The following is a 72,089-nucleotide window of genomic DNA, read 5'->3' as shown; positions in this document are numbered from 1 at the left end:
GAACATAAAATTCATATAAATACACTCTGGAGTCCAAATGAGGCTGACTTTACATTCTATAGTGTCTCCTTACTGAGGCCAAAGACATTCAGTCTCATCAGTCTTGCATAGCTGATATCTTTTTTTTTTTGGCTGCATTGGGTCTTCGTTGCTGCATGCGGGCTTTCTCTAGTTGCGGCGAGGGGGGCTACTCTTTGTTGCAGTGTGTGGGCTTGTCATTGCAGTGGCTTCTTTTGTTGCAGAGCACGGGATCTAGGCACACGGGCTTCAGTAGTTGCAGCACTCGGACTCAGTAGTTGCAGCACACAGGCCCTAGAGTGTGTGGGCTTCACTAGTTGTAGTGCATGGGCTCAGTAGTTGTGGCATGTGGGCTCTGGAGCACAGGCTCAGTAGCTGTGGTGCACAGGCTTAGTTGCTCTGTGGCATGTGAGATCTTCCCAGAGCAGGGATCAAACCCATGTATCCTGCATTGGCAGGTGGATTCTTAACCTCTGCACCACCAGGGAAGTCCCCATAGCTGATATCTTATACAACTTTTCAGATGAATAATTTCAAGCCCAGTTACATGGATATAATTTCTTTGCAATTTTTACTTATCTCAGTGCTGGTCCTAGGTTTAATTGGGTGGCTAATAATTTGCTAAATTTTGCTTTGTGGAAAGGTAGTCTGTGCTCATATATTTGCATTTAAGCCTAAAATATTTTCTTTTTGTGATTCAGTCAAGCTCCTTTTGCTGCTGATTAAACATACTGTTAATATTTCCAATGACATGTTTTCTTGGGTATGTGTGTTAGTTTGGTGAATATTTATGAGCTTATCTGATCCGTGTTCATAGTATTTAAAGATTTGTTAAGAAAAATTATGTTGGTTGACAAAGTTGTGACAAATGTGAACATCAGTGGTGGAAAGGACGAAAACATTTACCTTTGAAATGACAAACCTTGATAAATATGAAAATCAGACCTGGTGATGAGGTTTATGAAAGGAAAAAAAAAAACCCATAGGAGAAATTAAGGACAACAAATGCATCTATACCACAAAGCTTAAAGCTTATGTTGCCAAGCCAGTAATAAGCAAGACACGTAGAAAAATAACCTACTGAATAAGAATTGATCAAGATTGATGAGGAAACTCACCAAGTGATTAAGGTAAAAATGTCACTGTATTAGAATTAAAACATTACACAGAAAACAGAATGAAATGGTGGGAAATTGGTATATTAAGGCAAAAAAGAGAAATTTTAAAAATTCAAGTCATGATAAATAAAAATGAATTGGTAAGAATTGATTGGAAACAAGGTATAGTAGATGGAAGAAAGCTATGATCAAGAAAAGCTGTTTAAATTCATAAAATAGTATTTATCTAGAAGCTTAGCACCACAATATAAAAGGACAAAAGAGAATGCTAGTGACATATGAGGCTTATGTTGCACACAACTCCTTTGTATTTTATTTACTCCAGATTACAAGAGATAAAAGTCATATTTCAGAGATTCCTATGGAGGAATACAAAATGTTGAAACAAAGGCAATTATATTCATGCCATGACAGATAACAATACAATTAGAATGATTAAATGCTGGTAGAGTCTAAGACTTAAAGGACTAAGTTCTAACTCTCAGTGAAGTTATAATGAGTCCAAACTGGCCAGCCCTTAATGAAAGAGCTGGCCCTGGAAGATGGCATGCATTGGTCAGGGTTGGAGCATTAAATCTTGGTAGCAAATGAAGGATTTCATATTGTTCTATGACTAAGCAGAGCTTCACTCATGACTATCAAATCGGGCCTCTTCAACTAAAATTATACCTATTAAATTTTAAAAGTCAAGACACAATTGTGTTCCACATCTGTATGGTAACTGCTTGAGTTTTCCCATTATGACTCAGAATATTTAGAATCTTGGAGAAGGAGACGTACAATTTTGTGGCTGAAAGTATGGTTTCTGGAATCAGACAAACTAGCTTCATATCCTGTCTCGACAACAGAGGAGCTGTGCCGCCTTGGGAAAGTTATCTAACCTCTCAAAACCCCTGTGCCCTGACCTGAAAATGAAAGTAAATGATAGTAGCCAAATCCTAGGATTGTTGGAAGGATAAATGAGAGAATATAAATAAAGCATTTAACAAGTATTTAGCACACAATAATGGTACTAAACTAAGGCGGTCCTGGAAAGAATTACAAAAGTACTACAAGTTAGACACTTAGCACAGTAGCTGGTTCAATGTATAATGCTCAGTATATGTTAGTTATAATAATAATATGAATAAGTCTATTGGAATTTTATCTGTAATTACAGGAAATGATTTGAAATGAGGGAAAAATGCTAGACACAAAAGAGTCTGCAAATTTAATGTTAATTTTTTAGATGGCACAAGCAATAAGTGAATGAAAAACTAAAGGTGTCAAATATCATAGAAAAGTTTTGAGTAAAACATGCAAAAGAATGTAACTCGTCCACTATCTTATACCGTACCCAAAAATTAACAGAAAAAAAGGCTCGAACATGAGACATAAAATCATAAAACTCTTAAAAAAAAAAAAAAGCCATAGGTGGGAAGCCCCTTGACATAGCTCTTGGCAATGATTTTTTAAAAATCTAACACCAAAAGTAAAAGCAACAAAAGCAAAAATAATCAAGTGGGAGTATATCAATCTAAAGTGCTTATACACAGCAAAGGAAGCCAGCAACAAAATGAAAAGTCAACCTACTGAATGGGAGAAACTATTTTCAAACCATATATCTGATAAGGGATTAATATTCAAAATATATAAAGAAATCATACAACACAATATCAAAAAACAAACAACCCGATTAAAAAATTGTCAGAGTTCTTGAATAGATGTTTTTCCAAAGAAGACATACAGATGGCCACAGACACATGAAAAGACGCTTAACATTACTAATTATCAGGGAAATGCAAATCAAAACCACAATGAGATATCACCTCACACATGTCAGAATGGTTATCTTCAAAACGATATAACAAGCTGGCAAAGAATGTGGAGAAAAGGAAACCCTTGGTGCACTGTTGGTGGGAACATAAATTGGTGTAGCAACTATGGAAACCAGTATAGAAGTTACACAAAAAATTAAAAATAGAACTACCATATGATCCAGCAATTTCACTTCTTGTTATTTATCCAAAGAAAACAAAAACAGTAACTCAGAAAGATATATGCACCCCCATGTTCATTGCAGCACTATTTACAATAGCTAAGATATAAAAACAACTTAAGTGCTCATCAATGGATGAATGGACACAAAAAACTGTGGTACATGTATGTACAAATTAATATTACTCAGACATTAAAAAGAATGAAATCTTGCCATTTGTGACAACATGGATGGACCTCGAGGGCATTATGCTAAGTGAAATGAGTCATACAGAAAAAAACAAATGCCATATGATCTCTCTTATATGTGCAATCTAAAAACAAAAACAAAAACAAAAAACTCATAGATACAGAGAACTGAATGATGGTTGCCAGAGGCAAGGGGTTGTGGATGGGAGAAATGGGTCAAGAGGGTCAAAAGGTGAAAAAATTTTAAAAAATTATCATAGCGAAATTGGCACAAATATATATGAACCAAAAAATCCACTTTAAAATAAGGTGTGTAAAGTCCATAAAAATGAATATTTGTGGCAATCAAATAAAATTCAATTAAAAAATGTATATGTGGAATATTAAATACAAAAAAAGAATGCAGATGGTCATTATGCTATTCAGTCTTTCTATATAAGAAAATAGGTTATATTGCCATATATTACTATTTTAAGCATATTTTTATAACTTATTTTCATATAATCTTATACATATCTTATAAATTGTATTCTTTGATATCGAAAAGTTTTATTGCAATTGTGAATATGATCACTACGTTCCATTCTCCAACTGATTAATTTTTTGTACAGTAACTCTTTTAAATATATTGTATTAATCTAGTTTGGGAATGATTATAGATATTTTACTGGATTTTTAGTTGCTTCTCTCAGATTTTTCTGTGTTGAGCAATATATGGTCTGTGAGAAAATGACAGTTTTGTTCCTTCCATTTTGTGATAGAGACCATGAGTAGGCTTACTCAACATCCATTTGAACCCTCTTTTAGCTACAGCAAATGGAATCTGTGCCCTACATTTCCCAGAGTCTCTTACAGCTAGGGTTCTTAATATAATTTAGGTTCAATAAATCACATGCACTCAAATCTCACTTTAATTTGGAAATGAGTTATATGAAGAGAGAGTCAAATGCAAGTCATCCATTTTTCTGGCACATTTGTAGCAAAGACATCATGGTTCTGCAGCCAGCATCTGATTTGGTAACTTTCTCAATGGCAGGCAAATTCCTGATATGATAGCTTCCTCAAGACAAAGACAGTAGCTCCCTTCGGGGGTCTAGTTCTTTAATGTGGTTTTAAGAGTTATTCCTGGTAGATTCTGCTTCTTCAGCTTCTCCAATGATTAATAAATACCTTTGTGTTTAGTCTACCAACTGTGATTTCTGTTGTCATAAGTTAATAATACCTATCAATATACTTTTTAATATTTAAAATGAGTGAAATATTCTTGTCTTATTACAATGGGTATCAATTCAAGAATTATGCTGAAATATTAGCAGTAATAGTAGATATTATTATCTTATTCCTAATTTCAATTCAAATGCATTATACTTCACCATTAAGGATAATGTTGGTTGTGGTTTTATGTATTATACTGTTTATCAAAGCATAATATCTTTTTAATTTTCTAAGAAGAGATGATATATTTTAATATCAAGAATGTGAGTTGAGATATACTGAATAGTTTTTCTTTATCTAGTAAAGAAATATGAGATAATTATGTTTTTCAATTTTCTTTAATTTGTTAATATAGATTTCCTGATGTTGAGCCGTCTTTGAAGTTTGGGGATAAATATTAATTGTATATTGTATATACTTTTAATGCAAAGCTTAATTTTACTTATTTTAAAATGTGTAATTAAAAATTGTACAAGTTATGATATTACAAAATTTCCATTTTTCTCAAAGGAAAAAAAAACATTTTTCCAGAGATGGGACAACACAAAGAATCATGCAGAGCTTGGGAGAGCTACACATGATCAAAAAAGTGTCTAAAATGTAAAACTTCAAAGCATGGATGCTCGTCTAGTGACCATAACCTCTGGCTTTGAGGTAAGTTTTCAATGCCGTGACAAATTCCTCTACCTAGAAATAGGGAGAAAATGAGACAGACTACAGGAGAGAAACCTTGAGAATTAAAATATATATGACAATGTAGATAAAAATATAGCAATAACTAATGTAGCAGCAACTATTATGAAGAATAATTATAGTAGTAGAACAATCCTTACAAGTAGCCATTTTATCATTAAAGTATAATGATGTCCCTGTAACTATCAGTTATTCTATACTGATATCTGAGATAGGAAATAGGAAAGGGGCTTAGTTAAAGGAATGAGCAGGACACACAGTAGGAGAAAGTATCTGTAGATTTGATTTGCCTGAAGATACTGGCTGAAGGCTCCTTGGATTGAAAAAAATTCATCATGCCATGATCAGAGTGGGTCTACAGAATGTCAGAGTACAATTGGGCTCTTCATTTATACTAAATGATATTAAATTTTTAAAATTTATTATTTTTTGCCGATATTCTAGAGCTGCCGTTTTAACTTGAACAACTGACTCCATAAAAAAGAAGAGATAGAACAAATTAGGGTTCATAGAACAAATTAGGGTCCAAAAAGAAGGGACACCTATGTTTTATTATATTCCTCTCTATATTGATAAATATCCAGTCTCAGAGAAAAAGAGAATAAAAGTATGCAATGAATAAACAACCAAATTTTGCTTCCTTGTCACTTTACCTCAATTACTAAGATAGGAATCTTGAACTCTTCAACTATAATTGTGGCTCTGCCTCTTCTCCATTCATTTCTATAAGTTTTGTTTTGTGTATATTAAAATCCTATTATTAGATACATGCTCATTTAGGGATTTTAATGTCTCTTTGATGAATTTATCTCTTTATTCTTATGAAATGTCCATCTCTATCCCTAGTAGTATTCCTTGTTCTGAAGTCTACATACTTCGGCTGCTATTAGTATAGCACTCCAGCCTTCTTTCAGTCAGTTTTTACGTGATATCTTTTTTTTTCTTTCTTTTACTTTTAACCTCTATCATTATATTTAAAGTGGACTTTTTATAGATAGCATATAGGTAGGTCTTGGAATTTTCATCTAATTTTTAAATCTATATCTTTTAATTAGAATTTTTAAGCCCTTTATATTATTGATATGATAGAGTTTACATCTATCTTGTTATTTATTTTCTATTCGTCACATTCCCGTTTTTGTTTTATTATCTTCTTTTGCATAACTTGAGATTATTTTTTAAAATTCCATTTTATCTCCTTTATTTGTTTATTAGTTATACTTCTCTGGTTTAAAATTTTAGTGATTTCTCCAGCATTTACAATATACATTTTGATTTTATTTCATTATATCTTCAAATAATATCATTCTTCAATGTTTATTATATTTCAGTACTTAGCAAAGTATTTAACACATGGTAGGTGGTCAATAAATATTTTTATTAGTCTCCAATTGGCATTAGGCTTTCTAAATCTGTTCATTGTATGCCTCACTCCTCCACCTCATAAATACAGTTTCCACAATGAGCTTTCTCTCACTAACTCTATGCCTTTTTAAATGTATAACCTTAGGCAAGTTACTCCATTGAGTCTAATTTTTCTCATTCTGAAAGGGGGACAACAATTCCTATCTCCTGAGTTGACATGAAGATTAAATGAAATAACATGTGTGAAAATGTCTGGGGCATAGTAGCACTCAGTTAATATCAGCTTCAGTTTTTCCCAGGCTCAATGGCTTAGAGCCAAGAAAAGTTTCCTTTTTCATCTTATCTAGACTATTTTAATATAAGTGGAGCTATAGTGAGGGAGCTTTAATAAGAGGATTTTAGGAGGTAAACATGCCTTCTACCTTTGCTTTCCTCTTCATCTTTTTTTCCTTTTCCTTGTGCCACCTAGAAACATCCTTCATTGCTCAATTATGAAGCACATCCTATGTGCTTTTCTCTTTGCATTAGCTATTTAATGCCAAAATGACTGCAAGTAGCAACATCAAAACCTAACTTGTATATAACAATACAAAATTATTTTTATGAATCTGGAATGGCTGAATAGCAGTTCTTCTGGTTTCAGCTAGTCTTGCTCACATACGTAGGAGCTGGCTGTTTGTTAAGTGATTTAAGATGGCCTCACCTAGAAAAACAGGAGTGATTCTGTGTCTTTCAACCTCCAGCAGGTTAACATGGGCATGTTCTCATAGTAATGGCAGAATGCAAGTGCAAGCAAGTCCAATAACACAAGCACATTTCAAGCCAACCTTTGTACCACAATTTGTTAACATCTCATTGACCAAAGCTAATTATATCACTAAGCCCAGTGTCAGAGCAGAAGGATACTACAATTTGACATGTAAGAGATATGAACACTGACAGGGATAAAAATTATGACTGTTAAATCTTACACTTAGTGTCAGGTACTAGGGAAAAAAAAGGGGAGTGAGATCCGATCCTTGTCCTTAAGAAGCAGGGCTCTGAGTCCACAGGATGAGTGAGACAAACATGTAAATGAATAAGTTCAGTCACATTTACAGATGTTCAAATAGAAATCCATACATGGAACACTGGCTGGTACAAAGATTCTCTCTGAAAGGAGACAGGGAAGAACAAATATGAGAAAAGTCTTCATAGAAGTAATTCTTAATATAAGCTTCAAAAAGAAGTAGATGTTATGACATTAGAACATCTTGTTCTGGCATTTTTAACCAGCTCAGAGGACTGTCTGGAATTCATTCATTAACCAATTGTTCCACAGACCACTGATGAGAATAAAAGTGAGAGGAAAGCCAAAATACTTCATACTTCCTAACACTTAACTTTTTTGTAATAATGTCAAATAATATTATGGCATATATAAACTTATTTTTAATGAAAATGAATATGATTTTTATTTTTATTTTATAGAAATATGTTCAGTCATCCCAGCAGCAGTTTTATTTTTTAGTTTATAAAACATTTATTTTGTGCACTTATGAAGTTCTGGGATTCAGAAATAACTATTATAATATGTGCTTCTGTTATTTTTGTCCTAGTCTCAAATCCAAGAAGTACTAAAAATGTCAAATGGATTGATGGGAAATGAAAATAAGGAACTATTTTTGGCTAGATTTTGAGGTCAGTTTTTAAAATAAAGAGTTTCATATGACAATCAATTCTCTGAAATATTAATATTATGGAGTTTTAGATAATACTCAGCATGTGATAATAAATATAGTTAATTTAGAGGATCATCACTCTTTATTGAACTCATTTAGCCTTAGATTTATAGATTCACATATCCCTAGTTTTCACAAGTCCTTCTTAATCCCTCAACTAAATTCATGTCTCTCCCTACCACCATCAAATTGCTAGTATTTTATGTAAATAACAAACATAACAGACTATCTCAAAAAAACTGACAAGAAAAATTATTAATCTCACTTTGCAAATCAAGGTGGAATGTAATTAGTCTGCTTACTATTTAATAGCAAGTCTACTCCTTTTAGCCAACAGAAAATAAGAGGAGTTATTGCTGGGGATAACAAATTAGAGGAAGATGTTACCAAAAAAAGACGAGAAATTCTAGAATAAAAGAGTAGATGACCAAAACCTCAACCTAGAAGTTAAGATTTCTAGGACTGCTCCCCAAAGGACTCATGCTCATTTGTTCTGTAAGCAATATTTAATATGTACAGGTGTACGATGGAGATATTGCAGGTTCAATTCCAGACCACCACAATAAAGTGAATGTCTCAATAAAGTGAGTCACACAAATTTTTGGTTTCTCAGTGCATATAAAAGTTATGTTTACACTATACTGTAGTCTCTTAAGTGTGCAATAGCATTATGTCTAAAAAAATGTATATATGCTAATTAAAAATAATTCATTGCTAAAAACGCTAACCATCATCTGAGACTTCAGAGAGTTGTAATAATTTTGCTGGTGGAGGGTCTTGCCACCATGTTGATGGTTGCTTATAATCAGAGTGACTGGTGGCTGCTGAAGACTGGGGTGGCTGTGACAATTTCTTAAAATGAGAAAACAATGAAGTTTGCCACATTGATTGACTCTTCCATAAATAATTCCTCTATAGCATGCAATGCTGTTTGATAGCATTTTACCCACTGTAGAACTTCTTTCAAAATTGGAATCAGTCTTCTCAAACCCTGACACTGCTTTATCAACTAAATTTTATGTAATATTCTAAATCTACTGTTATCAATTCAATGATCCTCACAGCATCTTCACCAGGAATAGATTCCATCTCAAGAAACCACTTTTCTTTGCTCATCAGTAAGAAGCAACTCCTCATCTGTTCAAGTTTTATCATGAGATTGCAGCAATTCAGTCACATCTTCAGGTTCCACTTCTAATTCTAGTTCTTTTGCTATTTCCACCACATCTGCAGTTACTTCCTCCACTGAAGTCTTAAACCCCCAAAGTCATCCATGAAGATTGAAATTAACTTCATCCAAATTCCTGTTAATGTTGATATTTTGACCTCTTCCCATTAATAAAAAAATATCCTTAATGGCATTTAGGTGGTGAATCCTTTCCAGAATGTTTTCAATTAACTTTGCCCAGATCAATCAGAAGAATCACTTTCTATGGCAACTATAGCCTTACAAAATGTATTTCTTAAGTAATAAGACTTGAAAATCAAAATTGCTCCTTGATTTGTGGGCTGGAGAATAGATATTGCATTTGAAGGCATGAAAACATTACTCTCATTGTACATCTTTATCAGCACTCTTGTGTGACCAAGCTCATTGTCAATAAGCAGTAATATTTTGAAAGGAATCTTTTTTTCTGAGCAGTAGGTCTCAACAGTGGGCTGAAAATATTAAGTAAACCATGTTGCAAACAGATGTGCAGTCATGAAGGCATTGTTGGTCCATTTATAGAGCACAGGCAGAGTACATTTAGCATAATTGTTAAGGGTCCTAGGTTTTTCAGAATGGTAAATGAGCATTGGCTTCAACTTAAAATCACAAGCAGCATTAACCCCAAACAAGAGAGTCAGCATGTGCTTTGAAACTTTGAAGCCAGGTATTGACTTCTCATCTCTAGCTATAAAAGTCCTAGATGGTATCTTATTCCAACATAAGGCTGTTTTGTCTACGTTGAAGATCTGTTGTGTAGTGTAGCCATCTTCATTAATTATCTTCACTAGATCTTCTGGATAATTTGCTGCAACTTCTACATCAGCACTTGCTGCTTCACCTTGAACATTTTTTTTTAATTTAAATATAGTTGATTCACAATGTTGTGCCAATCTCTGCTGTATAAAAAGGTGACACTGTTATGGAGATGGCTTCATTCCTTAAACCCCATGAACCAACCTCTGCTATCTTCAAACTTTTCTTCTGTAGCTTCCTCACCTCTTCACAGAATTGACAAGAGTTAGGGCCTTGATCTAGATAAGGTTTTGTCTTAAAGAAATATAGCTGGTTTGATCTTCTATCCATACCACTAAAACTTTCTCCACATCAGCAATAAGGCTGTTTCACTTTCTTATCATTTGTGTGTTCGCTGGAGTAGCGCTTTTAATTTCCTCTAAGAACTTCTTTTGCATTCACAACATGGCTAACTGTTTGGCACAAAAGGCCTAGCTTTCAGCCTCTCTAAGCTTTCAACGTGCCTTTGTCATGAATCTTAATCATGTTTAGCTTTTGATTTAAAGTGAGAGATGTGTGGCTTTTCCTTTCATTTGACACTTAAAGGCCATTGAAGGGTTATTAATTGACTTAATTTTAATATTGTTGTGTCTCAGGGAATAGGGAAGCCTGAGGAGAGGGAGAGGAATGGGGTAATGGTTAGTTGGTGGAGCAGTCAGAACACACACATTTTATCGATTAAGTTTGCCATCTTAAACGGGTGTAGTTTGTGGCACTCCAAAACAATTACAAGAGTAACATCAAAGATCACTGATCACAGATCACCATAACAAATATAATAATAACAAAAGTTTGGGGCTTCCCTGGTGGCGCAGTGGTTGAGAGTCTGCCTGCCAATGCAGGGGACACGGGTTCGAGCCCTGGTCTGGGAAGATCCCACATGCCACGGAGCAAATGGGCCCGTGAGCCACAATTACTGAGCCTGCGCGTCTGGAGCCTGTGCTCCGCAACCAGAGAGGTCGCGATGGTGAGAGGCCCGCGCACCGCGATGAGGAGTGGTCCCCACTTGCCGCAACTGGGGAAAGCCCTCGCACAGAAACGAAGACTCAACACAGTCATAAATAAATAAATAAATAAATAAAAGAACGTGAATTTCTTTAAAAAAAAAAAATAATAATAATAATAACAAAAGTTTGAAATATCGCAAGAATTACCAAAATGTGACACAGTGACACTAAGTGGGCAAATACTGTTGGAAAAATGTCACCTACAGACTTTGATGCAGGATTGTGACAAACCTTCAATTTGTAAAAAATCAGTATCTGTGAAGTACAGTAACATGATGCACAATAAAATGAGGCACATGTGCATAAATATGTATGCTATATATATGCATAAATGTATACTATACTATGCATATTAATTGAAACTCATTGAATGAATGAATGTTGAATCTTTTGCCTTATTGTATTACCTTACTTAATTGTTTAATGTATGTGCCACATCACTATAAGTTCAACAAGGGTAGGAACCATGCACTCTACATATTTTAAAATTTTTTTCCCTGTTTTAAATGAAAGTCAATAGAAACAGTCATATTAAAGACAATTTTGAGAAAAAGAAAAGACAAACATTAATCTGAGGTAGCACCTTATAACTTTTTTATTTGCTTATTTTTAATTATAATTTTTATATTGTAATTCTTAAATTATAATTTATTTATTATTTTGTAATGCCCATATAAAAATGTCTTTTACATGTTTGAAGTAATTTGGTATCTAATTGTATACTTTAAGAACTTAGTACAGTATAAATATTTCTGTTTTAAGCTTTAATTGTGACACAATATTCCATTCCCTTAATAAACCATAATTTTATTGAACATGAATTTATTGGATAATCACCACATACCTTGATCCCATTGTTTTACATGCAGAACCTTTCCAGTTGTTTTATGCCATATATAATGCTACAATCAACATGTTCATTCATATAATTTTTTGCATACTATAAAATATCAGCTTAGGATGTATTTCTATAACAAATGTTGCTTGATCAAAGGGAATGCATGTCTTTACTGGCCTTGCTGTACATATATTATATATTTTTCTCCAATTTTAAATATCACCAACAAGTATATATGATTACCCTTCCAGCACTAGACACTGTGATTTTTTTAAATGTTGACAGCATGTATTATACATAGTCATGGTCTCTGTAGTACCTAGAACAGTATATTGTGCAGCAGTAGTGAACACATAATAAATACGTACAGCATGAATATGAAATACCTCACATTTTGAGATAAGAATTGAGATGATAGGGAAGGAAACTCTTTTAATACTCAGGAGAAGAAAATGCTGTATGAACCAAAATATTTCAAAGGGGAATATCCAACCATGACAAACTCACAACAATAAAGATGAATGAAGAAAGGTCATTAACAAACAACCATAAAGACTCTACAAAAGTGAGATGAGAACAAATATTTTAATGTGTTTAAACTGCTTAGAACAGTACCTGACATATATCATCACATACTTTTTAATTGTTTGGGATGATGATGATGATGAAGAAGAAGAATTTGACTGCATGGTTTAAGTCATTTAATCCTCTCAAGAATTTTATGAGGTAGGTATTATTGCTGCTGCCGTTTTGTATGTGGGGAAACTGATGCACAGAACCATTAAGTAACTTGCTCTATGTATGTCATAGAGCCAAGGAGTTAAATCCAGAACATGCTTTTAAGTAATTACACTAATCTACCACCTGTTAAAGAAAGTTGTTGATAAGTGAAAGGGTGTCTCTAAAACATCATGGTACATTAAAAATTTAGTACATAAATCAGGAAAACTTGAGATGAAAAAGAAATAGTTTAGGAAGTTTATACCTGATAGCCTCATTATAAGCAAAGTGTGATGACAGTTCTCTAAATGAACTAGGCAGAGGAGTAGGCAGAAGATTTGAGTTTCAAAAAGAGAAAAGAATTACTGAGCAGTCATTGTGGAGAATGAATCATGGATTCAATTCACTCCTTCATTCAACAAATATTTATTGAGACCATACTATGTGCTAGACTTTAAGTGCTGGGGATACAGCAGTAAAACACACACACACACACACACACACACACACACACACACACACACACACATACATACCGCATGGTATATCAATGATGGAAAGTCCTAAAAAAGAAAAATAAAGCAAATTAAAAGGTTTAATGAGTGCCGATGGTAGTGGGGAAAGAGTTCTATTTTGTACGGAAGAGTCATAGATAGTCTCTCTCATAAGATGGTATGTGAGCCTAGAACTGACAGAAATGAAAGCAAGAATCATGCAGATATTGGGAAAACATTACATTCCAGACAAAGAACAGCAAGCACAAAATCCCCAATGTGGGGGGTATGCTTGGTATTTACATGGAAGAGAAATGAGACCAATGTGACCAATTGAGTAAAAGGAGACAGTAGGAGAGGAACTTATAAAAGTAGAGGTGAGAGTTCTATGGATCATGGAGAGTCCTATAGGCTCTTGCAGGAGCATTTTATTCTCAGTAAAATTGAAGGTCATATCAGGGTTTTGAGCAGAGGAGTGACACGTTCTTACATATGATTTAAAATTTCTCTGGTTGCTATGCAGAGGAGAGACATGATGGGAAGGGCAAGGGTGGAAGCAGCAGCTATTCCAATAATCTAAGCAAGAGAATGTAGGGGCTTGGACTAGGATAATAGTGGTAGAGATGAAGAGAAGTGGATGGAATTAGGATACATATACAGATAGGTGGACTGGTATTGGTAGATTGGATTGATGGAGAGATGAAGAAATAAGTCAATGATGATGGTTCAACTTTTGGTTTCAGTAAATAAGTAGCTAGTGGTGCCATTTGCAAAGATAGGAAGCAGTGGCAGGGGAGAAAACAGGTGCAGAATTCAAGAGTTTGGTTTTCCACATTGTGCAGTAAACGGGGGAGTAAATCTTGAAGGATCACAACCACAGAGATTATCCTCAGAGAGGCATATGAAATTAAAGGATTTATCATATTCACAAGTCCTAGAGAGAGAGGCATGGCATTCCTTGAGGGCCATGCAAAAGCCCCCAAAATTTGGTCATAGCAGGCAAGGAGAGAGTGGAGCAAGGACCTGTGGGCTAGTACCTTTATTGAGGGTCATGGGTGCTGGAACTTGTGTCACGTGGGAAGCATGCCCGTTGGGTAATCAATGTAACTGGGTCAATGGGGAAAGGAGGAAAGTGGTGAAATGGGGAAGTCATGATGAGGCTTGTTGCTTGAACACACATGTTGGGATAGGTCTCAGAAGTGGGCCATAACTAGGTAAAAGTTCAAAACAAGCAGGGCAAGTGTCAGCACATAGGGAGTCATTGAGACAAGAAATAATAGCTTTACATGAGATACATATTAGGGTTAAGATAGCTATTAGACCCCCACGTGGTAGAGTAATTGAGTAGGCAATTGGAATTATGAGTCTGGAGCTCAGGACTGATGGTGAAAATATTAACTTAGGAGTCATCAATGTATAGGTGGTATTTAGAAGCAAAGTATGAGGTTATTAAGGAAGTGGGTGCAGATATAGATAAGAAAAGGTCCAAAAACTTCTGTACTGAGCTCTGGGAAATCCAATGTTTAGAGTAGGGCTGGAATTAGGGTGAAGCAAGTGGGGCATAAAATTTAAGAGTGCACCAACAAACTCAGCAATGAAGAAAAATACTGTTTTACTGCAATATTTAAAAAAAAAACAAAATTAATGCAAAAATCCTTGATGAACAAAATATCAAAATTTTAAGTAAAGATAGGATCAGCATTACTGATTTTCCCCATTGCCTGAGGCTCCAGCATGACTTGGCACGGTGCTGCTTCATAGTCTAGAAGATGAGGAGGAATGGGTAAAGCAGATTTGATGCTTGTCTTAACTCAAGTTAAACTCAGTTTAACTTGAGTTAAACTGTAGAGAAAGAATATGTACGTATAGTGGATAATTTATGGTGTGTTGGACCAGCTAAAATCCATTAGACCTGAGACATAAATAATAATCTTTAACTTCATAATTTTAAGGCTCTAACAAGGAGATTTGAAGATTGATAAATTTTACCATATAATTATTTTAAAATATTATATAGAAAAGGAAACAGAGTCAAAGGACAAATGAAAAACTAGAGGGGGGATGCAACATTTTCAGCAACAAAAAGGATAACTTTCTTAATTTAGAAAGAGTTCTTCCATCAGAAAAATAAAATGACAAACATTATTTATTTTTTAAATGGGCATAGGATGTAATCAGTTCGCTTAATAGAAAAAGATATGGAAGAAACTTTAAAATGTGCTCAAACTCCTTCATAGTCTAAGAAATGCATATCCACACAGTGAGATAATATTTTAAACTACCTGAAAGGCAAAAACTAAAATAGATGAAAACCCAGTATTAGTGAGAGTTGAGGAAACAAAGTTTTGTCAAACATAGTTGATGAAAAATCAAATTAGTTGAATTCCTTGAAGGGCAGTTTAGCTATATCTATCAAAATAGTAAATTCAGACTATTTGATGCAGAAATTCCACTACTATAGATTTATATTTCATATTTATTAGCCAAAACATGCAAAGATATATGGACATTAATTTTCTTTACAACATTTTTTATAATTAAAACTTTGAAACTCTCAAAGTATACATATGTGTATGTGTATATGCATGTATATATACTTACAGTACATACACACACTCCCAGAGTATCTATGAACAGTGTACAGTATAGATATTTACTGTATATACATACATATATATAGTGTGTATATACACATATATGGTATATAATATATGTGTATATAAACACATAGATAACATGGAATAATAGGCAGCCATCAAAAAGGATGAGTTAGGTCTATATGTACAGATGAGAAAAGATATTAGGTGAAAAAAACAAAGTTTTTTACAGTCTATAGAGTATAATACCTTTGCAATAAATAAAAAAAGAATTGCATTATATACATTTAAACTGGATGTGTGTGTGTGTTTGATTTATTCTGTGCAAGAATGTACACAAAATTTTAAGAATATTAACCTTTAGAGATCAGGACTAGGAAGAAGAGAGGCTTTTATTTTTCATTATATCTATCTGTATTATTTGAATTTTGGGTCAATTAGCATATAATATGTTTTGTAAATGTCACAGGTGGTAGAATTACGGGATTTTTGTTTCTAAGATACAAAAGTAAGTCTAATTCAAGTTTAAAATTTTTTATAGGTGACAAATTACTTGGGTTAGAGATGGAGTGCCATACCTAAGTTAAAAAGAGCTATAATATATGAATGCCCTACAACCTCTTACATGAAAATCACGAATTTATAAAATCGCTATATTGGTGGATAATGTTTTGTTTTGCAATAAATTTGCCAGAGAGTTATTCACATAATCATGACAAATTACATTGAATGATTTTCTTTTCAATTATTGCATTTATGTGCAGCATCAAATCAAATAAAAAAATTTTAGTCATCCTAGGGACATGTTGATTGTATGAAACAAGGCAACTAATAGGACACTTCTTCTCCTGAGATAGAGTTGCTCTAAAATAATACATTTTACGTAAATAGCATAATTCTGTCACAGCATTTGCACTCTGAGACATATAATATTTTTATAAAATTTTCTCTAATATGGTTTTAAAGTGTTTCAACATTTATGTCTAATTTTCCTAATGTCCTGGGATGCCAGATTCTTTCTTGCAACTATATTTTAATCTGTAAATAAATAGTAGAATGATTTGATTTATAGAGATATACTTAATAACTAATTTTATTGCATATGAACTAAGTTATAGTGTGTGAGTTCAAATATCAGGATCCCACTTAATATCTGTGTGGCCTTGGGTAAGTAACTTAGATTCTTGTGCCTCAATTTTCTTATTTGTAAAATGAGGATAATAACTGTCCATGACTCATTGGCTTGTTGTGAGAATTAAATGGTTTAGTGTGTATAAAGTGCTTGGAATAGTATGTGACATAAAGTAAGCACTAAATATACTAGCTATTGTTTTATTTGCAAGGGTATTATATGCCCATGGGAATCAGTACAGGGCAACTGAGTAAAGAAGGGACACATAAAAATTTAGAGTAAAAAATGTATATGGGGCTTCCCTGGTGGTGCAGTGGTTGAGAATCCGCCTGCCAATGCGGGGGACACGGGTTCGAGCCCTGGTCTGGGAAGATCCCACATGCCACGGAGCAACTGGGCCCGTGAGCCACAACTACTGAGCCTGCACGTCTGGAGCCTGTTCTCTGCAGTAAGAGAGGCCGCGATAGTGAGAGGCCCGCGCACCGCGATGAAGAGTGGCCCCGCTTGCCACAACTAGAGAAAGCCCTTGCACAGAAACGAAGACCCAACACAACCAAAAATAAATAAATAAATAAATAAATAAATTTATTAAAAAAATGTATATGAATATATATCTACGACTTAAACTGCACTTAAGTTATGCATTGTTGCCATATAAAGTAGACATATGACTGGGGTGCTAAAGTATGGGTGAAACAGTGTGCTGCCCTAAATTAGGCATCAAGAGAAAAAGGGTTTACTCTATCCTACCACTGTGCCCAAAGCTGTACAGATTTGTACAAATCACATACCCTCACTGAGCGTGTTTCCTCATCTTTAAAATGAAAGGCGTGTGTTAGAAAGCCTGTAATGTCCCTTCAGGCTCTAAAATTATCCCAACACTTAAGTAGTTGTTGACCAAATAGTTGATGCATGAAACTTGTTGATAGGAATAGGTCTGGTAAAATATTTAATTATTACTGAAATTGGGGTGTATGTGTGTGTGTGTGTGTGCATGCACATTGTTTGGGGAAGAGGGATATGATGGATCAGTGCTGGGAACACTTTTTTTATAGTAATGTAGTAACTTGGATGTTAAGTCTATCAAATGAAGGATCAAATAATCAAGAGATGTGAAACTTCAGTTCAGATAGACATTCTCACCGCTTTTAATGAAATCTTCAGTTCAATCTTTCCTCCTCTGCTTTCCACATTTGTAGATAAGCTTAACTCCTTTCTTAACAAAGACTTTCCGAAGTAAGCAAGCATAGCAAAAGGGCAGTTCATTCTTGTTACACTGTATCCAATTTGTGCAGAAAGTTGTTTGAAGGCTATGTCTATCTCCCCTGTATATGAAAAATATCAGTCTGTGGAACTAACATGGTTAAAAAAAAAAATAATCCCACATTGTTAGGCAAACTGATTTAACAAGAGTCCTGGAGATGCATTTTACTGGGGCAAACTCTCCCCATGAAGATTTTCAAGGATCTTGGTAGCAAATTAAACCAGCAAAAGAGATGTTAATAATGCCTTTGAGATTGAAAGAGGAAGTGAAGAATCAACATTAGTGAAATCTGCATTGCTAGAAAATCAGCTTTCCAAAGCTTCCCATGCCCTGAACCAGTGGAAGAGCCATAGATAGAGTAGAATTACACAATCATGCAACTGATATAATTTACAAACTTGGTGAGCTTGCTCTTGTATCCTGCATTCAAGGTTATTAGCTATAAATGTAAAATGCTACCAAGCAACCATTCCATGCCAACAAGTGAGGCTGAAGTTGATTTTTATAACATTTCTTTAATTATGGCCCCATGATCAGGGCTGCCAAATTGTACAACCCCAGAGGGGACAATTCAGAGCGAATTGTGGTCTATGTGAATTGCAGCCCCTGGAACAAATATACAAACAGGATGTGGCCTTCTAGAGTTGTACGATGTGATAGTCCTGTCATGAGTGCTTAAGTATTTACTGAGCATATGCTCTATTTAGTTCATGGTTCCTAGTTTTAGTGATAACAATGTCAAAAGCCTTGCCAATTTTGTACGTTATTCCTAGTGTTTCTTCCAGATCTGTTACGTCGCCAGTCTCTCTAGAAGCCATTAGGAAATAACACCAGAGGTCTGATTCAGTGAGCAGTAATGATTTAAGAAATGTATATAAAAAGAGTCCTTAAAGAGTTAATGTCTGAAATTAACACAACATTGTAAATCAACTATAATCCTTTAAAATTTAAAAATAAATTTTGAAAAATTAAATCAACATGGATAGGTTAAAAAAAAGTTAATGTATAACTGCTTTTTATTCTCTTTTCACTGGTAGAATCAGTTCTACCACGTTGTATAGTGGGAGAGATCCTGAGATAATTTCAATTTTACGTATTATCAAAATTCTTCATAAATGAAAGTTGAGAGGGATTAATAAGTAATGTGAATCAAGCAACCACATCTGTTTACTACCACATCCCTGCACATTTTCACTATATCATCAAACTGAGTCAAAATGTGGCAGATTCGTAAGAATGGACAAGCCAGGTGAAGATGGACTTAGGGTGTATCTAACTGAGAAGAAAATAAATTGGGTTTCTCACACTCACAGTGCTATAAATCATGAAGGAAAATCCAAAAAGAGTCTGTGAGTTCGTTTTTCCTTTGTCTCTCTGGAAAGTTGGAAAATCAAATATTTTCTTTCCAGTTCATTTGGATTTTCTAATGCTTTGAGAAAATATGCAAATTCTTCCAACAGTCATATGACACTTTATCCATTGTGTGGGCTCCACATTCCCAATCTTCCATTAGGTATTGGCGGGAGCAGTTTAGCCTTAGTTATAAGTGATAATAAATAAAATCATCATTATCAACTGTTATCCCATTAGGCAATTCCTGCTTGCTTTCCAGAGATGGATAGAGGTGGATTTTGAGCTTCCTGGCTTTCTAAATGTTCATTCTGTCTCTCTCCAACTGTTAGTAGGCTAGGCTTCCTTGCTTCCTTGACTCATCTCCTAAGTCTCCTACTGAATTAAAATGTAAGTGAGAAATTCCTTCCCCTCAGGGCTCATCCTAGAGAACTGTTGCAATTGAGTGACACCTAAAGCAAAGTATAAGGTGTGGTAGACAAATTCTAAAATGCCCTCTCCATGATCCCTGCCTCTGTGTAATCCCTTTTCCTTGAATGAGGTTGGGATTTGCTTCCAAGACCTTGGATATGGCAAAGGTGGTGGATGTCACTCCCATGAGTGTTACATTATATAAGACTGTCTTGCAAGCAGACTTGCTCTCTCTTACTTGCTAGCTTTGAAGAAGCAAGCTTCCATGAAGTAAGTGACCATGTTGGAGATGCCCTTGCAGCAAAGAATGGTAGGTGGTCTCTAGGAACTGAGGAAAGCCTCCAGCAAGAAACTGAAACTTTCAATCCTGAAGGAGCAAGAATATGAATTTTGTCAACAAGCAGAGTGAGTTTGGAAGCAGTCTTTCCCTGATGAGACTGCAAACCCAGTTGACACCTGGATTGCCACTTAGTGACACTCTGAAGCAGAGAACCCAGCTAAAGCTGTGTCCAGACTTCTGACCTACAGACACTGGGAGATAATAAATGTATATTGTTTCAAGCCACTAAGTGTGGTGATTTGGTTAGCAGCAATAGAAAACTAATACCCAAAGATTTCTCAAAGATATTAAAATACGTGAGTAGTCTATAACTCAGTTATATGATATTGTGGTCTCATCAGCAACTCCTTCCAACTGAATGACTTCTTTGAATATCCTGAAATTGGTTCTAGCACAAGGGACTAGCCTGTGCCTGGGCTAGCCCTCTGGTGAGCCTTCCAATCAAAGATAAGTTCATTAGTAAAATAATCAGTGCTTTATGAAGGACTGGGTGGAGGAGTGTAAAGAAGGAGGCAGCACTTCGATTCTTTGGTAATTTTATTATACTTCCAGCCTCTCCATATCAGCCCTCTGCTTCTATCTCAATCATCATCTCCAACCCTGCTCTCTAACTTCAATGATCCCCAGAGTAAGGAGGTATTGGAATGGATATAGCCAGAGTTTGAAGTCAATGAAAGAGACAAAATAACATTTTTTTTTCTGCTTCTAGTCATTTAACTGCCTCAATGTGAAACAACTTTTGCAATTTCATAAGCAAGATATTTGATCTTTATAAGGGGGTACTCAGTTTCCTAGATAGTACAGCATGTACTCGAAATACGATGATGAGACTCTGATTCAGCACAAATTAATAGGAAGAACTGAATGAATGTAAGTGTTTAAAGAACCTGAGGCTTATTATTTGAACAATCACATGACTAAAGGCAGGTATAAGAACGTTGATTTGACAAGAGTCCCAGAAAAAGTGAAAGCTGAGACTAAATCACCTTTCTTTATAAGACAGTTAACCAGCCTTTAAAACACAGGAAGAAGTAGAAAAATCCTTTTGGTCATATTATATTACATAACATAAGATTTATGTAAGTCTGTTCTCTTGAGGCCTTTTCTGTATTTTGTGGGATTAATTAACAAAGTTTTCAAGTACCTCTGAGAGAAGACTCTAAAAGAGTACTTCTGAGAATTAGGCCAGTCAAATACAAAGGAGTAACTTAGAAAATTAAATTAAATTAAATATTAAAATCCTAAATGGGATCTCAAAATCCCAATTCTGTCTTTATTTCCAGCCACCAAAAATCAATCTTGTTCCCTCACTAAAAAAGATTTATAATGACTTTTATTTTGATGTTTCACAAACATAAAATGTGTCTTTTATAAATAAAATTTCCATGAGACTATATTTTTTCAAATACATGAATTGAAACCTCAGACATGACTGTGTAATATTCCATTTCTTACCTCCATTCCCTCTAAAGCATCAGATATACCAACAGCATAACCAAATACATACTGAGTAGAAAATGAGGTAAAGAATTTGGCTAGATTTCCTAAACTCTATTCCTTGGATACCAGTGTTTGTGAGATATTAAGGATTATAACTTGAACAAAATAATCCTGATAATAGTTTTACTTTAAGAATAAAATATTTTAGTAAAATTGTGCAGCCACTTTGGAAGAAAATGTGACAGTTCCTCAAAAACTTAGACATAGAATTACCACATGACCCAGAAATTCCATTTCTAGGTATATACTGAAAAGAACTGAAAACATAGGTTCACACAAAAATTTGTACGTGAATGTTTATAGTAGCATTAATCAAAGTAGGAAAAATATGAAAACAACACTATGTCCATCCACTGGTGAATGGATAAACAAACATGGTATAGCCACAGAATAGAATATTATTTGGCAATAAAAAACAGAATGAGATACAGATACATTTCACAATATGGGTGTGCCTTGAAACATTATTCTAAGTGAAAGAAACCAGACACAAAAGGCCACATATTGTATGATTTCATCTATATGAAATGCATAGAGTGGGCAAATCCATAGAGAAAGGAAGTAGATTAGTGGTTGCCGAAGGTTGGGACATGGAAGGAATGGGGAGTGACTAATGAGTAGGAGGTTTCTTTTTTTGGTGATGGAGGTGTCTAGAATTAGCGGTGATGGTTTCACAACTCTATGAATACACCAAAAAAAACTGAATTATACACTTTAAATAAGTGAATTTTATGGCATGTAGATATCTCAAAGTTATTATTAAAAACTAGATTTTTAATATATGAAAGAAAAATCTTTTAATACTTATATAACTGTTAATAGTAGTAATAAGTAGACAATAGTATGATCTTGAGGCACAATAGGGCATAACAGACTAATAGGACATCTTATGAATATGGAAAGAGGAAGCATGAAAGGCATGCTGATTATCTAGACTTGTCTAATAATTTCAAAATATTAGTAACTTTAAAGTTTTTAATATAATACAATTATTTTTTTTTAAATTTATGTAATGTGTTATACAGTTTTTACAAAGCATGGTAGTCCAATTTTGGTCTTTTCTTTCAATGTGTCTATAAGAAGTATATTTACTGTCTACCTTAAACCAAGTGTGCTTTATACTCCATGAGCTTCTGTTGGTGTTCCATGAATTTATAAAGAATACTTTATGGACAAAAAACGTTTTCTAAAGAAAAGTCTTTTCCTTTCAGGACTTGGCAGCTGGGCAGGAGTGAAGAAATAAAATGGCTGGATAGATCCAGAATAGAAAATTGGCAGCACTTTATTGTAGAGTGCATTCAGGAAATGTTTGTTAAATAAATCAAGAGGAATCGGCCAAAATGACCAATTCCAACCTACACTGGCTGTTGCAATGGACCTTGCAGAATTGTGAGGCTCATTTAGAGCATGGTTGAAAAAACATATACAATGGATCAGACTTACTTCCTCTTTGGAAAATGGATCTACCTAACAGAGTCTTCCAAGCTGGGAGCAAATGACAGTCGATTGAAATTTGGAGGAAACAGTGAGCTAACAGAATTTGCCCCATCACCGTTTGATTGTGCAAACAACGTGAGGAATGAAGGTACATATTCACCAACCTTACGGAAGCTGTTTTGACCAATCTATTTAAATGTGTTAAATGTGGATAAACTCTTCCCTTTGTAGGGGTCCACTTACTCCCTCATGATAGAGTTCCTTATAGTAGTAAATATATATAAATTCTAATACCTCTCTTAAGTTCTAAGATTGTTTTGTTGGTTGTTTCTTGATCAACAAGGTTTGGGAGCACCCTTTCCTTAAACTTAGATTCTTCTTAACCCTGTTTTCCAAAGGACCAAAATCAGTGACTTCTACCCTTGTGGCCTTGATCAAGGCAGCAGTTCCTATAGTGAGGGCCCCAGGAAATTAGGTGTTAATCTTGATGAGGTTCTTCTTTGCTTCCAGGTTGGCTAATCCTTCCTATGCAGATCCAGAGATTTCTGCCCTGGCGGAGATTTTATCTAACTACCTGCCAAAACAGAACTGTGACTGTGAACAGAGAAATCCCACCACTTACTTAGAAAGAGGTTTCACTGTTAATATGAATTTCATGATCCTTGAATATAAACAAATACAAACAAGTATGAAGTGATTGCTGGGTTCAGGGAGAGGGGAGAGGAGGTAAGGAACATTTTGGGAGGCATCCAAAATTGTAAATCCAAATTTTGTGACAATATTTATTGAAAAGGGCATCTGAACAAGAAAGACACAAAAAGCCAGTGTGTCTGTTTCTTTAGTTTAATTTCTATTTCATTTACAAAAGCTGTGGAAGCAAAGATGTTATTAAACAACATCACATAATGGGATGCTTTGGTCCCAGCTGTTTCTGTGTGCATATATGTGTGTGTGTGTGTGTGTGTGTGTGTGTGTGTTTATACAGCATCTCCTCTTCTCACCACTGGTAATAATACAGTTTCCTTATGTCTTCTTTTCAATAGTAAGCTTACATTTTCTATTTGTTTTAGTTGAACAGTCACTGTGAATTCTGATTAATTCTTAGAGACAAGAGGATGACATCTTGCCAAATGGAATTAGAAAGTTTTAAACAAAATATTTTCCTTTTACTGTAGCAATTTATATTAGGTTGCACAAGATAAGACCTCACTAGATGGTTATGCTTACTCCACTTTGAATAACCTACTTAGTCTTTTAGGCCAGTGGGTTACTATTTACTTAGTTCAGTCATACAGCACTATGAGACAGTTTCTGCATAAAAGTTAGTGCTTAGCTTAGTTTCCAGGAGTGTCTTATTTATCTAGAATAAATTTTCTTTTGTATAAGTTCTGGATGGATACTGTGCATAGAAAGTCAAGGTAACCTGATTGCATTTCTGCTGAGATTGTTTTTATCAATCCATTCTCTCAACCTCGTTGAACATTTAGGCTGATAAAAATAATATCAGTAGTTTTGTCTTATCATTACTAAAGCTTCCATGATACTTTCTAAATACACTACCAAATATTCATCCATTTAATTAAAGCCTCTTTAATTAAAATTTGTTAGTTGCAACTTTAGACCTTAGAACACCCAAGAGCTTTCAGGTTTTAGTGAACTTAATTGGCACCTTCACCTTCAGCCAAAATAGTATTTCATAAATAAATATTAAACCTTTTTTATACAGGTCCATTATATACCCATTGAATATTCTCATATGAATCATGCATACTTAACAAAAGTTTTTGTGTATTTTAGTAGGCAGGGTGAATAATTGAAAGATGATAAAATATAAATTTGGACCATATTTTTGTTTGCTGGACATTATAATGGAAAATGAGCAGAACAGCTTGCAGCATATTCAGAACTGTTCTACTATTTTAAATAGAAAGATAACTTTCTAGTTTATTAATATTTTAGAAACCTTTCCAACTCAGCTAAGAGCAAATAATTTGGGGTCAGATTTTATTAAAGAATGTTCCCAATATTTGATCAGAGTCTTGGATTTTTATCTTTTTTAAACATGCTGTTAATTATTTAAAAACAAATTTTATAAATCTGTAAAACACAGACTTTGAAAAAATATCTGTTTTTGCTACAAATAATTAAACTCAACATAAAAAAACTGTCATAACATCAGATGCAACTAAATCAAAGAGAATATATTCTGACAAAATACGATGATGAGCACCAGAGATTTTCATTTGTATCAACTTAGGCAAAGTGGTAGAGTGCTGTTGTCTGAATGTTTGTGTCTCCTCAAAATTCATGTATTAAAATCCTAACCCCTAAGGTTATGATATTAGGAGGTGGTGACTTTAGGTGATTAAGTCATGAGGGCAGAGCCATCATGAATGGGATTAGCCCCTTATAAAGAGGCTCCAAAGAGACACAAAGAGATTCACAATGTCAGGATACTGTGAGAAGTAGGCACTCTGCAATCCAGAAGAGGGTTTTCACCAAAACTCAACCAACCTGATCTTGGACTTGCAGTCTCCAGAACTGTAGGAAATACATTTCTGCTGTTTATAAGCCACCCAGTCTATCATATTTTGTTATAGCAGCGAGAATAAACTAAGAGCAAGCAAAATCCCTTCCCTCTTCTCAATCTCCATTAATATTTATTGTCTCCATGCAGAAAGATAAATGTGCTAAGAGTTCAAAAGACTTTTTTCCCTTTATTAAATTTATTAAGAACTAGTTTATGCATAGTAAAATGTATAATAAAGCGTAAACATACAGAGCATAATAAAGCAAGCATACATGTATACCACCCCCCATCCAACTTAATAGGTGAAACAAATACAGTGAAGACCTCTATACACCCTTACCAATCAGATTCTCTTCCTCTGCTCCAGAAAAATCACTATTCTGATATTATGAAAATAATATTCATATTATTTCTATTCATCTTTACACTATACACTACATATGCATACCATTAAATAATAGTTAGTATTGTTTTAAACATTTTTAAACTTTATATAAGTGGTATAACTTGCAGCTTGTGATTTGCTCAACACTATATATTGGATATTTATCCATGATGATACATGTAGATCTGTATCATTCATTTTCACTGCAGGATGGTATTCCATTGGATTAATATACAGCAAATTAATTATTCATTTTTTTGGTATACATTAGTGCTCTCTCAGTGTTTTGGTATTTCAAAAAATGTTCTATGAACATTCTTGAATATGTCTCCTTGTATACATGTGCACAGATTTCTTTAAATTATATGTAGAAATGGAATTGCTGGATCATAGAACAGGCTCATCTTCAAATTTATCACATAATGCCAAATTATTTTCCAGATGGACTGGATTTTTGTTTGTGTTCTTAATGCTCTACATGTTCAGCATGTTCTAATTTTTTGCCATTTTGGTAAATGGAAAATTGTGTGTTCTCAGTCTTGAAGTTGAGTATTTTTTCATATGTGATTGATCATTTAGAGTTCCTCTTTTATGAATTATATATTCATATATTTAACCCTTTTTTCTATTAGTGTTGGATTCTTTCGCTTTGTAGCAGTTATTTCTATATTTGGGTATTTGGATATTGGTTCCTTGTCAATTTATTACAATAGTCTTTTCATCTCTGGGCCAACCCTACATTGGCATAGTTACAGTATCTTTGTGGTAGCTTGATACCTGGTAGGGAAAATTCCTCCATATTGTCCTTCTCCTTTAGGTGTGTTTCAGCTACTCTTGGCCTATTGTATTTCCATAGAAATTTTAGAATCAATTTGTCAAATTTCTGCAAAAATCACTGTAAGGATTTTGATTGGAATTGAATTGAATACAATTTCTGAAATAATTTAAGATGAATTGACTTTTTTTATTAGTTATCTATTTTATACATATTAGTGTATATATGTCAATCCCAATCTCCCAATTCATCCCACCCACCCCCCGCTTTCCCCCCTTGGTGTCCATACATTTGTTCTCTACATCTATGTCTCTATTTCTGCCTTGTACCATTTTTCTAGATTCCACATATATTCTTCAATATACGAAATTTTTTTATCTTTTTCTGACTTACTTCACTCTGTATGACAGTCCCTAGGTCCATCCATGTCTCTACAAATGACCCAATTTCAGTCCTTTTTATGGCTGAGTAATATTCCATCATATATATGTACCGTATCTTCTTTATCCATTCATCCGTCGATGGGCATTTAGGTTGCTTCCATGACCTGGTTATTGTAAATAGTGCTGCAGTGAACATTCAGGTACATGTGTCTTTTTGAATTATGATTTTCTCTGGGCATATGCCCAGTAGTGGGATTCCTGGGTCATATGGTAATTCTATTTTTAGTTTTTTAAGGAACCTCCATACTGTTCTCCATAGTGGCTGTATCAATTTACATTCCCACCAACAGTGCAAGAGGGTTCCATTTTCTCCACACCCTCTCCAGCATTTGTTGTTTGTAAATTTTCTGATGATGCCCATTCTAACTAGTGTGAGGTGATACCTCATTGTAGTTTTGATTTGCATTTTTCTAATAATTAGTGATGTTGAACAGCTTTTCGTGTGCCTCTTGGTCATCTGTATGTCTTCTTTGGAGAAATGTCTATTTAAGTCTTCTCCCCATTTTTTGATTGGGTTGTTTGTTTTTTTTTAATATGAATTAACTTCTTTATGACATTGATTCTTCTAAACTATGGGCATGGACTTTCTCCTCAACTATGTAGATTTTCTTTAATGTCTTTTAATTTAGTTTTAAAATGATTTTTTTTAAATGACTTGCACATCTCTAGAATTTATTTCTAAGTACCTAATATATTTGGTTACTATTTTAAATGACATCCTTTTGTATTATTACACTTTATAACTATTTGTTACTAGTAATTAGTCATGCAATTGATTTTGGAATATTCATAGACTTTTATGAAGACTTTTATTAATTTTAATAATTTATTTATAAATTCTCTTGTATTTTCTGTGTGTGCAATCTCCTTGACTGTAAGTAATGAACATTTTGTTTCTTTCTTTCTTGTAATTGATCATCTTGCTGACTTGGCTGAGGCCTTCACTATATTGTTGATAGGAAGTGGTGATAGCATGCATACTTATCTCACTTTTTTTTGTTTTATTTTGCTACATGAAAAACTTTCAAGATTATACTATTAAGCATAATTTTTTTCATAGCTTTGGATAGATACTCCTTATGAGAATAAGGCAGTGTTTTTCTCTTTTCAATTTGCTAACTGAATATGGCAAATTTTGTCAAATGATTTTTCTGCATGTGATGATGTAAAGATATAGTTTTTTTCCATTAGTCCATTAATATGGTTAGTTATGTAAACAGACTTTCAAATGTTAAATCAATCTTTCACTGATGGGATAAACCCAATTTGGTCCTGATTTTAAAATATATATGTATGTATTCTGCATTCCACTGCTTATATAGCTAGTTTATAAAACTAGCTTATATAGCTAGTAATTTTCCTTCCTCATAAATTCTTAATCTGATTTCAGTGTCAACCATATACTTGCCTCAAAAAATTGAGTTGGGAAGAACTGTCTGATTTTCTAATATCTGGAAGGGTTGTTCAACAATTCAAATGATCTGTTCTTCCAATGTTTGTTACAAAGATGTATGAAAGTCTGGGCCCATTTATTTGTGCAGTGTGGGGCTGGATGGGAAAGAGTTTTAACTACTGATCTGATTACTTTAATGGTTATAAGTCTATTCAGGGCTTCTATTTTGTATTGGCTCAATTTGAAGTTATATTTTTTTATAAAAATTATCAATTTTTAATCTTATTTCTTCAGAATTTTTGACATAAAATTATTCATATTTGTAGTTGTTATTTTCTAACCTCTGTTGCATCTGTAATTATATCTCTGTTTCATTCCTAATACTGTTTATTCACTCTAATTTTTTTCTTGATAAGTCTTGCCAAAGACAAGTCTATTCGTGATTTTCAAAGAACCATTTTTTTCTTTGTTGAACCTCTTTATTGGAATGATTCTTTTTACTTGATGAATTTCTCTTCTTGTATTTATTTCCTAATGCCCACTGTCCTTGAATTTATTCTGTTGATATTTTTCTATTTCTCAAAATTAATGCTTACCTATTTAATTTTCAGCCTCTAGTTTTTTCTAACAGAAACATTTGAGGCCATAAAATTCCCTCGATATTCTGTTCTACCTGCATCTCACAAATTTTACAAGTTATGTTTTAATTGTTGTTTAGCACTAAATATTTTTTTCTGTTTTTCATTATGGTTCTTTGACCTATGAATTATAGTTTTGTTTTGTTTTTTTAGTTTTCAAAAGTCTGGTACTATTTTTAGTTATTTTGTTTTCGAACTTAAATGTATAATTGTTGAGAGTGTGGTCTGTATAGTTATTCTTAGAAATTTGTTGAAACATTTGTGGATTAGTCTGTGGTAAATTTTCATAAACGATCCATGTGTGCTTCAGAAAAATGTATATTTTCTACTTCTTGGGTGCAGGGTTCTGCATACATTAATAATATCAAGGTTGTTAGTTGCAGTGTTCAAATTTCCTATGTTTTTATTAATGTTTTTGTGTACTTGATCTATCATTTATTGAAAGAATCATTTGAAAAATCTCCTGCTCTTATGGGAAAATTGTTACTCTTTATAATTATGTTAGTTTTGTTTGATGTAAATTGGATCTATATTATTAGATGCATATGAGTTTATAACTTTTATATATTCTTGGTGGGATGTACTTTAGCATTATTTGGTAGTGCTCTTTATCCCTAAAAATGATTCTTCCTTAGAATACTTTAAAATAATATTAATAAAATTACACCAGCCTTTCTCTTGGTTAGTATTTTATGGTATACATTACTTTTGTGTTCTTTGTAAAGGGTTCATGGCTGTCTTTTTTTAAGTGAAATTAAATAGCCTCTGTGTTTTAACTGGTAAATTTAGTCCATTTGCACTATGATTATGATATGTTTAGATTTTTTTATCTTATTATTTTAAGCTTTCTATTCACCTTTTTTTCCTTATGCTTCTTCTGCTTTCATTTTTTTAACCTTTTTTGGGAGGATTATTTGAGTGTTTTAAAATTATTTTTACTTATTTCCCCTTTAGCATTTTTGAAGTTATGCTTTTACTTATTTTTATGATTACCCTTATAATGATAATATACATCCTTGACTTAATGAAATCTAATTTTAATCAATATCTCTTCTTTTCTCTCAATCAATACAAGGATTTTAAAATACAGTAACTTTGATAATCTCTTCTTTTCTAGATATTATTGGTGGCCAATAATTTTAGTTTCACCTTATTTTCTTACTCTAATGTTAGTTGTTATCATTGTCATTATATCATCTGTATAATCACCATCATTTTGTATTCCATGTTGGTTTAGAGCAGAAGTCAGAAAACTTTTTCTGTAAAAGATCAGATAGTAACTATGTTCAGCTTTGTGAGCCATGCAATCTCTATTGCAAGTACTCAGCTCTGCTGTTGTAATGCAAAAGCAGCCATAGACAATACATGAATGAGTATATTAGTCAGAGTTGCTCAGAAAAACAGAACCAATAGGATCTATATATGTGTGGAGAGAGAGAGAGAGATTTATTATAAGGAATTGGGTAAGGTGATTATGGAAGCTGACAGGTCCCAAGATCTGTAGTTGGCAAGCTGGAGGCCAAAGAGAGCCAATGATGTCGTTCTAGTCAGGTTCAAAGGCCTGAGGACCAGGATAGCTGATGGTGTAGGTCCAGTCCAGTTGCTGACAGGCCCAAGGCCCAGGAGGAGCCAATACTTCAGTATGAGTCTGAAGGCATGAAAAAAGTAATGTCCCATCTTGAAGGCAGTCAGGCAGTAGGAGTGTCCTCTTACTTTTGTTAGGGTCAGATATTTTGTTCTATTTAGATCTTCAACTGATTGGATGAGGACCACCCACATTAGGAAGAGCAATCGGCTTTACTCAATATACTGATTTAAATATTAATCTCATCCAGAAAGACCCTCATAGACACACACAGAATTCACAAAATGTATCAGGATTCTATGACCCAGTCAAGTTGACACATAAAATTAACCATCACAATGAATAATGGCTGTGATCCAATAAAACTTTATTTAGGGAAAACAAATGATGGGTTGGATTTGGTCTATGGGCCACAGTTTACTCACTCCTGGTTTAGATGAAAGACATTGACCCATATCTTTGTCTACTATTCTTTCTGGCATCTTAGTCCTTCTTACTATGTTTATTGTTCCTTTTCCTAAAGTCTGTCATTTAGAGTTTCTTTCAGCACCTTGTCTTTTTGGACTGTATCTTGTCTTTTGTAGTGTTTTGACCTCTGTATTTCTAAATCTTTAAGCATTTCAAATGTATTTATCTGTATCTGATCTTTTCAAAAGCTCATGTTCTTCAGGCTTTAAAGTTAATGATTGGTGTTTATGCTGACTCTTATTCATGGTGTCAGCTTTCTTTCTGCATTTTATAATTTTTCATTGTTTGCTCATATTCAACTTGATTTTATCTGTGAGAATATTGCATCTCCCAAAGTATTCACCTTCTGATAGCATCACTTTGGGGGTTAGGGTTTCAAGATATGAATTTGAGGGTGACAAAAATATTCAGACCATAGCAAAAAGGCTGCATCAGTAGATTGAATCCAATCCTGTAACCCTTTTAACCAAAAAGAAGGATTTTATAACATTAGGAAGACCTGGCTTGACAGCCACTTATGCCAAAAAAGAAAAAAAATATCTGGAGCATTTAACTGGTCACAAGCTCCTTGTGATTTAGTTGTAAGCTGATGGAAGTCAACAGGACTAGTCAAATAGCTTACTTATCTCTTCTCTCCTTCCAAGTCCATGGTAGGACTATATGTCCTCACCAGCTTTGAATTTAGGTGAGGCCAATTGAGCTGTTTTAAAATCTTTAAGGACCAGTGCATAGTTTCTCTTTTCCTGTCTTGTTGACTATGGAAGTAGGTTTTGTAATGGAGTTTACATCAGCCTGAATCCCTGAATGACTGTGATGAGTGGACTACTCCCTGTCAATCCATATTGCATATTACATGTGAGTGAGATATAAACTTTTGTTGTGTTGTCACTGAGATATTGGAGTTCTTTGTTAGTGCATAATAGCAAAGCTTCCATTGTCTGATATATTGCCCCCACTCCAACTCCAACATAAGCCAAACCTAATTTGAATCTTATTTAAAAGAAATTTGTTATAAGATTAATAAAATAAAATATTCTCACCCTACTTTGCATCATTAAATCACATCTGAAGTATCTACTTAATTCTGGGTATTACAATTTAGGATAAACCTAAACAAACTACAATGAGTTCAGGGGAAGGGAAACCATATTGATGACAATCTGGAAAACATATAGATGATATATTCTGTTTTTTTCTTCCAGTTTTATTGAGATATAATTAACATTCAGAACTTTATAAGTTTAAAATGTACAGCATAATGATTTGACACATACATCATGAAATGATTACCACAATGAGTTTAGTGAACATCCATCATCTCACATAAATACAAAATAAAAGAAAAAGAAAAGTAATATTTTTTCCTTGTGATGAGAACTTTTAGGATTTAGGAATTGTCCTTCAACTAGGTCAACACTGCTGAGTTTAAAGAACATTTTAATGACTTCGCATTGTCAATAAAATCTAAACTCTTCAACTTAGCACTGAAGACTCTCAGATACCAGTTACTTGCTTCTTTCTCCATCCTCATCTTCCACTACTCTCTCATATATAATGCTTTGCTTCAGCATAACCAAACTTATTAGAATTCCCAAATGTGTCATAGTTTCAGTGATGTTCTTCAACCTGGAATTCCTTAACTTCTCTCTCTTCAAGATTCAGTTCAAGACATACTTCCTCTGGAATGCACTGCTTGATTGGGAACTCCCTTCCTTACTTCCTGACAGATGGAATTAGATACTTCACCTTCCTATTCCTTTATCACCTATGTATAGATGGAAGCTGCCAAAAGACAGATATTGTTATGATGAGGATGCTAAGAAATATGAGGATTCTAATAATTATTTATGAAGTAGTGAATTTGCTACTGCTGGAAATATTAGAGGAGAGGCATTTCCACTTAGTGAAAGTTTGAATTAGATGACTTCATATTCCCTTCAAACTCTAAGAATCTATGTAAACATAAGGTTGATTTTACTAGGTCCAGTGAACAGATTCCATGGTGAGATGCCTTCACCATAAGGTGATATTAGGGTTAAATTCATAGTGGTTAGTATTGATATCCCTGAATCTCTCTACTTTTCCGAGTTTCAGTTGTTTTTTTTTTTTTTCTTTTTCTGTAGAGATCCTTTATTTGAGATGAGAAATACCTTTGATGCAAAATTGGTCTTTTCCTCAAAGTTTAACTTTTTTTACTAATAGTAATATCTTTGTGCTTCTGTATGAATATTTAACTCTTTACTATTTTTTATGCATAATTTAAGTCACTTAACCTTAATGTAAATTCCATGAGCTCTGCAAAGCAGGAATTACATAAGGATTATGAGATTTATCCAAAGGCATGTAGCTAGTTATAGGAAGAACTGGACCAGAATGCAGCTACCCCTCCTACAGGTTCCTAAGTGTGTTTTTAAAAAGATACATCATAAGTGGACAGATGGGAAAACTAATTGTTAAGATTTCAGTTTATCCCATATTCATTTTTAAGTTTAATATAATTACAATAAAATTACCAGTAAGATTTTTTTTTAATGTGACAGAATTATCCTAAAATATATTGTGAATAGTAGAAAAGCAAGAATACCAAAGAACTTATTGGGAAAAAAAGAGTAATAGAGAAAGCCATCAGTCATTAAAGTTTATTTAAAACATCAATAATTCAAACAGCATGATACTAGTGCAAGAATAACTAGATCAATGGAATAAAATAGACAACACAAAACAAACCCTAGAACTCATAAGGAGTATATGGTAAAAGTGGAATCATAAATTATTGGAGATATAAAGATGAATTTTAAAATATCCTGCTGGGATAATTGATTATGTTTTGGAAAAAAAAGTAAAACACTTATCTTGTTACTCTTCCAAATAAACTCCAAGAGGATGAAAGAGATAATTATAATACAGTCAAACCAAAGAAACAGAAATATAAAAATATATACCTATCAATAATATTAGCTACCATTTATTCAGTGCTTGCTATGTGTCAGGTAGTATGAAAAAAAAAACGTATATAATCATTTAATTATTGGCACAACACTGTGAAATGGCTAATCAGTGGCAAGACCAGAATTTGAATTCAGGTAGGTCTGATTCCAAGCCCCACTATATTCTACTGTTACAATATCTGATTTAGGGAGATCATTGTAAAGTCATGCAATTGCAAGACAAGATAAATCTTACTATATAAACATGTGTTTTATAAGAAGAAAGACTTGGGAGCATGTGAACCTCTGTAAAATGTGGTGTTTATCACTTGAATTTTTCTGTAGACTCTTCAAGTCACAAACTGAATCTTATGTGGCATGTTGGGTGGTAAGGTATTGGTGATGGTGGAGATTCATTGTAAGTAAGGAAAAACCATAAAAGAACAGCTTCACTAAACAATTTGAAAAATGTTGGAGGATTCATATGCAGAAAACTTCTAACACTTACATGGGAGGGAAGCATTGATTCCAGTTCTACAATGAACATAAGGTGATCCAAGAATATTGAGGAATCCAAAGAACATGCACAATTATGGTATGAAATAGTGGTACTAAGCATATGTGACAAAGAATCCTGAAAGAGAGAGCAGTACCCACAGGGAGATGGTGGTGTTGAGCAGAAGTGGCTCTTCTCTGGACACAAGAAAAAGCATTAGTGTATATCACAGGGAGGTAGAGGAGGCTGAAGAGAGAGAACATGAAAAATGCAATCAACCACTGGCAAGGTTTATTTATGGGCATATATAAAATCTTTCCGGGAACTTTTAGAAAATTTGAATATTAGGCCACTTAACAAGGGGTCTGGAAACCCTGCATTAGCAAGTCCAGAGAAAATGCCAACAAATGATAGGTTAGGAAAAAGTACATAGACAATTCATTCCTTGGCAGTGGGAATTTTAGCTGAATACCCTGTACTACTTTCAACTTTGAACTTGAAATTTAAGGTTCCCAATGTTTGGCTCAGCTGAGAGGGCAAGCAAAATCCTAACAGAGTGCTTCCATCAGTATCCACACACAAATCACTGCTTATCCTACAAAGAGTGCTTTCTCTGCCATGACAAAGTCTAACATCTGATCGGAAAATCTCACAGAAGTTGTTAATCTCATGATAATCCTACAGCAGCTGTATCACAGTCCCTCAGGAAAAAAAAAGTAGATTTCTAAACAAATCAAGTTTGATTTGAGTTGAGTTATGGGATGTTTAGAGAAGTGTTTTATCTCTGTTGCTAATTGTGCTTTTCGCATAGGAAAATAATCATGGGTCAGGGAATCAGTAACCCCTTCATGCCTTAAAGATGCATCTTTTTGTTTGATGGATTGGTCAATACAAAACTCTCAGCATTTCAAATGGTTAATAATCCCAGGAAATTTCAGATTGATTATGTTTCTTTCATAGACTAATCTGTTAAGGAGTTTGATTAAAAAAAAAATGATTAAAAAAAACCCCAGTGCCATCATTCTGCTGGATTTGTTTTTAAATTGAAGCTTTAAAATATATAATTAAATAGTGCTTGATGGATTGGCAATCTCCTCCAATAATTGCAGAGATGGTTTGCTTCTTTGTATTTTGCAAGGCTTTTAACATTGTCTTTAAACATACCAATGCCAGCTTAAGGAATACACACACACACACACACATGCACATGCACACACACACTGTTGATCATTCCAACATGGATATGAAGATTCTATTTGTTCTGTTGTGGATACCCTTTTGATCCCTAGGAATTTCTATTCTCCCCAAATGATATTTAAAAATTAAACAAAGGACAGGGTTTGCTGGAGACAAGTACTTATGTAAGGAGTAAGAAACTTGATGTTTAAGGCTTTGGGGAGGAGTTTGTAAAAATGTTAAAAAGAACATCAAACACAGCTTTCAAATCCCTTTATGCAAATCCTCACACAGCCCTTAATCCTGGCATCATTCTAATGCCTGTTACTAGCTCTTAAAGACAGTGGTGAAAAAGAGGATACGGGGGAAGGGGTAGCTGGACAAATTTAGGACTAGATTCTCTCAGCCTTACTCATGGAGAAATTATAAGTTTAAAATGACAAAAGTATTTGGGTGATTTTTGGTTTTTTGGTCTGTTTAGGTTTGTTTGTTGCTTTGAGTTTCCTTTATTTTTGCTTTGCTGACTCTTTTCAACAATGGTCAGTATTTATTGTCCTCTCAGACGGACTAGAAACTGAAAGTGCAGACACTCAAGCAGGAAGTTTGGACCAATGAAAATGTCCAGATCAGTGCTTTATTAGAGGAATGAACAATGGACCTGGCTACCAAGAAACTAGGTTCTGATGCTGCTTTGCCACAAGTCTTCTTCTGCTGCAATTTCCTCATTTGCAAAATGGCTGAAATCATATTGCCCATATCACTATTGATATTGTAAGGAAGAACTGAGATGAAGGGTGTTGAAGTACTTCAAAACTTATAAAACCTAATAAAAAAAAGCATTGCCATATTAAGAAAGAAACAAAAGAGGACAGAAGAGTCAAAGGTCTTGACATTTTCCTCACTAGCCTTCAGTTTAACAAAGCATAAAGGGAGCAAATAAAAGCATGCTTATATTTTATAAATGAAATTATAAAATTGGTCTAGTAGCAACAAGTACACACACACTCAGAGTATCTATTTATTTACTTTTACTAAAAATGTTGCCCCTCAATGATATGTTAAGTAGGAGCCTTTGGATGTAACTAGCTTTACAATATAGAGAATAAAGGACACCACACATGGAGGTGCTTTTATTATGTTTGACATTATAGTCAAGCCTTTCTGTCTTTTTCTAGTTATAGCCTCTGATTACTGATTCTTTTTAAAATACCCTGTAGTGAATGAGCTGTTTCCAGAAGTCTTTAGTTGTTCCCTTAAATCTTTAAAGCCTCATGTTTTGAAAAAGTTGCACACATATAGATAATCAACCCAATCATCCCCAGACACAGGAAAACCCTTTTCATAATGTTTCATATTTTCTCTTTGATATTTTATTCTTTTGATATTTCCAATGTAGTTCTCACTGGCATTGTTTAAACAGTAAACTTGTTTTTCTTAAAGTTGATATACATGGCTCAGCTTGAAATTCCTGACAGCAGCATAAATGATGGCTAGAGTATAGATTTTGGAGATATATATAGACTTAGGTTTCTTATCCTAACTCTACCATGTATTAACTGTGTGACCTTGGGCAAGTTATGTAACTTCTCTGAACTTCACTTTGTGTGGTAGTAATACCTACATCACAGGGCTGATGAAAAACTTAAAAGATAAATACGTTAAATTTCCACTGCAGGGTCTGGCACCTAGAAGGTAACTGACAAATGTTAGTTACTACTAGGATAATAACTGTATATTGGAATAAACAATGAGCATGTTCAATTGTTTGACAGACATCTTTGGTAAATAACTGGTACACTTGGATTTAATATCCGTAGTGTCTTGCTTATATGCCTCCCTGCATAACTCTTTGTAGGTTTTATGACTACTAGATTTTCACCTTTACAGTTCAACTCAGCAGAAAATTATTGAGCATTCACTGAGTGTCAGTCACTGCGTTAAGTGCTGGGGAGTTGAAGATGAATAAGGCAGAAGACACTCATTTTATCTATCTTAGTACTGAGGAAAAGTGGAAAATATTGATGATTATCAGCTGAATTATGTGTTTACATTTTGATAAATGGCATCTAAGATTGTTCTTTATTTGTTAAAGTATAGAAAAATTTTAAAAATATACTTTTTCTTTTCATTAATCTACTTCTGTATGTGCAGACAATGAACATCAGAGAAACAAGGCACCCACCAACATTATTTTATAAATTCTCTCAGTAATTCTTCTGTGTTTTTATTGCTTTTTCACGTGTCTTGACATTTTCATGTGAGTAAAATATAGTCCCACAGTCAAGTTGTTCTCAGTCAGGTCTACAAAGGGAAAAGTCATTCAATAAACATAAAAAAAATAAGGTAAAAGAAAATGCTGGAAGCCAATCCACAGCTAATATAGGTTTGAGTGTTCTTTTTTTTACTTTCATTAAAACTGCATACAATAGTTCATTTGAGGAATATTATTTTGTTGTTGTTATTGCCCCCAAAATATAGAGTTAGGCCAGTCAGAGTAATCACAGGTCACCTAGCTGCCTTGGATATATATAAAATCCTCTAAGGGATAAAAATGTTTGTCTAAGTATACAATAGCAGATCCGATCATAAAGGTATTCCCTTAGATCTGTGTTCTTGATGGAAGGAATTCAAATCCTTAGATAGAGCTTGGGGCTAGTTGAACAAGCCCTTTGGATATTATCCCAACCCCAGAGTTCTGGGCTCTGAGCTTAGGGCTGCTCCAGGTTTCTTCTGATACAGATACTCACGACTTCAACTCCAGATTACCTCCAGTCCCCAAAGGATCCCAGTGTGGTGCAAAGAATAAGAATTCAGACTTTGAAGCTAAACAGTTAGTGTGAATCTTGGCTCTTGCCACTTACTATCTGTATGACCTTGGACAAATTACTTGACCCCTCTAGGTCTCAGTTTTCCCCCTTGTTTAATAATAAGAGTGCCTACTTCATAAGATTATTGTGACTTTTAAAAAGTTAATAGATGTAATAGACTTATGCTTAGCACGTAGGAAGTGTTGATTGGTCTTTTGAGTAGCCTGACTTGTTTAATTGAAAATCCTTTCTAGATTTTTGATGAATTTTTTTTAAATCAGTTTTAATTAGTCAATGATTAGGAAGATATTGTGTACTCACCCTGTGATCAGCACTATGATAGATGCTGAAATGAGAAAAGTATATGGACTCAGGTGCTGGAATGAGCATGGCAGATACACATATACTCTTGATTCTGATGCAGGCTAAGTTTTGAAAGTGAGGAGAAATGAGATGCTCCACATTTTAGAAACTGTTTTAAAAGAGTAGCTTTTGTTTTCTTTCTTTCTTCCTTTCTTCCTTCCTTTCTTTCTTTCTTTCTTTCTTTCTTTCTTTCTTTCTTTCTTTCTTTCTTTCTTTCCTTCTTTTTCTCTTTCTCTCTTTCTCTCTTTTATTATTATTTAACTTTAGGGACATCACATCACAGCATGGCTTTGTCCCTTTCTCTCTCTCTTTCTCTGTCTCTCTTAGGCATAGTTTTGTAAGATTTCCAGTCTGTTGACAAATTCACTGTCTTCATCAGCCACTTTCACTGAATATCATGCAAAAGCCTTCAAACAGCTTTCTTTGTAGATGTACCTCCATTCACATGGATTACTTTTTACAATTCTTCTGCCCTATGTATGAAAGCCCTTCTTTAAAAATGTGGTACAAGCAGGTTAAGTATTAGACGTTTCTGTAGCACACATCTTACATTCTGTTGCATTTTCTTTTCCTTAGTTTTGGGAAATGCAGTTGTTTTTGCTTCATTTCCTTATTTGGGGGATCTTCCTCCTATGTGCTCCAGAGTGGTTACCTTACCAATGACCCTCATCTCAAAATGCTGAAAAGAATTTGATGTGTTCACACATTTTGAGAATAATCAGCTTCTGAACTATTCCACATTTTATACCTGCTGTATCCTGATGAAATTGATTTGCCTCTCAATGTAGATGTTCAGATTCTTTCTTTGATCTTTCAAGGCATCTGCAAGAATCTTTCTTGTTTTATCTCTGCTTGAATCTATGAATGCTATGACCTGTCCTTAAATTCTGGCATAGAATAAGGACTATTTCAGTTAACACTGAAATTAAAATTTCTTTCAAAGATGAAGTGGGCCAATGGGATTCAATGAGAGCACTCCTCAGTATATTCTCCTACTGCATATGAAATAAGCACTTGCCTCACTTGTGACAAGGAAGGATATGACATTGTAAGTTTGTGGAGAGAAAGAATTGCTTCTTTCTCTTGTTTTCTTGAACAAAATCAGTTCATGGTCTACTAAAACAATTAAAACTTTGCCTTTTACCTCCAGTCGGACAGAAATATCTGACCTGAATATATTAAACTCCTATCTAAATGCATTTAATAATAAACTATTTTCTCAATTTCTTTGTTATTGTCAGTACCATTGCCAATAAACAACATTTTCTTCCAGAATATTTGAATTCTTATGTATTGGAAATGGAGAAATGTGACACAGTCCCTTTCCCATGGGAGCCTTGTTGAGAGCTCATTTGAGCTGTGACCTGCTTAAGCTGCCAGGAAGTATTAGTATTTTTGTAGGATCTTTAAAATGGAGATCCAGAGTGAAGGACAATGCATCAGAATGAGACCTTTTAACTCATAGCAAATGAAAAATACCAGAAAGTATATTTTCTTTTGTTGAAAGTGTTTCACAACTTTCACCCTTTATCAGATTCTCTTAATAGGGAAAGCTTATCTATGAAATTACTTTTTTTTCAGCAAAAATTGTTCTATGCAAATTATGCATCTTGGATCCTAGAGTTCTGACTGGCAGCAGCTAGATTTAAAGTCTGAACATATCGAGGCAAGTATAAAATCTCTGTGTAGGTATGGAGTTGATGCAAGTTCTTAGGTGAATAATGTAGTCGCTATAGAAATAGTATGGGTACATTTGTAAATGGGATTTTTTAAATGAGTCCAATAACAGTCTTTTAAATAGAGGTCTGATGTTATTTTTTAAAAAGGAGGAGGTTTGGGAGAGGAATAACTGTTTGGTGGATAAAGTCTTTTAATTGTTGGATTCCTTTGACTTCCATACTGTTTAAGGACAAGGAACCACCTAAGCATGATATCATAAAAAACATAAGTATGGCTCAGTTGTGATAACAAAAAATTTTGCACTTTCAAGGCATTCGGTTCCCGAATGAATATGTCCTTCTCTTTCTCTGGTCTTTTTCTTCTGTGGAAACCATAGTGTCCCCTACATTCCCAGTGCCTCCTTACCTAGCTAATTTCTCATGCTCCAAAGGTCCCAACTTCAATATCACTTCCTTTGGGAAGCCTTCCAGGGTACACCAAATTAAATTATGTATCCTCTGGCTTTCACAGTACCTTTGACTTTTCTAGTTTAGTATGTAGCGCATTGTGTTGTACTTATTTGTTTTCACATCTTCCTTCTTGACTAATGGTAAGCTCCCTCCACAATAAAAATAATAACTACTCTTTACTGAATTTATACTATGGGCCAGACACTATTATAAGTACTTTACATATTTTATATTTTTTACTCCTCAAAACAAAACAATGATAACTCTTATCAATCCATTTTACAGATGAGCAAACTGAGACACATAGAGATTAAATATCTTTCTCAAGACTACATAGCCAGTGAGTGGTAGAGACAGAATTTGAACCAACTCCAGAATGTAGCCTCTTAGCCATTACTTTATACTGTCTCCTTAAGGGCAGGGGTCATGTCCTGCTGCTTTCCTGTTATATTCTTAGAGACCAAAACAGTGCCTAGTAGATAAAAGGTAGACAACAGTAAGTATACAATAACATGTCTGTGGAATGAATCAGTGCATTCACGAAGAAAAGTACCGATTGTTAACGCAGACAGCATATGCTGTTGCAGAGTATCAGGAATATAACTGGCTCTTGATTGAAACCCTCCTGAAATTAAAATGAATACATATAATTATTCAATTCTAATATTAGCCCTTGATACCTGCCCCACTCATATCTATAATACAAATGAATATTGTCTTTGCAGAAAACTCTTCCGGTTTTGTTTTTTCAATTTAATCAATATATACAGGTCATGAAGAGAAAGAGTGCATACAACGTGGATCTTTAGAGAAAGGAAAGCGAGGTCAGAAGGTTCAACATTAGTAAGGGTTGGGCCAGATGAGAGGACCGTGCTGGGCATGCGCCCCAGCTGATGTTTGCTTTGACTGATGGGGCGTTGAATTTGCGTGGAGATATGTATATCAAAAAGCACAAAAGCAAATGAATATACAACCTCTACCCTAAGTTTTCCCAACAATTTGCAATTTCATTTGACTAAGCATATTTTTAGGTAGACCTGGTTAATGGGCATGCGCACACACACACATACACACACACACATACACATATATTTGTTTAAAATAAATGCACTACACTTATGAACATAACTCTTGGAAAATGTCAAAAGTTAAATATTGGGTTTGGCATTTTCCATAGGCTTAACAAAAAACACTGGTTGCTTCATGAATCCTGGTTGAATTGGTTCTGCATGAGTTATTGTCAGCTTCAGTCTTTGGCAACATTATGTGGTATCTAAGATGGAGCCTGATCATGCCCCAGAGAGACAAGATTGTCTAGTGGAATATGTCACTGGTCGACATCCAGAGGAGGGATCAGAGGATCATTTTGTTCACTCAAAATTTTCCTGGTGTACTTTAAGCAAAGTCATCAATAATGTTGTTATGTCAACATAATTTAATTTATGATCTTATAAGCCATTGCCTGAAATGATTAAGTGGTCTAACAAAAAACAGTAGAAATGATCAGACAGTGTATCTTACAAAGGCCCTGAGACATTTGTGACCTTTTGAATACAACTTATGAACAAAAAGAATTTTCTCCCAAGAGATCCTAGAAACAGTATCCAATTACTCCTAAACCTCAGACTGAGCTTGACATCCATATTAAGGAAAGAACAGAAGTAATTTCTCATATTAGAAATTGTATGAAGGATTGTGGTTATGTTTTCTTGCTTCTCTGTTAGGCTTTCTTACTCAGTGATGTTGCTATGTTTTAAAACTGGCTGTCCTCAGAAAATCAATACTGATGAGTCATGATACAGTAAATAGTCACATACTGGGATATTAAGAATGTTTCTTTTTACTCTGGCCACTATTTATGTGTATGTGTATGAATTAATCAATCCAGATATATAATTTTGTACAATTGTTATTAAACTAACTTAACCTGTGTAAACTGCAGATTAGCATATCCACTGAAGTAACAAATATACATGGGAGTCAAGTGGCAGTGATTTACAGGTTGTTCCAAGAATGTCCACAAAGCATTTCATCTTTTTTTATATCCCAGTTCATTCTTTTGTTATATCTACAAACTTATTTCCACCCTCCACAAAAGTTATCAACTAACTAATCAACACTTTTGAACAATTCCTTTCCCTCTGCCCTCCCCTCACAATTTTAATGGGTTTGGGGGACATTATGAGCAGGTGCTTCTCTTCTCTATAAACAAGGACTATGCCAGATATCCACTATGGATTTCAGGTATTATTTTTTGTTTTTAGATTTAAAAAATGTAACTGAAACATATACATAGAGTGTATAAAACGTATTTGGGTTTTTCTTTCAAGTAAATGTCACTGTTTTTTTCAGCTTTATCGAGATGTAATTGACATATAACACTGTGTAAGTTTAAGGTGTACAGCATCTTGATTTGATACATTTATATATTGCAAAATGATTACCACCATAGTTTTAGTTAACACCTCCATCCCATCACATAATTACTATTTCTTTTTTGTGGTGAGAACATTTAAGATCTACTCTTGTAGCAGTTTTCAAGTATATAATACAGTGTTATTAGCTTTAATCACCATGCTGTACATTAGACCCCTAGAACTTATTTGTCTTATAATTGAAAGTTTGTACCCTTTGACCAACATCTTCCCGTTTCCCCACCCCCTAGCCTCTGGTACCCCTCAGGTATTACATACAAATCATTAAAATCATCTAGTGAGGAAAAGCAATGAATCTGAGACACATGAATATGAGAAGTTCAGAATCACTGGGTTCTGCCCACCATGTGTGGTTGGGAAAGAGTTAATACTTGTAGATTTTGTGGGACAATTAATGAAAAACACGTATTTTTCTTCTGTGATGTTATGATTATAAACCCCATAAACTTGACAGTTATAGGTTAATGTCATTTGTCCTTCTTAGAAGCATTGAAATAATTCAAAAATAAAGTCTTCTTGTATTCTGTGCTTTGCAGTAGGTGGTTAAAACCTACATACTTTAATCTTTATGTATTACTCAAGTTACATTTATATACTGGATATATATACTTAATTTACTATAATTTATTGCTAAATAATAATATCAACAGCAAAAATGATGGAAACCATACAATAAATGTTTCTTTTCCATTTTATCACAAGTTGAAAGCTAAAAGTCGAACTGCATTTTAATCCCATAGCACTTTAACCCAATTCCTTGCAGACTGGAATCTCACATTTGTGCTACAAGTGATGTTAGATGCCAAGCAAGTTAAGTGCCACTAAGTCACTGTACAGAATGTCAGAACAACCCATGTGAGAGTACCAAGGGAACAGAAGAAACTACCCTTTGAAAGGTTTTCATATATGCTGCTATATTTCTTTATAACAATTGATTGGTATTTTTACTGTGCTACAGATGGACTTAACAGATAAGAAGAGGCTGTGTCTTATGATGTATATCAAAAAAAATAACTAACAGTAAAGATATTTTGAATAGAGATAATTGGGGGAACCACTGGGGAAAATAATAACAGTTCACAGTAAGAAGATGATTTTATTCTCTGAGAGAAAATTCTTTGGAAGATTGAGGGGGTGAGGAGGTATGAAAGTCAAAGGTACTTTTTAATTATGTAAGGTAGGCCTGAATAATCCTGTAGGTAACCAAACTAGTATTTCAAATTAATGGTAGATAAACTTCAGAATACATTATAGCTATATGCTGATTAGTAAATTTCTGGATAAAGAGAACTTAGAGGATTAATCAATAAATTCATTAGACATTGCCTCTGTATAAGCCACCTATAAGCTATATAAATCAGTCAAATATAAATATATTTGTCAAATATAAATATATTTGACTGATTTAGGCAGGTGTATATTAGTTAATTATAAGGAAATGAAAGCTGTAACCAAATAATTATACTTGGACAGCACAGCATTGATCATTAAAGGACAGAAACAAATCAAGGAAGGCCCCATGAACCAAACTTAAAGTCTCTTAAACAGTTTTCTCCCTCAACTACCTATATAATTGTGAGATCTGGACAGTGTGAAATTTCCTTGATGTGTCCTATAAGCCATAATAAACATTATATATAGTGCCAATTAGGTCCTAGGTCACAAGCATTCTAATACATGAGCTGTGTTTATTAGATACAGTTCAACTCAAATATGTCAGTTAATTGCTTAGAGCAAATGGCGACTGAACATACAAAAAAATAGTTATAGTGAGCTGAAGAGGGAGTAATTAAAAGCAGGGAGGTTCAGAAGCAACACTTAAGTCACTCAGTGAAATACATCCTTGAACAACAAGGTATAACTGAAACTGTCTGAAACTCCACTACAATTAACAAATCGGCTTTTCTATAATTCTGAGATTGCTCTTTCTGAGCAAATCCCAAGTATGCATCCAAGAAGCAGAGACAATATTGCCCTGTTCTTTGAGTTGCTAATTAAGCATACTCAGTGTAAAGTGTGCCAATTGTGCCAAACACAAGGCCTTAGATTCAAGTTGAGTTATGAAGAGTATTGTAAGTACCTCCTTGTCTTTCTGGGTACCATATATTGGTGGCAAATCCTGTCAATAGTTTCTTCTTCAAAGAAAAAGAACAATGCAAGAGGGAGTTACTATCTTTTTAAATGAACCTTATGACCTACAGTATCAGCTGAAACAAAACAACAAAATTCTTGCTTTATAGAGGAAAGAAATATAAAACTTGTGGGGAGCGTATGGGGATGGGGGAGAGTCATCATCTCTGCAGTCATTCAACTGATGATTTATTTGGTACTTGGCTATTTCTGAAGGGCTCCCCTGTAATTTCAGCTCAGACCAAGCTCTGGGCCAACCTAATGGCGTTTCTAATCCTTACAACAGCAATAAAACCAGTTTAATTCTTCCTTCAAGGTCCTAGAGTGTCTGGGATCACCAGATTCACTCCAGGCTTAATCTAAAGTGAAATTTCTCTTTTAGGGGAGACTCAAACTAGTTTATTTTTTCCAGATTGCAGCATCAGTTCGAGTGTCAGGCTAATAGATGTGGTTTCTCTCATCTGAAACCTAATTTGACTTATACAAAAAAACTAGCTGATAATTTTACCTCCATGCAGAAAATAGATGCCCTCACTGTTAAGAAAGAACTTAAAAAAACAAAACAAAACAAAACAAAAAACACTACTTGGTTTTGTTAGACAGGAAGTTAGCCATGAGCAACAAGCAGCGGCCCCATCAGCTGAATGTCCAATAGCCGCCTAATCCCACCAAGCTATTTGCCAACCCCGCCCCAAACATGCACCCATCAGTACTACAAAATGGTCAGGGGACCGGAAAAATCTCCCACTGGCCGACAGAAGGGACTGCCCCCACTCTGACACATGCGCACACCTCGCGCTATAAAGCCCCTTGCTTTATAACCTGCAGCTGTCAATCAAGACTGTTAATCAACGACCTTGCCTTAAAAACTCTACACCCTAGCCCTCTGGGGCCATTGCCTTCCTTGGCCTGGCCCACCTCTCTCTTGAGGTGTTCTTTCTGTTCTTTCCTTATCTTCAATAAACTCTCTTGCAACCGGTAAGACCTCAGATTCTTCTTCGCATCCTTACCAAGAACCGAGGCCCATGGGAGGAGGGGTCTCCAGACTCTCTTCTGCTAACATTTTGGTTCCATGACTCGGATCTTTGTAAGTAAAAGACCTTCTCTCTCCAGATTTCTGTCACTCCTTTTTCTTTGCATGGGTGCAGAGGGCCTGCTCATTTCTCAACTCCTGCCTTCTCTTTCAATCCTCCATCGGTCGAGCAGACTCTTGCTCCCTATCTCCTCCCCGTCCGACCATCATTCAGACCTGAGCCTACCTCTTTGGACCAACTTTGGAGATTCAGGTAAGCCTCCACTTTCCCACTGGGATAAGGAATGCCCCAGACCCTGACTGGCTACCAGGGGTCTGGGACATTCTTAGTTGGGTACAAGCAGGAGATATCCACCCTAACTCCCATGTAGTGCTGGACCCTAAGCCAGACTGTCAATTATGACCCTGGGTTGCCAGGCTGTCTAATTGTCCTACTATTTTCCAGATGGGAAACCAACCATCAGCCCCCGAGGGGACACCCTTGAGATGTATCCTCCAAAACTGGTCGCGATTCGACCCCGCCACACTACAAAAGAGGAGACTCATTTTCTTTTGTAATATGGTCTGGCCCCAGTATCACCTTTGGGATGGGGAATCCTGGCCCCTAAATGGGACCATTAATTATAACACCATTCTCCAGTTAGGCCTATTTTGCAAAAGGCAGGGCAAAAGGTCTGAAATCCCATATGTACAACTTTCTTTCATCCTACAGGACAGCCAGGACCTCCTCACAACTTGTAAACTTACCAACCTTGCCACCCTACTACCTAAGGAAAATCTCTCAATTTCACCAGCCACATCACCCCCTAGTTCTGCCCCACCACCTTACAAGGGACCTCCATTGCCTCCATCAGCTAAAGTCTGTCCCATGGTGGAAGCACCAGGAGGCAGATTTGGGCCACAACTAGTCCATAAGCCTTTCTCAATAGTAGAACTAAAACAGATCAAGGCAGAATTGGGTAGCTTTCCGGACAATTCCCTAAATATACCGAGGGATTCCAACATATTACTATGGCTTATGAAATGACCTGGAAAGACATCACCATAATTCTAAATCAGACTCTCTCTGATACTGACATAGAAAGAGTTAAAAGAGAGGCAAAAAAATTTGCTGATGGACTCCAGCTTTCTGATACTAAATACCCCACTGGGGAAACGGCAGTCCCCAGCACTGATCCTGGATGGGACTACAATCAGAAAGAACATCAATGGGAAAGAAATCATTTTATCATCTGTATCAAAGCAGGCCTTAAGGCAGCCCAACATAAAGTCATAAACTACTCCCAAGTAACAGCAATCAGCCAAGAGCCTGGGGAAAATCTAACAGCCTTCCTTCACAGGCTGAGGGAAGCATTCATTAAATATACCAACCTAGATCTGGACTCTTATGAGAGACAAGTGATTATAAAAGATAAATTTTTAACTCAGCACCTGATATTAGACGCAAATTACAAAAATGAATTCAAGAACCTAATGTCACCCTAGATGAACTGCTGAATGCAGCCTCCACAGTCTTCTATAACCGAGACAAAGAGGCCGAGGCCAAGGCCTGGGAGGAGGAAAGAAGGAAGGAATCCAGGCATGCCCAAATGATGGCTGCCTTACAAGGCCAAGCTGCCCCCAAAAGGACACTGACTTTACAGCCCAAAAGAGACAAAAGTCACATTTGTCGCCAGATGGGCCATTGGGCACAGAAGTGCCCCAATCGAGATAAACCTCCTAAGACTGCTTGCTATAAATTCCATCAATCAGGACACTGGGTGGCCCTTTGCCCCTCGATCCAAAGGGACTGAGGACCAGAGGCTGCTACCCAGTTGATTGCCCAAGACTGAGGAGGCCCCAATCCAACAGATCCACATGACTGGACTGGAGCCGAGGGTACAAACGGATGTGGCAGATAAGTCAACCATCTTCTTACTTGATACTGGGGCCAGCTATTCTGTCTTGACTTCTTTCTCTGGACCCTTCTCACAGACCTGTACCATCATGGGAGTCACAGGCAAGCCATTCTGCAGGCCTTTTACCATACCCCTCTCCTACGTCTGGGAGGGATTTGGATTCTCCCATAGATTTTTACATATGCCTGACTGTCCTAGTCCATTCCTGGGGAGGGACCTACTACAAAAATGGAATGCCACTCTCTCTCTCCCTAGGAGGGTCACATGAACCCCATCCAGGGGACAACCTCTGGGAAACCTTAGGAGCTCTCCTAACTAATAAAGATATCAAAAATCCTTCAGGGCCAGACTGGCTACAACAAGTCAACCCACTAGCCTGGGACCAGGGGATCCCAGGAAAAGCTAAAAACACAACGCTGGTCACAGTAGCTCTAAAGGACACACATAAAGTTCCCCGAAAGACACAAGACCCCCTTAGGCCTGAAGCCCACATGGGACTTCAACCCTTCATATCCAAATTCCTGTCCTATGGGCTCTTTATTCCCACAAATTCACCTTACAATACCCCAATACTAGAGGTCAAGATAAAGGACGGCACTTACCACCTCATCCAGGATTAACGAGGCAATAATTCCCCTACACCCGATGGTCCCTAATCCTTACATGCTTTTGGGAAAGGTACCCCCAGATAGCAGTTGGTTCACAGTCCTAGATTTAAAGGATGCTTTCTTCTGCATCCCGTTGGCCCCAGAATCACAATACTTGTTCACATTCAAATGGTGATCCCCACTACGAGCCCCTGAACAACTGACCTGGACAGTCCTACCCCAGGGCTTTAGGGATAGCCCTGACCTCTTTGGACAGGTGCTAGCCCGAGATTTATAAGATCTAACACTTGAGGGGGGAACTTTCATACAGTATGTAGATGACCTCTTGATTTGTTCCCCCTCTCAACCCCAGGCCATTCAACATGCCACTCAGGTCCTTAATTTTCTGGCTGAGTTGGGTTATAAGGCGTCCAAATCTAAGGCTCAGCTAGTACAACAACAAGTTTCCTATCTCGGAACGATATTGACCCCTGGCAGGTGCAGCCTTTCAGCACACCGTATAAAGGCTATATCCGACCTACAGACTCCCACCACCCGTAAGCAGCTGTGAGCATTCCTGGGCCTAACCGGGTATTGTAAAGATTTGGATACCCAACTATGGTCTCATTGCACAGCCCCTATATGAAGCCCTAAAAGGCAGAGATGATCAAATGCCCCTTGAATGGGGGCCATCCCAACAGAAGACCATAGAAACCTTAAAATGTCTCCTTTGCAGAGCTCCAGCTTTAGAATTACCCAACCCTTCCAAGCCATTCCAACTTTACACCCACGAAAAGGGGGGCATTGCCTTAGGGGTCCTCACCCAAAAGCTAGGGGAAACTCCACAGCCTATTTTTCCGAACAGCTGGATTCCACTGCTAAGGGCTGGCCCCCCTGTCTTAGGGCACTGTGAGCACTTTCCCTCCTAATTGAGGAGGCCCTTAAAATCGCCCTGGGAGCACCCATTTGGGTTCTAACCGTCCATCAGGTACCAGATTTATTTAATAACCAGGCCTCAGCCTGACTTTTAGACAATAGGATCCTCAGATATCAAATCCTTTTATTTGAAACCCACAGATATCCTTCAGTGTTCATAGGACTCTAAATCCAGCAACCCTGTTGCCCACACCGGGGGAAAAATGTCCTACCCATATTTGTTCCGAGGTCCTCACAATTTCCTTAAATGCCCACCCAGACCTCTCGGATCAACCTTTGGCCAATGCCGATGAGGTTTGGTTCACCGATGGAAGCAGTTATATAGCAGAGAGAAAACACAAGGGTGGATATGCCCTCGTGTCCCTCCATGAGATCACTGAGGCCCAGGCTCTGCCTCAGGGCTCATCCACACAACTTGCTGAACTCATTGCACTCACCCGAACATTAGAATTGGCTAAAGGAAAAAGAGTCACAATTTACACTGATTCTAAATATGCTTTCTTGATCCTACATGCCCATGCTGCCAACTGGAAGGAAAGAGGATACTTAACCTCCAAAGCAGCCCTATTAAATACAGCCCTCAGATTAATCAGTTACTCAGGGCCATCCACCTGCCTACAGAGGTAGCCATAGTTCATTGCAAAGGCCATCAGCGAGACTCATCTGACATTACAAAGGCAAACCAATTTGCGGACCAAGCTGCTAAGCAGGCCGCCTCTAAAGAAGCCCCATTACAGGGAAGTCTCATCCCTGCCCCACTGTCACTTCCTCAACCTACCTATATGGAGGAAGAAAAGACATGGGCAGCCCGGAAAGGTTTCCACCTAGACTCATCCGGATGGTAAACTTCTGATGGGACTCTTCTTGTCCCCGGCAGCCTCCAATGGAAACTCATAAAGGCCCTCCATGAATTCATACATCTGAGCAGAGATGCTCCCTCTGCCTTGGTATCTAGAGTCCTAAAAGGCAAAGGACTTAATCAAGTAATCCAACAGGTATCCAGCTCTTGTCCAACCTGTTCCTATAATAACCCCCAGGGAAATAAATGTCCCTCCTTGGTCCAACCCATCCAACGACATGGGACTTATCTTGGGGAAGATTGGCAGATTGATTTCACCGAGATGTCTCCTTCCTGGAGCTACAAATATTTACTACTAGTCTTTGTAGACACCTTCACAGGACGGATAGAGGCCTACCCAACTAGGACAGAAAAAGCCCTAGAAGTAACCAATAAACTTCAGTAAGAAGTCATTCCCCGGTTTGGCCTTCCCTGCTCCCTTCAAAGTGATAATGGATCCTCATTTATTTCCACTATAACCCAGTCCATTGCCAAAGCCCTCGAAATAAGGTTTGCTCTGCATTGCTCCTAGAGGCCCCAATTCTCAGGAAAGGTAGAAAGAGCCAATCAATTCCTCAAAAACATCCTCTGAAAGCTAACCCAGGAAACTTCCCTAGATTGGGTAACCCTCTTACCTATTGCCCTCCTCCACAGTAGAATAACTCCAAAGGACCCTCTCAGACTGAGTCCTTATGAAGCCTTATGCGGACATCCTTTCCTAACATCAGACCTCCTTATGGATAGGGCAACCCTAGGGCTACAATCTTATGTAACTGAACTCTCAATGTTCCAACAGGGCCTTAGCGAATTTGGTCTAAAAACCAATCCTCCTAGCCCTCAGTCACCCATACTATATCAACCTGGGGAAAAGGTCCTTATTAGAACCTGGAAGGACAGGTCTCCCAAGTCCCAACTGGACCCTATTTGGAAGTGGCCTCTTCCAGTCCTCCTTTCCTCAACTACAGCCATCAAAGTTCTAGGAATCTCCAGCTGGATTCACCATTCCAGGGTGAAGCCCTGGAAACCGCCCCCTGAAGACTCAGGCACACCAACATCCTACACCTGTGAGCCACTTGAAGACCTTAAGCTCCTCTTCAAAAGAACCAAAGATAAGTAACAACCTAACCCTTTAAATACATGGCCGACTGCCCATGTAATGGTCTTGATCTCTTGATTGTCCTTTCCTTCTTCTGAGCCTGTGCCCTCCCGTGGATAATCCTATCTCACACCTGCGGTACTCAACCTTGGTCGTCCTGTTTTTCCAAGGCCTATGCCAGGCATCATTCTCTACCAAATGCCACCCAAACTCTTTCTCACTCTTATCTTACCCCTCCTCTGGTCCATCATACAACCTAAACTCTCTCATCTCTTAGACCCAAAGGACTATTTACAGACTCTAGCTACTGCCCGCAATCTATCCTCCTGCTGGCTATGCACCTCTGGCACTAGCCTTCAGACAATATTACCCTTGCCAACAGAAACTTGGCCCAACGTCTCAGTTTCCCCAGTGTCCAACTCCATTCTAGGACCACAAGCTTCAGGTCAGATCATATAGAGTCTATCTTTCTTCAAGTCCTACGAGAATGCCTAAATCTCATTCTTATCAATCTATCAACCCCACAACCCGGACGTGTCCTAACAAACCTAACCGAGGCTCTCATATACCCCATCTGCTTTCAGGGTGGTCACCCACAAGGGTACCCCGTCGATAACATCTCCACGCAATACAACCACACCTTCACCCTGACTCTTCCCCTGACAAGTGAACAACATTGGAACACAACCAACCAAACTATCCAAGCAGAAGTTAAATGATACAAAAAAACTACTAGCCCTCCCAAATATCACGACCTTTTGGTCTTTAAAATACAAGTGCCAAATAAACCCCTCTTTACCATAGACTCCAATAGTACTTCCATCTCTGCAGGATGGGTCTCACTAAACATCTCTGGTCACCCCTCACTTCTCGCACAATTACTGGTCTGGGGACAACAAACCCACCTTCTGAAATTCTATGCCGCTTACAGCATCCACACGGGCAAACTCAGACCCTCTGTTCCCCGAGGAAGTCGGCTGGGAATCCCAATGGCCAGTAACACCGATCCCCCAACTACACTGTATTCCTATTCATATGCAACCAACTTACCCCCATCTCAAGCCCTCTTTTTCATCTGTGGGACCTCAGCATACATGCGCCTGCCCCGAGGTGGAAAGGAAAATGTTCCCTGGGTTACATCATACCAAATGCTACCTGGGTCAACGGATCCTCCCCAATGCCTCACAAAGTAGTCCATCTCTGAACCAGAAGAGGGCAGGCACCAATGGGACCTACCTTCATTACCCTCATCTCTATCCTAACAGGCATTACCAGAACGGCAACAAGGGGTACCTCAATTCATATATCCACTCAATTAACCAAGGCCATGTCCAAAATGTCCACCACCTTGGGTGAACTTCACACCCAAATAAACTCATTGGCAGATGTGGTACTCCAAAATCGGTGGGTGCTCGACCTTTTAACCAAGGCAGAAGGGGCACATGTTCTTTCTTAGGAGAAGAATGCTGCTTCTACATCAGCAGATCGGGAAAAATCACCACAAACCTATTCGAAACAAATCAAATTTTAAACAGGATAACCACAGTGACGTCCTTGTTCCAGTCAGTCAAAGAAACCTTTTTGCAGTTGCTCTGGCCCAAAATTATCCCACTTATATGTATTTTCTTAATTCTACTGTTTGTTCCTTGCTTCCTCAACTTACTATCCCGGTCTGTTTCCTCCCAGATTAGTAAGATACAAGCCCAACTCCTGATGCAACAAGGATACCAGCCTTTAGCTTCTCCAACAACCTCCTCATACCACTCCCACTTGGATGGACATTGACAGCCATTTCCAGCCCCTCTCGTTGACAGTTAGCAAATGATGGACACCCAAGGACCCTCTTCATCCCAGGACTGCAGGAAGTAGTCAGAGCGAATGATGCCCATCTCCCCAGTGAATTGATTGGGGAGATCACACTTGAGGGGGGAATGTTAGGCAGGAAGTTAGCCATGAGCAATGAGAGGCAGCCCCGTCAGCTGAACGTCCAGTAACCTCCTAATTCCACCAAGCTATTTGCCAACACTGCCCCAAATATGCCCCCATCAGTACTCTAAGATGGTCAGGGGACCAGAAACATCCCCCACTGGCCGACAGGAAGAACTTTCCCCACTCTGGCACGTGGTCACACCTCATGCTATCATGTCCATAGATAACCTTTGTTGGCCATTAGGCTCATTAAATGTTCATAAATATTCTATGAATACATACAACTGATTATAACAGACTGAATTATAGGAAGGACATGTGCAGCAGAGCATCTTGTTATATAACCTGCAGCTGTCAACCAAGACTGTCAATCAACGACCTTGCCTTAAAAAAACTACACCCCAGCCCTCGGGGCCATTGCCTTCCTTGGCCTGGCCTACCTCTCTCTTGAGGTGTTCTCTCTGTTCTCTCCTTATCTTCAATAAACTCTCTTGCAACCGGTAAGACCTCAGATTCTTCTCTGCGTCCTTACCAAGAACCGAGGCCCATGGGAGGAGGGGTCTCCAGACTCTCTTCTGCTAACAGTTTCAGGTTCAACCATTAGAAATGTTGAGCCATAAAAACACAAAGAATAAATCATAAATTGAGTAGAATAATATCAGACTGTGTCCATAATGGGCTTATCATAAAAGCATGTCTAAAGAGCAATGTATTCAGGTGGATTAACTCAATCTTATATTTACATGATTTACATCACATGCACTAGAAATGGTGTCAAAATTATGATGGTCATTCCTGTATAAGAATTTTAATAAATTATACTAAATTTAAGATTATATGCAATTTAAAATTATATGGATTGGTATTTTTAAATGATCTCAAATTGAAAGAGTAGAAGTGACAAATTATGTATTTAAAGAATAAGCCTTATAAATGTATTACCTCATTGTAATTTTGGTGTATTTCTTTCCAGTCTCCTTTTCCACTCTAATGACATTTTTTCCATTTGTAAAAAAAAAAAAGATTATATTCTGATATCTTTAAAATGGGAAGGAACGTCTTTTTTTCAGAGTTGTTTTTTTTTTTTTTTATCAAAGTATAGTTGATTTACAATGTCGTGTTAATTTCTGCTGCACAACAAAGTGATTCAGTTATACATGTATATACATTCTTTTTCATATTCTTTTCCATTATGGTTTATCACAGGATATTGAATATAGTTCCCTGTGCTATATGGTAGGAGCTTGTTGTTTATCCATTCTATATATAATAATTGCATCTGCTAACCCCAAACTCCCACTCCACCCCTCCCCAACCCTCTGCCCCCTTGGAAACCACACCTTTGTTCTCTATGTAAATACATTTGTTTAAACATTGCCTTAATTATACAGTATAAATGTACCCATTTGTATTATTTTTCCATTTAATACTATATTATGCATACATGTTTCTAAGTCTTCAAAAACATGATTTACAGTGGCTGCACAATATTTCATTCAGTGGATGGCATCATAGATTATGAAACAATTCTACCAGTTGCTTCCAGTTTTTCACTATTATACAACTACACTCTGATGATCATCACTGTGCATAAAATAGATTGTGCTTTGGATGACTTCTGAAGCATTGTGTCCTAGAGGTGAACTTACTGAGTCATAGTAATATTGTTTTTAAGAAGCCTAATACTTATTTTCAAATTGCTTCCCCAAAGTGTTTTATTACCAAATTCACTTCCACTTACAATATGTAAAGAAGCCTGTTCCCACACACCTTTGCAAGCATTGAGCATTTTCATTATCTTAAATAATTGCTAATTTGCTAAGAGAAGAATTATATTTCATTATTTTAATATACATATTTTATGTTACTCGTGAGCTCACACATTTTCCATAGATTTGTTGACAGTCTCTTGGTAAATTGCCATCATGTTCAAACTTTTCTGAAAGTCCCAGGAGAGTATTGCATATATATGTTTACTAGTTGCTATCTTTTGTGACTAAGAAGTGGACTTAAAAATATCTATATATATTTGCTGAATTTATTAATACTGATTTGCTCTGTGGCAGGCAGACTTTCGAAAACAGAATAGTTTACTTTTTCTAACCAAAAGCATTGATACCAAATGTGTGCTTGAAAACCACTTGGTAAATTTGAGCTGAAAATTTCAGTAGGGAAAGACTGTCTAGGTAAGAAGGAGGCCCTTTGGAATAGTTTAATCTTTATGATTGCCTCCTCCAAAGGAATCTGGGGAAAGCACATGTGTGAGTGACTAGAAAGGTAAGCAGGAAAAATAAAAGGAGTGAATAATTTAATTATAATTTTAACTGCTACCAATATTAAATCATTGGTTTAGATAAAGCCTGAACTTTTTCTTTTACCCAAATTATTTCACAGCTCTCAAGGTTCTTTCATCTGTATTATTGTCCTTATATTATTCAAATTCATCACCTGGTATTTATTCACTTTCCACAATAACTGTCATTTGCTGTTTCGCTTAGACTCTTCTTGTCTGAGTCACCTAGGTGTCAGTGATAAGTACTAAAGAAATAGAGAGAGAGAAAACAGCAGGGTTGAGGGACTGTTAAGACACTTAATTTACTGTTTGACATGTATTGCAGACGTGTGACAGTTAATAATTAAGACTGCTTAATTAGTTTCTGAATATTGGAATGAGGAACAGTAGCAAAACTGAATAGTACTAATGAAAGACTGAATTACTATAATCAAAACATTCTTTTCTTTTCTCCAGGTAAAAGACTTTCACATACAACATGGGTACTGCCTTTCTTTTTGTACAAGAGAAATAAGAGTTGCATTGCCACAGTGTTTATAACCAAAGTTCTGGCTTAATTCTTATAATTAAAGAATGTTAGAAAGACATTTAAGAGATTAAAGCTGGAATTTATCACATAAAGGAAAGGTTGTATTGTGAGGCAAACATGGTATTTTAGGTATATTGCTGTGGATATTTAATAATTAGATGTAAGGGGTTAACATCTATGAGCTAAAACAAGAAAAATAATGAAAATAAACAAATCTGGAACACACCCTGTTGTGTTTCATTTCTCTTTTCTGAAATTATGAACAGGTTTCATTAGGACAAACATCTCCCCTCCCCCAATGTACTCATTATCTCTTTCTTTCTTACTTTCTTTCTTTCTTTTCTTACTTTGTCCCTTTTTTTTCTCTCTCTCTTTTTCTTCCTTTCTGTTGCCTAATTGTGACTGTGCATGTGTGCAGTTTCCCTCTTCGGGACCAAACAGCTGGGGTTTCCCCCCCTATTAAGAGCAAGCAACTGCCAAACCCAAGTTTTGAAGACTGAAAAATAGATGGAATTCTCAGGGGTGCTTTGTCCCAGAGCATGTGGAATTTGAAAGCAAAAGCAGATGGAGTCCAGGAGAAAGACAGCTTGATGATGATGATTTTAATGATTAAATGGAAATCGAAGGAGGGACCATTGAAGGGTGGAACGAACTGGAAAGCTGTCACAGGGTCACAGAAGGAGTGGAAAGGAGGGTTTCAGAAAGTTTCTGTGAACCAGCCTAGCTTTCCTTAAGCAATAAGCCGTCAGCAAGAACCCAAATGCTCTAAGAACCCTGAAGCTCCAGGACAATAGATGTGTGTACCTCCCTGATTAGTGATGGCAGGAGATACAGATGGCTGGTTAACCCATTAGGTAGTCGGGAAGAGGAGCCACCAGGGAATTTGTGGCAGCTTCATGTAGCCAGACCCAAACAGGTGGCAGACAGCTTGAGCTGGGTCCTTTGTGTTTCATTTCTAACCTTATATAAAATAACAGTAGTCAAATGCGTATTAGGCCCTAGCTTGACTTATTTGTTTTCCTTTTGGCCAAGCATTGCTGTACAAGAGGCAATATCAGGATGATTAGTCTCAATTTTGCTTTGATATTTTTATCTTCCCTATTTCTTGTGACTCTTGCAGCCATGATCTTTCTCCGAAAACTGCAATGGAAAATGTTTGAGGAAGACCCAGATAGCTCTCCCTTTAGGGAGAGTACTAACTGCTCAACCTCAAAGCTTATCCAAGTCACCCCCATGCTAAGCAGCACAGTAACTTGGTGCTGTAAACGTGTGAAACTCAAGGGCAGCCATGTCAAATGCAGATGTGAATTCTGTAGGTGAACACACCTGTTGTCACATGTTTGTTTATTGTTTGAAGTACATAAAAAAGGCTTTAGGTAATATTATCCATTAAAGGTAGACAGCAGAGAGGCTGATGCATAAGATAAATATATAACCTATGAGTTGCTCCAGGCATTCTTTGATTTGTTGTTAATCCAATTTTTGTGGCTTGCTCAATTTTGCATTTCAGTGAAAACGTTTTTAAATGCTGTAAAATAAAACAGAAGTTGTTTTTGTTGTACAATTGCAAGGAACCAGATTTTCAATCTGAACATGCCTTTCATATCAGGTGCTTGTGACACAATATTTAACTGGTTCAGAAGAATGTGGTATAACCTTTGCTCTCCTTATAATAGAAGAAAAGGCAGAACGAGTTAGAAAAAGATGCCTAAAGTAATAGCTGACCAGGGTCAGTGTCAGACCAGAAACTCTGTGGGGCTATTCTAAGATGACTGCTTTTCCTAGACCAGAAAGATATTCAGAGGCAACATAGAAGAAAAGTAGGAAAAATTGGATTTGTTATTACCAGTCTTCCACTCTTCTCCTGCATGTGGCTAAAGTAGGTTTCATTCACAGGAGTTCCTGTCAAGAAATAAATCGGGGAAATGTTAGGTTAGACAAACTTGAAGAATTATCTTTGCTAAGAGTCTTCTCAGTCATTTATAGGCTTAAGCACATTGTGAAATTTCCAAAGTGTATATATGCAATGTTTGCTAATCTTATTCGAGTATATAGAACTTCATTGTGTTTTTTGTTACAGAGCACCTCATGGCATAGTGAGCTGAGACAGAAATAGCCTTTTGGAATTGTGAAGCACAGACATAACCTGTGTCATATCAAAATAGAAACTATGGGAGTAGCAGTTGAAATTCAGGTAAGGCACAAATCTAGTGAAGATGAGGAGGGCCATAATAGCGTTAATTTAATAACTTTCTAACTCAACATTTCCTAATGTGTGTGGTACAGATTTCTGGTTCCAAATGATATTATTAAATGTTGGGCAAAAATGTGATTTTGTGGTCGAATGAGTTTAGGTAAAGCCCAATTCGATGAAATTAAGCATATTTTTTTAAAAGGCACCTCTTTGAATCTTTTTAAAAGCAGACAATTTGTGGGGTGGTTAGCCAGTTCACAAAAATTTCCCCTTCTATGGGAACTGCTCCTATTACTCAGAAATATGTCCTCTGCAGTCACATATGTTCTGATTCTCTGGACTTGGCTGATTGGTCAAGGAAATAAAATATTAGAAATTCAAGAGCCCAATAAAAGTAATTGTCCTCATAGAATTTTGAGCCGAGAGATACAGAGGCAGGACATCGCTGGTGTTTGTGTCACTTAAGTGGTCCATAAGAAGTGGTTTCTAAATCTGACTCCACTTCACCCTCATGTGGAAGTTATGCAAAAACACTGATTCTTGTGCCCCAAGATCTCTAATCGGAATGTCTTATACCTAATTTATACAGCAAATGTTTAATAAAGGTAGCTCAGAATTACTGAAGACTTGCCATGCACTATATGCCAAGCACTGTAGTTCTAAGATTTCCAAGAAGATTTTATGCATCCTGTCCAGCACTGGTGTCAGGATGTACGTTTGGGAAGTTCTGTGAATTCTTGCTGCTGAGATGTTCAGTAGTTACTCTTACTGAGGTTTCATCATTCAACAGTTCTTCTGATTTCTGTGAATTACCATAGTATCCTTCCAATAAATTCCATTTTAGGCTTATGCTAGCTCAAGTTGATTTCTGTTATTTGCAACCCAAAGAACCTTAACTAATACAATTTTGTGAATTTCCTAGAAGGGGCTAGGAAATATAGCATGCAGTGCTTCACAACCTTACTTGACCACTGGATGCTGTTTGTCAAGTAGCTTCTTGTTACATCAGTGTTCTGCCACACATGCTTTGAGGGAGTACTGGTTTCCGGTAATTGATTTAACAGTGCTGTGAATTTCCTACAGGCTATACACTGAATGTTGAGTTTTAAGCCCAGTTTTTGGAGGTTACATTAATTGCTTTACTATATGTTCTTAGAATTAGGGACGCCTACTGGTAATATACACAATTAAATGCAAATAAATAAAACCTTGATACTCATTTCAGGATCTCTCTGGGAAACAAGAAGTCAGGGCTCTCCCTCAGTGATGCAGTGCTATTTGCATATGATAAGGCTTTCTCAATCACCTACAGGTTTTCATTAAAGACATCTCATTCTGTAATGCACCCAGAGGCAAGACCCAGATGGTTTAGTCCATGGCTGGTCATTCTACAACCATAAGTAAAGAAAAAAATGTGTTATTAATTGAATTGACAAAAAGTAATAATCTGCCCTTCTAAATACCTAAAAGGTTATGGAAATGAAGAAAAATCACAGGATAAAATGCAATGGAACAGTAGCATAGCAAATTCAGTTGAAATCTAAATTCTGCCATTTATTAGCTCTGTTGCTTTGAACAAGGTCTTTTATACTTCTCTAAGTCTATTTCCAGTTCTACAAAATAGAGATAATAATTTCTCCCATTTTTCGGTTATGACTAAATGAAATAATAGTCATTATAATATAGTTACCATTTATTAATATATTTCTACATACCAGGCACTGTGCTAAGCCCTTTAAATTCGTTGCCATATTTAATTTTCTAAACCATACTGCGAGGTGATTACTACTCATTTTGCCATTTTATAGGTGAGGAAACCTAAGCTCAGAAATATTAACAGCATTGCCTAAGGATGCTAAGTAAACAGAATAGTCAGGATACAAACCTAGAGAGTTGGACTTCAATGCCTACATATTGTAAGTACTCAGTATTTATCCATTGCTTCCAGAAAGCTTTGTCCTTCCCTTTGACTAATCAGCAATAGAGAAACGTTCTAGCAATACATTCAGATTGTGAAGAAAAAAATTATAAATTTGGGTGGATGACACTGATGAATTCTGGCTTCTATTCTTGGTCAAGTTAGGCATCTTTGGAGGATGATTTTCAGTGGAGGGGAGAAAGGACTGAATCTGCAAGAGAATCACAGTAAAACAAGGAAAGCTGACTGGAGCACTTGTGTCATAGAAAGAAAGCTGAAGGAGTGGTAGCATTTGTGTGGGATTAGTGAAGGAAGGCCATGTGAGGTAAGGATTGTACCTAGAGTAGGAATGTGGATTGGTGAAAAAGAATAGGCTACGACATACGGGGATAAAATTTTCAAAGTCTGAATAGTAAGGATGAGCAAACTGGTTTGCTTGTATGAAGAACAAGATTTAAATTAAAAGGTATAAAAACAATGAGGATAGCTAGATTGAGAAATAGCCCAGGGATAAAGGGCCTGCCTCTGTTTCACATAGAAGCTAACATTTACATTTATTGAATGGTTACTCTGTGTAAGGCACTACCCTAATCATTTTACTTGCATGAAATCATCAAATGCTCATATCAACTCTATGAAGTTGGCATAATTATTAGATTTATTTTACTGTTGAGGAAAATGAGAAACATAGAAGTTCAATAACTTACACAAAGTTACTAGGAAGTGGAAGAGCCAGAATTGAAACACGGGAAACTGAGCTTCAGATCCTATTATCTTTACCAGTATGCTCTACCACTTTGTAGCCTGGCTTGGCTTTATTATATTACTCCCTTTCTCATAAAACTAAAGTACTTTCTTATGGCTTTTATTAGCAAATGTACATTCTTCTGCCCGACCTTTAGGGATCTCTATCAACTTGCAATCCTTGATCATCAACATCATTTTTCATCACTCTCTCTAAATGGACCCTCCCCTATTATAAGGAAATTAATGTTTCTCTACTTGGAATGCCCTCTCTCAGCTGATTCATTGTCTCTGAATGCCTTTAAAATTCAGCTCACAAAATTTAGCTATTTCCTCCAAGAAGCTCTCTCTGACTTTTCCCATTGAATATCAATTCTAAATTACTCTTTTTCCTCATAAAGTGTATTAGCTCAGTGGATATTGAGTGAATATTGATTACTCTGCCCTTAGTAACCTTAGGCAAAGTTAAGGTTATCAAGTAAGGTTATGATAAGCAATATTCAGTCTAGGTGTTTTTGAGCATGTGTCCTTCTGCTAAATGGATTATCAGCTCCTTGCCATCAAACAGTGTATTCGTATACAATATCCATTCATTTGATGTTGACCACATAGAATAGGTGAAATTGTAGAAAAATAACAAAAACAGTGGGAACAAAGTTTTTCCTTTCTCACCATCTGTCTGGAAACAGATTTATTTAAAAACTCCATTTTTCTCTGAAAGAAGTTTAAGTTCAGACTGTTAATATTCTTCCCAACCAGAAAGAAATACCAGTGTTGTAAAGGTTGAGGCTCATTTTTTTACTTGTGAAAATCATATCAGTGGTCCAAGAAACAACAGAACTTAGCTTTGAAATAAGTGTAGATTAATAATACCTGTTTTTTAAACAAAAGTTTTAATTATACTGGGCACTGCAGAGATTGTTTCTTTCATAATTACTGAAAAATGGCAAGTATCCCACATAATACCCTTTCCTTCTGAATATGGAAATGTACTTGCATAAGTGCAGATATTTGTCTGGCGACCAGACAATAGAGAAGATTCCCATTTGTGCTTAGTGGAATGGAGTCAGTTGGTACTCACTAATTCAGCCAAGGTTCTCTCAGCTAATGGCAAAACATGCCTGTCCCTGTAGCTAAACAAACACTGGATTATTCATTTTCCTTTTGGCAAATGCCAGAGTGTAATGCCCATGATACTTGTTGTTTATCATGAACGACTGTTGGGGGAGATCCCTTGGTAAAAGGAAAACTGTACAAGCCAAGATAATAAGGATAAATTTAAATGCTGTGGAATTCTGTGTGTATGTGTGTGTGTGTGTTAATATGTATCCAAGCCTGTATGTGGTTTTTGTTTTCTCTGAATACCCTGTGTTTCTGTGGAATCTTTCTTTTGTTGGGCTGCAAGCTCAGATTAAAGCAACTAACATAAATGACCCAGTATCTACTCAGTGTCCAGACAGTGCATAGCTCTTTTTGAATACTTAAAGTCATATAATAAAGACTGCCCATGGTTTCTGCCCTCAAAAATCTTGTTCTTAAATAGATATACAAACATCTAACTCTCTGGGTGAAATAGTTGTGAATAAAAAGAATATGTAAACTATATATAGCAGGAGAGATGATTGAAATTTATTTGAAATTATAAAAGAAAGTGTTAAAACAGGTTAAAACACACATAAGTCTTTGTTTCCAATTAGCTCAGCTGATTAAAGCAAGGTATTAATGAGGACAAAGTGCAATGGAATTAGACATTAAGTTAGGAGTACAAAGATCCAAGTTATAGTTTCAGTGCTACACTTAACTAGCTGTTTGACATGAGCAGTGGGATCACTCTTGTCACCCTTATGAATAGGAGTATATATTTGTAAGACTGCAGTTCAAACTTTATTAGTCTTATTTTTTAAAAAACACTTTATTGAAATATGATTGATATTTTTTAAAGCTGTACATATTTAATGTGTACAACTTGATGAGTTTAGAGTTAAATATATACCCATGAAACCATCACCACAATCAATGGCATAAATATATCCATCACCTCCAAAAATTTTCTCCTGCCTTCTTCACTTTTTTGTGATAATAACACTCAGTATAAGATCTACTTTTTTAGTAAATTCTAAGCTTACAATACGGTATGATTAACTATAGGCACTATGCAGTAGAATAGATCTCTAGGACTTTCATTACTGAAATTTGTACCTTTTGCTTAACACATCTCCATTTCCTCCTACCCTCAGCCCCTAATAACCAGAATTCTACTCCCTGTTTCTATGAATTTGATTATTTTATAGTCCTTATATAAGTGAGGTCATCCACTGATGGACATTATGGTTGCTTTCATGTTTTGGCTATTGTGAATAATGGTGCAATGAACATGGGTGTACAGATATTTCTTCGAGATCCTGATTTCAATTCCTTTGTATATATACCCAGAAATGGGATTACTAGATCATATGGTAATTCTATTTTTAATTTTTTGAGAACCATCCATACTGTTTTCCATAGTGGCTGCACTAATTTACATTCCCACCAACAGTGTACACAGAAGGCAACCTACAGAATGGGAGAAGATATTTGCAAACCACTTATCTGATAAAGGATTAATGTTCAAAATACATAAGGAACTCCTACAACTCAGTACTGAAAAAACAAATAACCCAAATAAAATAGGCAAAGGACCTGAATAGATATTTCTCCAAAGAGGACAAACAAATGGCCAACAGTTATAGAGAAAGATGTTCAATATCATTAATCATCAGGGAAATGAAAATTAAAACCACAATGATATCACCTCACACCTGTTAGGATGGTTATTATCAAAAAAGCAAGACACCAAGTGTTGATGAGAATGTGGAGAAAAGGGAATGCTTGTAATACTTTTAACACTAGCCAAAAGACGTGAAAAATACAGCTTTAGAAAAGAGATATCACAGGGCCAGAGAATTAAAATGTCTCATTACTCTCTTATTTCTTCTATTATTCTTTGAAATGAGAAGTCAATTTCATCAACCCTATTTAGGTATTTCATAAAGGATAATCCATTACAATTTGTGTGATTGGGGCATATTACTCAACCTCTCTTAACTTCAAGCTCTTACTTTGTAAAAACAGGAATGAGGACTAAATGTAATTATGTACATAAAACATTTAACACAGGGCTTGGTACATAGTAAGTGCTCAATAAATAAACTCTAGAGGCACTAGAGTATTAAGAATAAAGCCACTAGAAAACAATCTAATTTATAATCACATCAAAAAGAATAAAATACCTAGGAATAAATCTAACTAAGGAAGTAAAAGACCTGTAGTCAGAAAACTGTAAGACATTGATGAAAGAAACTGAAGATGACACAAATGGATGGAAAGCTATACTGTGTTCATAGATTGGAAGAATTAATATTGTTAAAATGATCATACTACCCAAGGCAATCTACAGATTGACATATTTTACAGAACTAGAATGATTAATATTAAAATTTGTATGGGAACACAAGAGACCCTGAGAAGCCAAAAACTATCTTGAGAAAGAAGAACACAGCTGGAGCTATCACACGCCCTGATTTCAAACTATACTACAAAGCTATAGTTATCAAAACAATGTGGTACTTGCATGAAAACAGACACATAGATCAATGGAACAGAATAGACAGCCCAAAAGCAAAACTACACTTACATGGGCAATTAAACTATGACAAAGGAGGCAAGAATATACAATGGGGAAAAGACAGCCTCTTCAATAAATGGTGCTGGGAAAACTGGACAGCTATATGTAAGAGAATTAAACTGGACTACTCTCTCATACCATGCACAAAAATGAACTCAAAATGGATTAAAGACTTAAATGTAAGTCCTGAAACCATAAAACTTCTAGAAGAAAATGTAGGCAATAAGTTCTTTGACATTGGTCTTGGTAATATTTTTTTTGGCTATGTCTCCTCTGGCAAAGGAAACAAAAGCAAAAATAAATGGGACTAGGTCAAACTAAACCCTTTTGTACAGTGAAGGAAATTATCAACAAAACAAAAAGGCTACCTACTGAATGGAAGGAGATATTTGCAAATGATATATCAATATGGGGTTAATATCAAAAATATACAAAGAACTAATACAACTCAACATCAAAAAACAAACAATTCAATTAAATAATGGGCAGAGGACCTGAATACACATTTTTCCAAAGAAGACATACAGATACTCAACATCACTAATCATCAGGAAAATGCACATCAAAACCACAATGAGATATCACCCCATACTTTTCAGAAAAACTATTATCAAAAAGACAACAAAAAACATGTGTTGGCAAGGATGTGGAGAAAAGGGAGGCCTCATGCATTGTTGGTGGGAATATAAATTGGTGCAGCCACTATGGAAAACAGTATGGAGATTCCTCAAAACATTAAAAATAGAACTACTATATGCTCCAGCAATTCCACTCCTGGCTATTTATCCAAGGAAAACAAAAACTCTAATTAGAAAAGATATATGCACCCCTATGTTAATTGCAGCATTATTTACAATAGCCAAGATATGGAAGCATCAGTAGCATCAATAGATGAGTGGATAAGGAAGAGGTGGTGTGTGTGTGTGTGTGTGTGTGTGTGTGTGTGTGTGTGTGTGTGTGTTTATGTGTAATGGAATATTACTCAGCCATAAAAAAAGAATGAAATCTTGCATTTGTGACAACATGGAGGGACCTAGAGGGTATTATGATAAGTGAAATAAGTCAGACAGAGAAAGACAAATACTGTATGATTTCACTTCTATGTGGAATATAAAAAACAAAATGAACAAACATAACAAAACAGAAACAGTTATAGATACAGATAACAAACAAGTGGTTGCCAGAGGGGAGAGTGTGGGGGCAGGAAAGAAAGAAATGAGAGAGATTAAGAGGAACAACTTCCAGCTGCAAAATAAATGAGTCATAGGTATAAAATGTACAGTGTGGGGAATATAGTCAATAACTACGTAATATCTTTGTATGATGATAGATTGTAACTAGACATCATGGTGATCATTTTGAATTGTATAGAAATATTGAATCAATATGAATATTGAGTATGTTGTTTAACAAGAACAAACATAGTGTTATAGTCAATTATACTTCAAAAACAAACAAACAAACTTATAGAGGTCAGATTTGTGATTATGAGAGGTAGGGGATGGGGGGAGGGGAAATTGGTTGAAGGCAGTCAAAATGTACAGATTTCCACTTATAAGATAAACAAGTACTAGGGATGTAATGTACCAGAAGAAAAAGAAGAAGGAGAAGGAGAAGGAGGAGGGTGAGGAGGAGAAGGAGGAGAAGGAGAAGGAGAAGAAGGAGAAGAGGAAGAAGAGGAAGAAGAGGAAGAAGAGGAAGAAGAAGAAAGAAGAAGAAGAAGAAGAGGAAGAGGAAGAGGAAGAGGAAGAGGAAGAAGAAGAAGAAGAAGGAGAAGAAGAAGAAGAAGAAGAAGAAGAAGAAGAAGAAGAAGAAGAAGAAGAAGAAGAAGAAGAAGAAGAAGAAGAAGAAGAAGAAGAAGAAGAAGAAGAAGACGGCCACCAGAGTCATACTACTTGGGTTCAAATCCTAGATATCGTATTTATTTACTGTGTGACCTCAAACAATTTATTTAACCTCCCTAAACCTAAGTTTTCTCTTCTGTGAAATAGAAATGATGGTATCTACTTTATAGGGTTACTGTGAATACTAAACACAATGAGATCTGTAAAACAAGCCCTGGCACATAAAGCTTAATAAATGTAATTCATTCACTCAACAAATATTTATGGAGCATTTCCCATATGCCTGTCACTGTTCTGTTCTGTGAAACAATGGTGAACCAAAGCAGAAAATAATCCTTGCCTTCATAGATGTCCTATGCTGATTGGGAAGATAAATAAAACATAAGCAAACAAATAATATCAGATATAAGTGCCATGTGGAAACTAAAGTATAACAAGGGACTAGGGAGAGGCTATAAAGTCAGGAAGCGTGCTATTTTTACTTAAGGTTGTTTGGAAAGGCTTCTTCCTTAAGGATGTAGCACTTCATCAGAGACCTGGAAGATGCCAAAGCAGAGAGCCATGAACACATCTGGAGGAAGAACATTTCATGTAGAAAGATCAGCCAGTGTAATGTTCCTAATAAGGCAAGAATAATCTTAGTGTTCTCTAGGAAGAACAAAGACATTGATTTGTATGGAAAATAGTAAGTGAGGAGGGAAAGAGAAGTAGGAAATGAGATCAGGTCAGATAGGTAAGCAGGGGTCAGATCATGTTGGATTGTGGCAAATGCTAGCTATTATCATTGTTATCATTGTTAAACTCAAGGGGTTTTGATTACTGAAGTGATGCTTTATCCCATTTAGTAAATCCTCATAATACCCTATGAAGCAGAAACTTATTATGATAATGATGATAATAGCAATAGTGGCTGACTTTATCATTTGACCTTTTACAAAGTGATTGTCACATACATGATCTCATTTACTGTTTACAAAAGCACTGTACATTATTATCAGTAACTGTAAAGTAATTATTAATATCTTTCTTTTGAGACAGATTTACAGAGGGTAAAGTACTTGTGCAGTCACATGGCGAAGCATGTGGGAGGTATGGTGCTCAAAGTCTAACTCTAGACTATTGTTTTATTTATATCATTCCTCTTTGTCTTATTGACCAGGTTAAAAAAAAAAGTGATAGACAAAGGAGGATCTGATTTATCAGGGAAATAGAGGCCAGTTCCACAAGTACAAATAGAACTCAGGATCCTGATTTAATTCCCTTAATATAATCAATGTCTGAATCCAAGGCACCTACTTGCTATTGAAGAAATAACTATTTGTGTTTAGTACTTGTGAATTTCATGAATAAACTTCAAGTGTAGATCAGTAACTTAGAAGAGTTAGTTCAAATTCATAATAGTTGCACATTTCTTTTAGTATGATAAGATTCTGTAAGAAGCGAGTCTTGCTTACTGTCACCCTCTGGTGTTTTCCATTAGTTCAAGGATAAAGTAGACTTACGAGGGACAACATCTGAATTTGATTGAATAAAAAGATAATCTCATTTAGGAAGAATGATACATTGCAAGCACAGAGATGCTGGAGCTTGGCGCCAATCCATTCTATATATAACATTTATTAAGATGTGTCAAATGCTGACCAAATTTATTGTGAAACAGAAGACACAGAATCAGGCTGTTACTTTGTCTTTTGATTTAAATACTTCTGAGGTGTTTTGTAAAGCAAAAAAGTCAAGTGATACACAGTGAATTGTAAAATAGAGCAAAATTGAAAAGAAAAGCCATATGTGCTACTCAAGAATCAATTTTTCTTTTAGTCATTTATTTTCTTTTGTTTATCTTTTTCTCCCTAATATTCCAGGAGCCAGTTTTGTAATGGTTGCCTTTGTCTGCTCTGTGCTCTCAGGTAGACAATTCAGCTAGCAATCCTAATCATATTAATGCTCTGCTAATATTATCCAAAGAGACTTAGTTTGCTATTGTGAGCTATATTGCACTAAGCCTATTAGCTTGTTGACATACCTGTTGATAAGTCTGGGGTCAATAACATTATTAGGTATGATGGGAAACACAACAAAATTCATACGTGGTTTTTTCCTCAAAGTTTATGCAATCCAATGACTGAGGCCAAGCATGCATAAATAAAAGTTGACTAAAATATAAGAAATTATACAATATATACCCAGTCAGATACACAATATTAAACTTCAGGCTCTTTTTAGCTTTCTAGAAATCCGTATTGCAAAGTCCCTGTCTTAAAATGCTTTGCAAATGACCTATAATAATACAAGTGGATGCTGAAAGTTCTCTAGCATTCTAAACTAGGTGAGATATCTGTCTTTTGAATACTAATCAGAGTGCTTGAATGGTGATTGACTTAGAGAGGTGACTTTTCTTACATATGGAAATGTACAGAGCTAGTAAGTTATTATTGCCTATTCAACACTATAGAAAAGATATCAGGACACCATTTTTTTCATTGAATAGAATTAGAAATGGTGGTTAGACGTCACCGAAATATTACTAAATCCATGTACATTTGGAGATAAGCTTCTGTGGTCTGGCCTGAGGACTTAACCATTATTTATAACATTGTTTCTCAAAGCATGTCTGTGGATCACTCTCATCAAAATCACCTGCAATATTGGTTAAATTACAATACCTTCAGCTCCAGCTCACATCTGCTAAATCTAAATATCTGGAGGCAATGTTCAGGAATTTCTATTTGTAACAAGCTCCCTAGGTATACATCAGGTACACACCATATGTTCGGAGCCATGTTTAAAGCATAACCATAGGTTTTATAGAGCAATAAATTTCATTCTTAAAAAAATTTGCCAATTTCAGATATATAGTTATTAATAATTGAGGGAGATTCATTTTCCCTTCCTGAAATAACCAGCAATGTTTTCCCATTGCTTTCTTTTTCCTTACTACTTGTTTTCGTTTTATTGTGGTAAAATATATATAACATTAAATTTGCTATTTTAACCATTTTTCAGTGTATAATTCAGTGGCATGAAATATGTTCACGAAGTTTTGCAACCATCACTATGATCTATTTCTAAAATTTTTCATTACCTAATAACAGAAACTGCTTACATATTAAGGAATAACTCCACATATTCCTTTCCACCAAGCCCTTGTAACCTCTAATCTACTTTCTGTCTCTATGAAATTGCCTATTCTAGCTATTTCATATAAGAGAAATCATGCAATATTTGTCCTTTTACGTCTGGCTTATTTCATATGGCATAATGTTTTCAAGGTTCATCCTTGTCATAACATGTATCAGAACGTTTTTCTTTTTATGGCTAAATAACATTCAATTGTGTATATATATATATACCATGTTTTATTTATCCATTTGCCTGTTGATGGACACTTAGGTTGTTTCCACGCTTTGGCTATTGTGAATAAAGCTACTATGAACATTGTCATACAAGTATCTGTTTAAGTTCCTGTTTTCAGTTTTCTGGGGTGTATACCTAGTAGTGGAATTGTTGGGTCAAAAGTTAATTCTATGTTAAACTTTATGAGGAACTGCCAAATTGTTCTTCATAGTGGCTGTTCCATGTTATATTCCCATTAGCAATGTATGAGAGTTCCAATTTCTCCACATCCTCACCCACACTAGTTGTTTTACATTTTTTGAATGATAGCCTTCCAAGTATGTTTGAAGTTGTATTTATTTAGGTTTTGATTTTCATTTCCCTAGTGACTAATGATACAGGCATTTTTTTCATGTTCCTATTGGCCCATTTGTATACCTTCTTTTGAGGAACGTCTGTTCAAGTCTTTTGCACATTTTTAAATTGGGTTGTTTGTCTTTTTGTGACCATGTATAGATGATGGCTGATCTTCACCGGGTGAGTTATCCTATCACCTAGTTGTTCAAAGCTTCTCTGTAGCAAATGCTCTATAGTGGTCATTAACACAAAACAGCAAGTTCCACCCAATTTATGCCCACTCCCATACGTCCATTAAAATGTCTGTTTCTAGAACTCTTTGTCTCTGACCTTCAATCTTGTTTCCTCCTTACCTCTGACCAAACAGATATGTCACTGACCAGTGACTATGTGTGTATGAATTCTTAACTTTGTCCACTTCTCCCTCCATTGATAGTAGTCATGGGAGATTTGAGGATATTTGATCACTGGGGAGACTTCCCTCACTATTTTCCTATGAAGTCATCCCTGAGTGGTGCTATAGTGCACCAACAATCAATTGTTTGTTTGCATCAACATAGTGAGCTGTCTCATCTATGAACTGGACTCAAGAAGTACTGAGATTATATAGCAGCAATAACACTTGAACAATATGGAATCAGTAGTAAATAAAAGGATTGTAGAGTTGGATATTTCTTGAATACCTTGATAAGAAGAGAATGACAGGCTCAGGTCAGTCAGTCAACAACTCAGAACACACATGGAATTCAGAAGGCCACTGTATTCGTTTCCTAAGCTGCCATAACACATTAGCACAATCTGACAATAGAAATCTATTCTCATATTTCT

This window comes from Balaenoptera musculus, chromosome X, assembly GCF_009873245.2.
Source record: "Balaenoptera musculus isolate JJ_BM4_2016_0621 chromosome X, mBalMus1.pri.v3, whole genome shotgun sequence".
Lineage (NCBI taxonomy): Eukaryota > Metazoa > Chordata > Mammalia > Artiodactyla > Balaenopteridae > Balaenoptera > Balaenoptera musculus.
The sequence above is the reverse complement of the archived record's forward strand: the minus strand, read 5'-3'. Positions refer to the sequence as shown.